A 72089-nucleotide genomic window follows, 5' to 3' on the forward strand; every position below is an offset into this window, starting at 1 on the left:
TTCGTTGTCCCTTAATCATGGTTGCCTTATAATATCCGTGAACGGATTACAAGTTCTTTAGAAACTAGTTGGCGGTTCCCTACTTTATTTGTCCCTAATCGTACATGTCAATTCCCACTTCCTAAGAGTGTCAAGCATATTCACACATGCATGCTTAATTAAGCGCGCTTCGAATGATGCCTACAGATTGCCATGTTCATCATTCACTGATCGTATCACCCATTCACCATCGTTGTTAACAATATCATATAACATAACGAAATAGTGACGCTTTTTTTATTTCCTCTTTCCACGCTTAAGCTCATCTTGTCCTATAACCCCGTCACTTTATCACCACATCTAAATACTTCCATCACCTTTTTTCCCTCTTCTTAACTTCCCTTTAAGCCCTCATATTAGGAGCACCCAAATAGTCTCACCACCATCATGACCCCCTATGCTAGTTTTCTTAGAAAAGACGCCTTGGACCCGAGTAATTTCAAACCTTGTTTCTCACCATACTTTATAATATAGCTCAATATATATATATATATATATATATAAATATATATATATATATATATTATATATATATATAATATATATATATATAATATATATATATATATATATATATATATATATATATATATATATATATATCTTGCCATCTTCTAAACACCATCCCCACCCTCAATGCTTCTACAACCGTCATAACACTTACCTTGTTGGTTAACACAAGGGTTTCTATTGTTTGGATTGGAGATGTGTAAACAATAGGGTTACCGAACCTAATTTCATTCAAGGCACATTTAAGGATTTGCAACAATGATTCACCGACAAAGAACAACCATCTCATAATCAATACTGATAGGCTTTGTACTAAAAGGAACACCAATCAAAGATTAGGGACATATGAATTGGGGGTCATTATCATCACGCAAAATAATTATGTAATCAAAATCTCCACCACAAGTAATATAATACCATCATCCTCTAAATTCATGTCCATTAATCAACACAAATAAACCACATTAACCTATAAAAAACAATTTCAATAACTTAAGTACCTAACATGGTCAATAAAAATAATCAACAAACCATACTATATCAAATAGTTCATTTCTAAGCAAGATCGGTTAGAGAAAAATCACTTACTTCAACGCAAGTATCTGATGATGGATGAATTAGAGTGGGATCTTCACAACTATTGCTCTCCAGACGCTATAACACTAATTTTCTCTCTCCCCATTACCATATTCTTGTGCTTTCTCTCTCCTAACTTTCTTCCAAACATTGTAAAAATGAATGTACAATAACGAACTAAGTAGAGTTACGTAGAAGGAATTGACTCCATTAGACGTCGTTGAAGGACATCCTAAAGCAAGTAAACAAGGTGAAGACATTTGTTGGATGTTAGCGAGCTAAGGATCATGAAGTAGGGCAAGTTGCTAAAAGTAGTATCTAGCCGTCAGTTTCATGCATATATATTGTTTTAAAATTGAACAATGGCTTCTCTCTATATATACCAATATGCCACAAGATCAATGTAATTGTTAATCTTGGTGATCAACTTCAATTTTCTCGAATCGTGTGGAAAAAATTAATGTATTAGAGTACCACTTTTATTGATTCTAGAAATTAAAATCTATACAATCTGCGACAAAACTAAGCAAACTCTATTTTTTAATGAAAAATTGACATTATTGGTTCCAGCTATGAATATTCTTCTTTAAAAGATCCCAACTATCAATTAACTCATCGATCCCAACTTTGGGGGTGTCATTTTTAAAACAATCCCTAGCTTTTTATGACCGGTTAAAACAATTAAGGGAGTTTTCATTGGTAGCCATAAAGAATTTCACATTCTCTATCGTAATAACAAATTTTTTTTCAAAATCTCTAAAATAGCATTAGTAATCTAATTGTTCTCTAATCTAACATTATTTTACTAAAAATGACTAAATCACCCTAATTAACCAGGGCTAAATATCTTATAATTGACTAAACTACCCTTTTTATAATTGAATAAATGCAAAGCCCTAACCCCCACTGATCATTAAATACGATTGAACTTCTGCTCCCTCCATTGAACTGCGATGAGAGCTACAACAACAAACATCAATCAACGATTTTCACTCGAAATCTCTCAAAGTTGCCAAATTTCGCCTCTTGCAAGGTATTATGTTTACTTAACCCTAAATTTCATAATTTTTCGAATTTTCATGGATTATTCTTATGAATGCCCTATTTTTTGAAAGGTTGAGTGTGATTGAATAATCGAGGGTTCAATTTGCTAATTTTTGTGTTTTTCATTGAATAACTTGAATGTTATGGTGTTTACTAGTGTGGATTGTTTTTGGGTTGTGTATGTGAATGTCTGTGGTTTTATCGACAAATTCTTATCTCTTGTTTAGGGTAGTTGATTTTTTTGACTGAATGTTATTTAGGGTATTCAATATTTTGTATTGAGATATGTATTTTGCTATTTAATTGCAGAATGGGTGATGAGATTGTGTTGAAGTTTCAATTTAGAAGTGGTGATGTTGATGTAGTTATAGAAGACATTGATAAGATAAGCCTTATTTATGTGATAATTGATTATTGGGATAATACTGTTAAAAATGGTATTGAAATGCCTAAATTCCCTACCTTTAAATATGTTCATAAGATGCAATACCACTACCTTGATATTGATAGGGACTTTATGAAGATGTTCTCTAATATGGTTGGAAAGAGTGTAATAAACATATGGGTGTATGATAATGACATTCCAAGTCAGATTTTTAAAGATGCTAAGGCTTTAGGACATCTAGGAATGCTAGAATGATTAAGGAACAAATGAAAGGTGTGGTAGAAGCAACAAGTATTTAAAATGCTGGTTATAGTGGGATTGGGAGGCATAATGATGCAATTGTTGTTCCCTGTATACCTGAATTAGATAGGCCATCAAAGTTAACACCTAGGAGAAGCAAAAGGTTAGTATCTAAGGTAACTAGTGTTAAATCTAATGATGTAGACTTGGGTGATTTGACTCAAACTAGAGGTTGTGTTAGAACTAGATGGGGTGTTAGAACTAGAGGAGGGAGAGGTACGGGAAAAGGTGAAGGTTCAAGGGAGAGTACAAGGGGTAGAGTGAAGCCAACTTAGGAGGAGGAAGGTGAAGGGGAAAACTTGGATGCAGCAGCTGGTGACTTAACTCAAACAGGATGTACTAGAGTAGGGAGAGAGGGGAAGGGCCAAGGAAGAAAGAGATGAAGAGGAGGGACAAAGAAAGGGTTTGAATATTTGTTGGGATTTGAGACTGGATCAGGAGCTGCAGTAGAATATGAAACTGCCATAGGGTCTACTGATCCCATTGTTGAGCCTGAGGCTAAAACTAACATAGGTGTTAGAGTTATGAGGAGGAGTCCAAGGAAACATAAACAACCTGAACAGCAATAAACAGAGCAGCCTAAATAACCTAAACCTGAACCTATTTCATCTCTATCTTCTAAGGCATTAGTGTTAAGGAAAAAGATGCCAAAGACAACTGCTAGGAGAAAGGGGTTGCTGACTGCCAGTAGTTCAGTTTCACTCTCTGATGGTGGAACAAATAACATAGTGTCATTATAACACCTTGATATGGATGATGATGAAGAAGATGATCTAGAATTCAACTTTTCTAGACAACACACTGATTTTTCAAGTGATGATGAAACTCTAGTTGCTGAAGATGATTTGTAATTGAGTGATGCAGATGTCATGGTTGTAATGGATAACTATGATCCATATGCAGATGATGGGTGGGTGGATGATGATATGCAAGATGAAGGGGAAGGTAATTACTTTGAAAAGTTATACAGAAATAGAGAAATGTTTGACAAAGAGGAAGATGGGAGAATAGAATTAAGACCATGGCAACTGTTTTGTGACAAACAGCATTTGAGGGATGTGGTCAGGGACTACTGTATACAATGTGGGTTTTAGTAGTTGTTGATAGTGCAAGCAATTCAATTTACACGGTTTGTTGTTCTATAGAAGGGTGTGAGTGGAGTTTACATGCCTTAAGACTGTCAAATGGGTTCACTTGGGCTATTAAGTCCATTAAAAATGCTGAGCATACATGCTTGGGTTTGGAGGTCAGAAACCCAATGGTCACTGCAATATGGGCAAGCAGGGTTTTATTAGAAGATATAAGAGCCAACAATGACATTTCTGGGAAGGCTCTGAATACTTTACTATGGAACAGGTACAATGAAGTATACTCTACAGAGTTAGAGCAAAGGCATTAATAGAGATACATGGTGGCTATGATGAATCCTATGCTTTTTTGCCTGGTTACTGTGAGATGGTAAGAAGAACTAACCCTAGTTCTGATGCTAGCTGTGTGGAACCTTGAAACTCATGTGGACAAACCTTTAGCTGTTGTCACAATTTTCATTTCTTTTAAACCTTGTTTGGATGGATTGAAGGATGGAATTAGGGTGTTTGATGGAGTTGATGGAACACACTTGAAAGGGAATTATGGGGGTGTTCTCTTATCCGCTGCTGCAATATATGGGAACAATGTGTTGTTCCCACTTGCTTGGGGAATAGTGTCCATTGAGGATTCAAACACATGGTGCTTCTTTTTTCATCATTTGCGAGACTTGCTTAGAGCAACAGGAAGAGGAGATGACAGGTGTATCATCTCAGATAGGTAAAAGGTTTGAATGTTAAACTTTGGACTTCTATTGTATTGTAATTGTTTTGTATTTTGATTTGACCAAACCTAATTAATAACTGAACAGGGAATTGAAATTGCACTTGACAAAATATGGCCAAAACATGGTAGGAGATATTGCACTAACCATTTAGCTAGCAATTGGAAAAAAGCATTTCCAGGAGCACTTATGCTTTCTCTGTTTTAGAAAGCATGTGGTTCCTACTCTGAGTTTACTTTTAAGAAAGCAATGGAGCTAATGGATAAGGTTAGAAAAGGGGGTAGACTATGGTTAGAAAAGCTTGGGGACCAATCTAGGTGGACAAAGCATAAGTTCAATGTTGCAACAAAGTGTGACTCTAATAAGTCAAACTTTGTTGAGAGTTTCAATGCAACTCTTGGTATAGACAGATGTAGACCTGTTCTGACCCTTTTAGAAGGTAAATTTGTTTGATGGAATGTGATTTAATAATGTTACTTTATGTGTACTAATTCTGATTAAATGCTTGATTCTTTGTGGTAGGTATTAGAAGAAATACCATGGTCAGATTAGCTTCAAGAAGGCAAAAGTGTAAGGAATGGACTAGGACTAACTTATGTCCAAACATAGTGCAAAGAGTTCAAAAGCTTTGTCATAACTCAAGAACTTGTCATTCCTATCTGTCTTCTACTGGTGAGTTTGAAGTGTTTGAGGGAAAGTCCTATCTTCCTATAAGCTTGAACAACTACACATGTGCTTGTGGTCAATGGCAAATTTTGAGGAATTCCATGCAGACATGGAATGAAGGTTATATTAGATGCAAAGCTTGACCCTCATGCATTTGTGGATGAGTGGTTTTCTATTAAGAGATACAAGGTAGCATATGCAAATGGGATTAAGTCTGTACCAGATCCTAAACAGTGGCCTAAGTTTAATATGCCAAAGATACTGCCACCTGAGTTAAAGAGAAGGATTAGGAGACCTTGTAGAAACATAAAGAGAGATGATATAGAGGAGAGGAAAGGTAAGAGAGCTAAGACTGTAAGGTGCAACAAGTGTCAGGATTACGGCCACAATGCTCTGACTTGTAAGGGAATAGCTACAACAGAGCAAAAGTGGGGTGCAAAGAAAAAGAACAACAAAAAGGGAGAGGGAGCTTCTCATGCTACCAATGATATCCCTAATGTGCCAATAGCTCCTCAACCCAGAACAACCAGACGGACTGCAAGGTTGGTTGCATCTCAACCTGTTCCAGCAAGGGTAACAAGATCCGGGGCTATCTGTACCTTTGCACACAACCAAGGCAAGTTTAGTTTTTTGTGCTTACTTAGCTTTCTAAACATGGTGGATATTCTGTTTTTTGGGCAATTTCAAATTTGTTTGAACAAATACTTTGTTTGAATGTTCTTTGTTACGAATGAATGACAATTCTTGTCTTTTGAACCTTTATTATGAGTGTCAATTCAACTGCTTTATTACTTTGGATATTTGTTAACTTTTGGCAATAGAATATCAGTTTGCTGTTTGGTTGTAAGCAAATACAAAGAACTAGCAAATAACTCATAAAAACATAACAAAAATGACTAAATTCCCATAAAAATTCCATCTTTATTTATTCATGAAATCAACCATCACTACAAAGTCGCTAAATTCAAACAAGACCTAATGCTTCTACTTCAACTAAATTATCCAAACACTACAAAAAGAAGAACAACAAAAATCAGAATAATTTCCCATCCCATGCAACTAATGCCTGCAATTCGACCTCCTCTCTTGAACACAACCCAATTAGATTCATCTACCCACTCGAACATGCCGCAAATATTGCACTTATGGTACAATCTTCCTAGATTTCTTCTTGTGTTAGAAACCCTAACATCAGCGAACTTGTAGCGGCAATAGAAGACTTTCATTTTCACCCACTTGTCCACCATCGCAAATCTCCTGAACTTGCTCGCAAATGTGTTACAGAGAAAATAAGGGAATAAGAAATACAAAGGAAGAAGTATAATACTCCGTATTTTTATAATAGTTTTATTTATATAAATTATTTGTTTTAATTATTTTATTTATTTTTTTTATAAATTAAAATGATTCATTTCATTTTAAAAGAAACTAATTATTTAAATATTATATAAGTGTGCATTAAATAATATGGGTCATTAATTGAGGTAATAAATGTGTTTTGAATTGGCTCATCTTTATTTTAATAGTTGGATCCACTTATTGGGGAATTGAGGACACTTAAAAGCCCAACAAGTTGGCCCCAAAGAAGAAGTCAAGGGGAGTAGGATTTAGTAATGCCAGTTTTGTATTTATGAGTTTTTGTTTTAAAAGGGGAGTATAAATACTTCAAAGCCTCAAGATTTTTCATTCTAAAATCATAATTGTCAGATTCACAAAATTTCAAAGGTTTTCTCTTTATTTTCTCTCTCCTCTTTCTCCCTATTTTCCCTCTCTTTTTCTTCTTCTTTCTTCTGTCCTTCCCCAGCCTCTCTCTTTCCCTCTTCTTCTCCCCTCACGCCAACAGCCACCGGTGCCGCCACCACCGGCGCACCATCGGCGGCTGCAGCAGCAGTCGGCAGCCCGCCGACCACCCTCTCATTCTCTCTCCTTTTGTTTTTGGTGTTTTGGTATTATTATTATAAAATTAAAAAAAATAGAAAAAAAAAAACACTTTTCACTTCCTAATTTAATTCTATTGTTTTTATTAGTTTAAAGAATGATTTTGATTATGTTTTGGTATTGATTTTTGGAGTATTTGATTTTCTTAAATTATTTATATAATTTTCATATTTTTATTCAATTTTACAAACCCTAGAATTTGGGAATTTAATGTTTATGGTTAGGGTTTGATCCTAGGTTGATGTTGTTGTTTAATTAGTAGTCTAAACATGTTTTTAATGAGTTTAAAGCCCTTGAATTAATGCTGAAATTTATCTATGCACACCAATTTTTAATTATTGAGTTAGGGTTTGATTACCCATAAAAGGGGAAAAGGTTTTAATGATTTAAAAATGATTTTCTAATCTATTAGTGATGTTTTATATTAAATAAGTATGCTGGAATTTTATTTAAGTCATAAAATTTAAGTCTTTTTGAAAGGATTTGAAGTACCCACTTAAAGAAATGGTTTTATGGCTTTTATGTCATTAAATTGGGTTAATTAGTAAGGTTTAAAGAGTATTATAGTTGCTGGAAATTTGTGAGAATAGTGGATTAATTATAGTTATGTATTCTTATTTGTAGAAAGTTTCGAGCTAGGTGATTTCTAGCGAGTGTGGCCCAGTTTAGGCATTATTCAAGGTACGTATGTGCACAAGAATATTTGTGTATGCATAGTATCATGCCAGGATTGTAAAGTATGATTTAGGTGATGAATTAGGTGCATGTTTGGTTGATTATATGCTTGGAATTGATGTTAGTTGAGCATGAATTGTTATGCAAACATGTGAATATATTATTTGAGGCATGATACAATTTAAGTTTGTATGAATCATGGAAGTATGTTTTATTTTCAAGTATCAAGAAAGATTGCATTTAATAAGCAAGGCTTATATATGAATTAAAGAGCTAAAGTTAGAATTATTGATCATGATTCATGAATTTATTTCTCACCCATTTATTATTGGTGATGAGTCAAGAAGTTAGTTTATTTATTTACTCACTCAAGTAAGTTAAGTTTGAGTCAAGGAAGTTTAGTAGTGCGTTTTATGCACCAAGGTAGTAATCATGTAATTTTGTGCACAAGACTAGGCAAGGAATCTTAATTAAAATAAATAATATGTGCTCACTAATTAATTCAATAATGAATTGGAAGTATGTATTGATTGTTATTATGTTTGTTCTTGATTGATTGGTTGAGTCATCACGAGTTAAATTGGTAAATCACGTAAAGTGTAAGAATATATTCACCAAAGCTCTTCACTAGTAGAAAAACTTAAATCAGCACCGCCAAATGCGCACCGGTTTTTAAAAACCGGTGCGAAAAAAAATATATAAGAGGGTACTATTATGAAACATACTAACACGTTGGTATAAGCATTGTTTGATGTGTGATTGAATTTGATTATATACTTATATACATTAAGTTGAATTATAGGAATGATGAATAAATTGAACGTGAAGTATTCATACGTAACAACTTAAATTTCCTTAAATTAATGAATTAAAGGGTCAAATATACCATATACGTGGCCTGAATATGTCCACCAGTCACAGGACTAAAGTGATTTTATAAACACAATGTTGACAGGCTAAGGTCGTATCACCTAATCAAAAGTAATTCCTAAAATCACTAACTAAAATAGATAGGGAAGTAGGGTCGAATCCACAGGGAAACAAGTCTTTCTCTTCCTAATTAATTAATATAATCTAAATTATCAAGTAACCAATTTGTTTTTATGAGAATTAAACTAAAAGAAAATAATTAAACTAAGGCGAATTGAATAAGGGAGGAAATCAATAATAAAAGGCCTAGGGTATAGGTTCACCAATAAATAATATTCCAGGGTAAAACATAACAATCAATTATCAATGCATAAATTAATCAAATCATAAAGGGCTTTCGCTACGTATTACAATCACAGAATTAATCTACCGGTATTAAGTCGCATCTCTTGAATCTTGACTTAACCATTTATAAATTAACCTGCCTATTGAAACTAAGCCTAAACATCAATTCTCATCTCTCGAATCTCGAATCAATGTTGCATAACTCATACAATTAAACTAGGCCTAATCTAATTGCATAGCATTAAATCAATCAATAGGAAATCAATCAAAAACATTAACAATCAACAATAATAAATTACCCCTTCATATTATTTATGGATCCCCACAAACCCTAAAATTAAACTACTCACACATAATTAAATCTAAACTAATTAAAGCAATTACGCAAGACATAATAAATCAAAGAAATTAATTGCTGAAAATGAAAGGGAAAGAATCGTTACCAAAATTAATGAAAGTAATGAATTGCATAAAACTCCCGAGTGTAGTGAGAGGAAATAAGAGTATTAACAAAAACTTAAAACTAAATCCGAAAATTTAAGGAAGAGAGTGAAAAACCGTCCTTAACTTCCTAAAATAAAACGTATTTATACTAGGCTAAAAAGATAAAACAAAATAAATTGTAAAACTCTTCAAAAACACGTGCCCGGCCGAGCTCGCCTTTTTTGAACCTTTAGTCTTCACTCGCGCCCGGTCAGGCGCGACACAGGGCGAAAAGACTTTTTCTTCTATACGCCTCGCCCTGCCGGGCGCGCCTCAGGGCGAGGGCTTGCCCCGTCGGGCGAGCTCTCGGGAAAAGCTGGACCTTCTAGCCTAATTCTTTTGGCCCAATTCCAAATTCCTCTTGGGTCTTGAATACTTGGTCCATTGCCTCGATCTCTTCTATGCCAAGCCCTTAATCACCGATTTGATGACTCCAACCGATCTTGGGCTATGAAATACGGTCATAATTCTCCAATGCTCGTAGAGGCTTAACATAAGTCCGAGAAAATGCTCCAAATCTGCAATTTCCTATAAAACAGAACCAAAACTACGAAAACACTAGAAAACGCATATTAGTAATTAAAGTGACTCCAAAGAGCCAATAATACTCCTAAAAATGACCAAGGGACGGGGGTAAATCACTATAAAATATGAACATATCAAACTCCCCCAAGCCAAACCTTTGCTTGTCCCAAAGCAAAGAGCTCATCAATGAACAGATAAAACATACTTTACCCCTAAAATAGTTTAAACCAAGTATACCAATTCAAGGCAAATCCAACAAGCATGCATCAAAATCAACCAATCAAATTCATCCAACTACTCATCCTTCCTAACAATTGTCAAATAGAGCAAACCACAAGAGCATATAGAATTCAAGACTAGTGCTCACACACACAACTCTCATTTATGTGGCGAGTAAAAGATGTACTCGATCGCTCCCAATCCAACCCCTTTATATGTGAACGATGCCCTCCCAACTCACGCACTTGTGTGTTTAAAAGACATACACTCAACCTAGTAGTCGACTCAAAATATATCAAATCATTCTTTGCATTGATAAACAACTAATTCTACATTCATACAACTCTATGCACAAAGGTCGGAAGGTCTTCAAAGCTTGTAATGTAAGGCTAGGGTAAAAGGTAGGAAATATTTGGGAAAATGTGAGAGTAAAGCCATGCTTAAGGGAGCCAAAATCCTACTAAATAAAACCAAGGTCAAAATTAAATAATGACCAAATCATCTCCAACACAACTCAACTCTACCAAAAATTCACCAAACATCCAATTATATTAAAAATTCCCAAAACTTACAACTTCACTCATATATACAAAATATAACACTATAGAACTTGAATGAACAAACAAACTTTGAACTCTTTTTTTCTTTTGATCAACCTTCACTTAGAACATTTGAACATTGAAACAATTTTTTTCTTTTGCTCTTTTTTTTTCTTTTATCTCACATTGGAATTTTCAACTTTGAACAATAATTTTTCTATTTTTCCAATCACAATATCGAAAGATTAAAATAATAACTTCTCATATTCACCCACATTGTGCAAATCATGTGCACACTACAACTCCCTCACCTCACTCACTATTAGCTCCCCCAAGCCAAGCTTGGGACTAGTAACCAATGGAGCTTAAATAGGCTTGTAATGTGGCTAAATAAACAATAAAAGGACACAAGCAACAACATGGGTAACAAGAAGGGAACAAATGTAACTAAAATCATCTGAAAGCTACCTAAGAGAACAAATGTCTTCGTCCTCCTCAATGTTCATAATAATGAGTCATACAAACATTACTCAAAGTTGCAAACTAATACTCAACTTCATTGACATACCAGGAACTAACACACATTCCTAACCAGATCAACTAGTCAAGCACTATATTCACAAGTAGTTGGGCAAAATTGACTCGTGTTAAGACATCCAAGCAATCAAACATCAAATCATGGATAACCTATCCACAATACTCATCATCATATACCAAGAATCAAAACAATTTCGAAAAAAAATTCATGTATGGGGCACAGGGAAGCATGATGGGGCACAAGGAAGCATGATTCGTAATTCATTGGATCGTATTTTTGTTTTTTTTTTAGAAAGAAAAATAAAAACTACTCTAGAAAGCAATAAAACTAAAATAAGCACACCAAAGAAAGTAAAAAGGAAAGGGAAAGAAAGAGTACCTATATATACAAGAAATTCCCCCCAAGCCAAACCAAACAATGTCCTCATTGGTTTAAAGAGAAGTTAGTAACCCAAGTGACTACCCCTATCATCAAACTCGTATCCACCACCATCCCAAGCATTGCAATGCATCACCTTGGTACAATTCTGGACAAGAAAGAAACAAAATGTTAGTAGGAAAAGAGGTAAAAATGAGTCAGGCTCACTATTTCGTTCATAACTTTTTTTATACAAATGATAATGCAGTGATTCAAATTTCATTAGAAAGTAGACTTGAAGAGCTTTCTAACAATAGGTCACCTGCAAAATTTCGTTAAGAAACGCAAAAGTTATGGCGTCTTGAAGTTGGCCCGTTTTGCTGTCCCGCTCACGCGCCCGGTCGGGCGGCTCTTCGCTTGGTCGGGCGAGTTTAACTCTTTTTCGATCTTTGTTCCCGCGCCCGGCCGGGCGGATGTTCGCCCGGTCGGGCGGATGTTCTCCCGGTCGGGTGAATTTTGGGCAAAAATCCTCTTTTCTCTCGCGCCCGGTCGGGCAAAATTGCTCGTATACAGACTTCCTCCCGCGCCCGGTCGGGCGGGTTCTCGCCCGGTCGGGCGCGCTACAGCACTTGGTGTCCGATTTTCTACAAGTTTCTCCTTTTTCTCCACTTGTTCATCTTCAAACTCAAGCCCTACACAATTTAGAGCCCTTTCTATAGCATCCACTTCGTCCTTCCATGTAGTGGCTTTTCCTGTGGAAAATGTGACACAAAATACCGCCTCCAAGGGATCTCTAACGGGAGCTTGGGGCTTATTAGAAAAATTATTTACATCATCACATCAATAATATAGCACTTTTCTTCCAACATGGGGCTTTTAGGGGCATCATGTAGATTAAAAATAATATTTTCATCCCCTACACATAATGTAAGTTTACCACTCTTCACATCTATTATTGCCCCTGCAGTATAAAGGAATGGTCTACCAAAATAATTTGAATTTGAAAATCTTTCTCCATATCAAGGACAACAAAATCAACAGGTATATAAAATTTACCTACTCTAACAGGAACATCTTCTAAAACACCTAAAGGATATTTAAGAGAACGATCAGCCATTTGTAGAGAATTGGTAGCTTTTAAATTACTCATATTCAATTTAGAGCTCACAGATAATGCATAACACTTACACTAGCACCCAAATCACATAAAGCTTTATCGATCATTAGATTACCAATATGACAGGGAATAGAAAAACTACTCGGATCTTTTAGCTTAGGTGGAGATTTATTCTATAATATAGCACTACATTCTTCAGCAAAAGCAACTGTCTCCACCTCACTAATAGATCTTTTTCTGATCAAGATTTCTTTCATGAATTTAGAGTATGCAGGAACTTGAGTAATTAATTTTGTGAAAGGAACTGTTACCTGCAAATTCTTGACAACTTCCAGAAACTTACCAAACTGCTTATCCAACTTACTCTTAAGATGTCTATTTGGAAATGGTAGTTTGATAGCTGATTTCTGTACATCTCCACTCTTGTCTTGAGTTTTACCCTACAATTTATTATCAAAAGAGTTAGTTTTACTCTGGGGCCCTACAAGGTTAGTAACAACAAGATTTGGTGTAACAGAATCTGAATTAGCAATTTTTGTAATAATAGGTTCATCATCTTTGGGCATAGAAGACCCATCGTATTTTGAACCACTTCTCAGCGTAATTGCATTCACGTAATTTGTAGGTTGTACTGGTTGCGATGGTAGGGCTCCCTGCTGGCGAGTTTGTAGAGCAGAGGAAAGTTGCGCAATTTGATTGTCCGTGATTTTATTATAAGCTAGGATCGAGTCAATTTGCGCATCTCCAACCTGCATCTATTTTTGCATATTAACTAACAGCGTTCTGATTTCTGCTAAACCAGAATCAGGGGGAGGAGTAATAGTCTGTTGTGGTCTCTGATGTGGAAGTTGGTAGTACCTCTGTTGCGGTTGTTGTACCTGTGGTGGGGGGTTAGGCACATTCGTACTGTTGTACGGTATATTCTGGTTATTTTTCAACCCTGCATTGTCGGTGTTAGAGTATGGACTAGTTTGCTTATAGGCCTGAAAAGCATTAATCTTCTCAAGCGAACTGGTACATTCCTGAGCCCAATGACCTACAAGACCACAATTTTCACAATTAATTGCAGAGTTAGTACCAATAGCAGAAACGTTAGCAACGGCAGATGAATTAGAATTATCATATTGTCTAGTTTCTGGCTAATAGCAGTCAATTGTGCTTGCAAAAAGGATATAGAATCGACTTGGTGCTTTCCTTTATTTGCAAATCCCCTGGGATTCTCATATTGGGAATTATGAATAGCCATCTCTTCAACAACATTGCTCGCTATATTCACATCTAAATTAATAAATCTTCCGTTGGCTACAGAGTCCAAAATCATTCTTGAATTATATTCAATCCCGTTGTAGAAGGCTTGGATTATCTGCCACTGTGCTAGCCCATGATGAGGGCAGTCTCTCTACAAATCCTTGAATCTTTCCCAAGCTTCATATAAAGATTCATCTGCTTCTTGGGAAAAATTTAGGATCTTACTCCTTAACAAAGTTGTTCTCTCTGCAGGGTGGTATTTGTTATAGAAATTCAAAACAAGACTTTCCCAGTCAGTAATACCAAGTGCAATTCTATTCAGTCCATTGTACCATAATTTAGCTTTACCACATAAAGAAAAGGGAAAAAGAATCTCCGTGATTTGGTCCCGCGTGACCCCAACTTGTCTAATGGTGTTGCAATATTGGCAAAAATCTAAGATGTGCATATTTGGATCTTCACCCTTAGCTCCGCTAAATTGCTTCCTTTCAATCATAGTAATGAACTGGGGTTTAATCTCGAATTGTACTCCCTCGAGATTTGGTGCGGGAGCAAGGTGTGGAAAATCTGCCAGGGACGGCTGCGAATAATCACTAAGCTTGCAAGGTGGTTGAGCCATCATCTCTGATTCTGGTTCTAGAGAAACTTCTGTATCGCTAGAATTAGACGGGGATTCCAAAGGTGTAATACCCTCGGAAATGGCTCGTACCTGTCTAAAAAAATTCTTCTGCTTATGAAAAGAACGTTCGATTTCAGGATCAAATGGGATGTAACCTGATCTAGAACTCCTGGGCAGAAACAAAGAACTAAACAGACAAGTATGAGAAACTGTCCCAAAGAACTTGCGTTCTCTGAGACTAAAGAAAATAATCTAGACTACAAAAAATAATCAGAAATAAAAATAAAACCGTTTCCCCATCAACAACGCCAAATTTTGACAGGCTAAAGTCGTATCACCTAATCAAAAGAAATTCCTAACACTACACGAAAAAAGCAAATAGGCAACAGTTCAAACCCCCCCCCCAAAGGCAACGGTTTTGAACCGTTGCGTATTTGAGGGTTGCCAAATCCCAAAATAATTGGCAACGGTTAACTGTTGCCAATTTCTTGAGTTGGCAACGGTTAACCGTAACCGTTGCCAAATACTTTTTTTTTTTTTTTTTTTAATTGAATTCATCTTACCCAGCCATCAAAAAATCAAAAAAATGATAATGTTTCTGAGCAAAAGATGAAGAGATCAGACTGATTGTACACGATGAAGAAAGAAGCAAGAACAACAAGGCAGCAGCCCCTCCACCACCAGCCCACCACTATTCCATCACCGCCCACGCCACCTAAACCGACCACCACCCCACCTGACCACCCCCCCTAACACATCCAACCATAACCACCCAACTTAGCACCCACACCCACCCCCACCACCCAAAATCGAAAAAAAAAACCCACCACTAACCCACCCCCTAACCCACCCAACGCCCACAACCACCCTCACCCTCACCCACCCCCACCCCCACCACCATAAATCGAAAAAAAAAACCACCACTAACCCACCCAACGTACCACCCAAACCCACCCCTAAACCACCACCCAAAATCGAAAAAAAAAAAAACGAAAAATCCAGAAAAATAAATCAAACACCTTAATCAAGAAAAACAATACTTGCCGCCAACTAAAACAACATTAAACCAAATCAAACAATCGAACCCAAAACACAAACAAATCGAGAAAAACAATAAAAATCAAAAATCAGAAATCAACAAAAATCATAAATCGGAAAATCAACAAAAATCAAAAATCAGAAAAACTAAAAAATCAAAAATCATCAAAAATAAAAAATCAGAAAATTACAAAAATTACAAAAATCAGAAAATTACAAAAATTACAAAAATCAGAAAATTGTTGTTGTTTCCGTTGCGTTGTTGTTGTTGTTGTTTCCGTTGCGTCGTTGTTGTTGTTGTTGTTGTTGTTTCCGTTGCGTTGTTGTTGTTGTTGTTGTTGTTGTTGTTGTTTCCGTTACGTTGTTGTTGTTGTTGTTTCCGTTGCGTTGTTGTTGTTTCCGTTGCGTTGTTGTTGTTGTTGTTGTTTCCGTTGCGTTGTTGTTGTTGTTGTTTCCGTCACCAAGAAAGCAGAGGAAGGGGGAGGCTGGGGTTCTGGGCGTAGGGGAGGGGAGAAGAAGAAGGAAGGAGGAAGGAAGAAGGAGGAGGAAGGAGGAAGGCGGAGCAGAGAGAATGAAGGAGGAGAAGAATTCCGTTTTTTTTTATTTTGTATATTTTAAGTTGCCAGTGGTTAACCGTTGCCAACTCTAAATATATATATATATTTTATTTTATTTTTTTTAAGTTGGCAACGGTTAACCGTTGCCAACTCTAACTATTTTTTTTTTAAAAATAAAAAACAAATACTCAATTGGCAACGGTTAACCGTTGCCAACTCATTTAAGTTGACAACGGTTTTCATGAACCGTTGCCATGGGGGGGTTGCCTATTTCGTTTTTTCTACTAGTGTAAAACCACTAAATAAAATAGATAGGGAAGTAGGGTCGAATCCACAGGGAAACAAGTCTTTCTCTTCCTAATTAATTAATATAATCTACATTATCAAGTAACCAATTTGTTTTTATGAGAATTAAACTAAGCCGAATTGAATAAGAGAGGAAATCAATAATAAAAGGTCTAGGGTATAGGTTCACCAATAAATAATATTTTAGGGTAAAACATAACAATCAATTATCAATGCATAAATTAATCAGATCATAAAGGGCTTTCGCTACGTATTACAATCACAGAATTAATCTACCGGTATTAAATCGCATCTCTTGAATCTTGACTTAACCATTTATAAATTAACCTGCCTATTGAAACTAAGCCTAAATATCAATTCTCATCTCTCGAATCAATATTGCATAACTCATACAATTAAACCAGGCCTAATCTAATTGCATAGCATTAAATCAATCAATAAGAAATCAATCAAAAACATTAACAATCAACAATAATAAATTACCCCTTCATATTATTTATGGATCCCCACAAACCCTAGAATTAAACTACTCACACATAATTAAATCTAAACTAATTAAAGCAATTACGCAAGACATAATAAATCAAAGAAATTAATTGCTGAAAATGAAAGGGAAGGAATCGTTTCCAAAATTAATGAAAGTAATGAATTGCATAAAACTCCCGAGTGTAGTGGGAGGAAATAAGAGTATTAACAACAACTTAAAACTAAATCCGAAAATTTAAGGAAGAGAGTGAAAAATCGTCCTTAACTTCCTTAACTAAAACGTATTTATACTAGGCTAAAAAGATAAAACAAAATAAATTGTAAAACTCTTCAGAAATACACGCCCGACCGGTCGGAGCTTCGCCCGGGCCGGGCCCGCCTTTTTTGAGTCTTTAGTCTTCACTCGCATCCGGTCGGGCGCGACACCGGCGAAGAGTCTTTTTCTTCTGTACGCCTCGCCCAGCCAGGCGCGCCTCAGGGCGAGGGCTTGCCCCGTCGGGCGAGCTCTCGGGCAGAGCTGGACCTTCTGGCCTAATTCTTTTGGCCCAATTCCAAATTCCTCTTGGGTCTTGATACTTGGTCCATTGCCTCGATCTCTTCTATGCCAAGCCTTTAATCACCGATTTGATGACTCCAACCGGTCTTGAGCTATGAAATACGATCATAATTCTCCAATGCTCGTAGAGGCTAAACATAAGTGCGGGAAAATGCTCCAAATCTGCAATTTTCTATAAAATAGAACCAAAACTACGAAAACACTAGAAAACGCATATTAGTAATAAAAGTGACTCTGAAGAGCCAATAATACTCCTAAAAATGACCAAGGGATGGGGGTAAATCACTATAAAATATGAACATATCAAATTTCAAGAGAAAAATATACAAATATCTTGATTAGTTCTAATATTGTCTATTGGTTGCACATTTAAGATATTGAACTCGATCTATATATATATATTAATGTTGATAAATAATTGAATTTACTCATTCCCAGAAGTGAATGATAATTCTTATGATTAAAAGGTATATGTTTGCATGATATTTATCATTCATGTAAAGTTCATAATAATTATAAACATAAGTACATAATATTCATTTGAAATAAAATTATCTAAGTATGACATTGTGAAAAGATTAATTAATTATTTGAACAATGTATTCACTATGCCCATACTTTTGAGAATTTTCAATATAAAGATTTATATAATTAGGCAAGAGGAAAATAATAACTTTGCTTTGTTTAACACATGCGTTGCTAAAAGAATTAATGGCTTAAAAGGAGCAAGGGATTTAAAGATTGTTGGACTATTTTTATACCCCCATATGCAAGGATTAGGGGGAGATAGTGTTTATTCCATTGTTTTTATGTAATCCTTGCACATGAATAATTAAATATGTTGACGGTCAGTTTGGAACATACACTAGCCTAAATATCAATGATTTAATGATTTAATAGAGGTGGCCACATGATAATCAAATATTTAGAATGATACCATCCTGAAGATGGATATGAATAAATGTCATTGACTATATACCAACTGTAAATGCTCTAATTAAAATTGATATCCCAGAAAGATAATAATAGTTTCTAATGATCCTAAAGCACGCCTGAAGCATAGTAGCCAATTAAGTTCCAAAGATAAGAATTTTCAAACAGGAAAGAGCAATTATTGACAATAGCAAATTTGAGAAAGTGATACATTATGCTAGATCTATATAAGAGAATATGTTTAGTAAAATTATTATGTACCATGATTATATAAAATACTCCAGAAGAGTATAAAATGTCCAACAAGATTAGCATGTATCAAGATTATAATCAATGCTCCAACAGGGTATGAGCTAAGTTATTATTGGATCAAGTATTCAAGTATCAGTTGATTGTCTTGCCAAATGTATAAAGAAACACACATTGGTGTTCTAATATCACATCATACTCATGGCAATGCATAAAATATATCTAATAAAGTAAACACTAGTGTTGGAAAAATGACCAAAATTTAAATTTAGATAAACGATTGGATGTGATAATTAAATTATGCCATCCGGGTTCAATAAATACCCGTTATGGAAACCTGAAGTTTCATTTGATAATGTGCTGACACTCTCTCAATGTTAGATATATAAAATGAATTGAATGGCAAGACATAACATTGAGATTGAGCTATATTTGGATTGTGATTTTTAATGATTTGTGTTGAAGAAAATTTCAAGAGATAATATATTCGTTTTGAATAAATTTTCATACGAAAGAGAAATAGATGACTAGAAGTTCACCAGAATAACTTATATATTGTCACATGTTGGTGACCAGAAGCTCACCAAATACAAGTTGTATGTAGAAATTCTGAATATTTAATTAGTATCATACTATCAAGGCTTCTAGTGATCTAGAAGATCATCACATAGTAGAATTACAATCAAGCTTATATTTGTATAACAATTCAATTGATTGGGGCTATTGTATGTCAGCTTATAAGAAATAGGAAAAAAAGGAAATTCAACTGCACAACATATGTCTCCCCATTGATATTGAATTATTGATCTCCTGAAGTGAAACAAATTATGAAATATTTAATAATAAATACGTATGCGTTATGCAATGTATAGTTAATGAAGAAATGATTTTTCTTTAAAATTGCTCTCTAGAAGAGATAAAAGCTTGTTTAATATAATTCTTCTGAGAGATAAATTTTGATTATGATCCTCGTATGAAATGAATTTTAATGCAATGCTAAGTTGGTATAGAATTAGATGCCCCTATAAATGAGATATTTTACCAACTTAGGGGGAGAAGAATCAGCAAAAGTTAGAAAATCGAAAAGAATTTGATGATCCCTATAGTTGTAGTTTGAAAAGTTATATGCCAACTTTGTCTATATATTATCAAGATATGTTGCACATTTATGATTTAATTTGTATTCAGTTATGACTCAGGTTGCATAGCGTTGAAGATACATTTTGGTCATATTATGTTTATACATTGAGATAAAATCTTGCCAATTATACTTGAATCACTGCACCTGAAGTGTGGGTTGTATGATCGGTTCCAAAATAAAGATATGATATGTGGCAAGATAGTGCAGTTAACACTTTTAATATTGTAATAGTATATAAATACTATAGCGTATGAAATGCCCCAAAAGTGGTATAGATATCTGAATAATTACAATAGATGGCATATGATGTAAGAGAAGTTATGATGGTACCAATGAGAAACATATTGTCAAAATAGCATGTAAAGTAAAATTGTACCTTGAGGTATATGATGATACCGGTATATGATGGAACCGATAAAATAATGCATATGCATGATAGAATGGACTAGTAAATAAGGGATCAGAAACATATGTCCATTTGGATGTCGACATGAAACTAAGATAATAAATCAAAAATTTATCATGGACTAGTAGTCTAATTAGGAAATGGATTTCTGAAATCCACACTGTACAGTGTTTGCATTTTTGAGTCTTTTATTTATGTGCATGTTTGAGTTTTATATGAATTACTCATTTTATGTATAGGATGTAGTTTGATGCATTACTCATTACATATATATTTTGTTTTATGTTTTATTATGAATTCTACATCTCATATTGCATGCATTAGTTCTATACAACAATTGTGTTATATGTGAATGTTTATGGTATGACGAGTTTGTAATTATGATGAAGGCTTACAAGAAGAAATTTATACTCTGATGGGCTTATAATTGTGATGAAAGTTTATATGATGACGATCCAATAACATGTTATGAATCATGCATGAAAAGTTCCCGCAGAACTTATATACAACGTATTCAAATATCTAGCCCTACAAATTCTATATTCTGAAAAATGACAATGTTGATATTGTTATCAAACTCATGGAGAGTATTGGTGACTAAGTTATTTGAAATATCAACCTGAAGTTTAACCAAGTGAGAGTTAATCGATTTTTATATTCATTGGAAAACTCCCGTATAAAATGCAAAATGTCTTAAGAAGAATAGTAATGAGCTACATTGCAGTAAGGATAATCTTCTTAAGGTCCAGAAGAACCATGAGTAAAGTATATAATAATTACTTATGTTATATATTACTAATTCATATAAACTTAGATAATGGTATCAAGATATCATGAGTTGCCATAAATTATATCATCAACATTTGATTAACAATAGCTACTTTAACGACCTCCAGAAGTAGGTATAATTTTGATGGTAAGGCAACTTGAAACAAAAATGTCATATAAGATAATAGTGGTAAACGCAACATAGATATTGTTCTCACAAGTGTGGAGAAATGAAGATGTCTCACGGTGAAGATTAGAAGATTCAAGTTTGATTATATCAAGGAGGATCAACTATCATGTAATGATATTCAGCTACAAGTGTGAAGTTACTAAGGCATTGGATCATTACGTTGGAAGATCTCAAGTTATGCATTCATCAGGAGGAGAAAATACGCACGCGCTGCACTCTTTTTCCCTTAACCATGGTTTTGTTCCACATTGAATTTTCCTGGTAAGGTTTTTAACGAGGTAATATGTCAAGGCGTATTACGATATAGTGTTGTACTCTTTTTCCTTCACTAGATTTTTATTCCATCGGGTTTTCCCTAGTAAGGTTTTAACGAGGCACACTATTCAATAATGGTCATCCAAGGGGGAGTGTTATATAATATATGTATTTAGTGGATGTCCATTATACCCTTATGATTATTCTAGGATATTCTAGATATACTAGACTTATTATACTACAAGGTAACCCTAATTATATCACATGTATATATATATGTACTCCCACGTCATTCAGAAATAAGAATATCAATCTATTTTCTCCCCCAAGTTTCCTCTTTCTCTGTAATTTCATAACCAAAAATGATTTTTGTAAAAAAACATTTTTATTTAAGTTTGACCAACAAAGAATAAATAAACCAATCAACATTGAACAGTGGTAGCCATCTTGGTAGCCATTTTAAAGACGATTGAATTTTGATCATATATAGTAAATTACTTTTTGAATATGAATAATTACATAAGTTTTATCACGTCTCAAATATACAAGTGTGTAAAAAGCAAATCTTCAATTTTTAAACTTAACAGCAGGTCGTGTAGTAAGGACAACCGAAACCAGTTCATCACAAGAAGATGAAAGGATAATTTGCATAGTATTCACTTTGGCTCTGCGCAACTAACACTGCATAGATTTTCAACAATACCAAATGATGGGACGTTAATGTAACTCACTAACTCCCATACCCGAAAACAAAGCGTACAATCCTTTATAAGAGTTACAAGATCATCATGTTCTTCATGCATAGGTTTTAGGGAGGGAGTGTTAGTCGCCAAACCATAAAAACCTTTCTTGCAATTGCTAGTTTTCCTCTGAAAACTGATTTTTACTTCCACCAAAACTACAAATGTAGCCGAACTAGCAAAATTCAAAAATCAGTGTACTGTTAGATACTGACGGTAGCATCCCATAGCCTGAGTCGACCATCACGTCCTCCACTACAGATTGTCTTCCGGTCAAGGTCTGAAGCAACACATCTAACCACGGAAGCTGAAAAATGTGGAGTCCTGTACAGCTGCCACCCACCTGATCTATCCTGAGACTGATGATACAGCAGCATAGAATTATCTGCAGCCCCAATCCCCAACCATTGCTCTTGAGCATTAATAGACAATATAGAACTATGAAGATTTATATTTTTAGTACATTCGATGTTGTACGCAGAATTTTCCCAGAATCTAACTGAGCCATCATCAGATCCTGTTATAATTCCTCCATCCAAAGCTGAATACTCAACGCACAGAACTGGCCCCCCATGACTTGCCAAAATTGCATCGCAAGAACCTCTTGAAATTGACCAAATTCTAGCAGTCCAGTCATCACTTCCAGTAATCACAGAGTCTCCCACCATCCTGATGCTACGGATCCATTTCAAGTGGCCAGATAGTTTGTGGACTTGCTTACCAGCACGGATGTCCCATATGTGCACAGTATTATCTCTACCAGCAGCAGCCAAGATTCCAGTAGCATCATTATATTCCATGCAAAGAACAGAACCTGGGCAACGGGCAACTGTAGCTATGCAACTACCATTTCTGGCATCCCACATTTTGACAGTTCCGTCATGGGCAGAACTAAGGACACGGTCTCCTGAGAGCATGCGCACACTACTGATCTGTGCCTCATGCCCCTTAAGCTCTTCAAGAGGGATAAATTCATGTTTATCCCAGATCACAAGAGACAGATCATCAGACCCTGATACCACCTTTTCTCGATTGGAACTTATTGCACGGACAGCACTGGAAAGAGAGCATGCTGTTAAACAGAAAGAAATATAGACAACAAATTTGGCCATGACCAAGGATGACAAGTATAACTACAAAGGAACACAACTTTTGGAGGAAATAAGATCTTCAAGGAAAAATAAATTCCTTTTCACACTGTGATGCAACTAGCATGAAGAAAACAAAAGATAGATAAAGAAGTCAGTTGATTACCCTGTATGACCTCTCAACGTTGCGCGAAGTTCAGAACCATGACGACTAGGATCCCATATCTTAACCTGGATATTGAAGAAGATTGTGAAAGATGAGCAATGTAAAAAGTTAATTATGCACTATGTACTTCATGGAATTTGGATTAATCTTGATCGGTTTTATTACCGTTCATATGGTTATCATTTTTAACCTTGTGATTAATTTTCTCCATAAAATTTTCTGTTTCTAATAATTGAATATTTTTCAATTAGTTAAGTAATATGGATTTGAAGATTAACACAATAATCAATAAATACCAGAAAATGCTTTTGTCAATTTTATTGGCACAAGGCACTTATATTATTTTTTTCAACTCTCCAATCCCCATCTTCGGAGGGTGATGTGGAGGAGAAAGTCTTGTAAATACAGTCACTAAATATAAAAACAATATTGGGAGTTGATGCATGCCCCAAAAAGGCAACTTGTAGTAATAAGTAAATCATCTCAATACTATATCTGGAACAAATCTAGAGATTGGCTCTAATATGAATGTTACTTTAGCAAGAACCATGAGAGAATATCAGTCTTAAAAGGGAGTTTTTCCAAAACAAAATGTAACAATTAATTAACTTACTGAGCAGTCAGTACTTCCACTTATAAAGAAGCCTGTATCTTCACGATCACCAGTCAGATCCCAAACCTCTCTTCTTGTGACACAATGTAAAGCAGTAATCGCTTTATGATGGCCTTTAAGAACTCGCACATTTGTTTGACTTCTCCTTAGTCCCGAGTTTGGAAAATTTTGTTTGCGGGGTGTACCAATCTCAGTTACAGCTGGCATAGAACGAAGTATGATTGTCACAAAAAACATTAATGTCTGGATTAATAAATACAGTAATAAACAACACTTGAGGAATGAGTGTGGCAATACCTGCTGTTTCAGTTTCAAATGTCCAACCACGAGCATGGCTGAAAGAGTTTACTTTTAGCACTGATTCCCTCCCAAACATGCTCCTGACCCAATTTTTTGCGATAGTAGATGCCTTGGAAGGTTGATTGTCTACTGTAGCATCTCGAAAATGAGGGGATTGCAAACCCGAAGAAGACAATGATTGAGCCTTTAAATCCGATATCCCCCAGTAAACCATTTGTAGTTGATGAATATATGAAAGGTACCCTCTAAGTTGTATCTGAAACAATTTAAAACATTTAGCTCATATCGGATGATTAATTGATTCTCAAGATTATGCATAAGCTTCTGAAAAATGCTTGATGGGAATAACCTACAGAAAAAACAAATATCTGGAACTTATGGTTAAAACTTGAAAGCCAGAAATACACTGGAAGAAAATGATAATGATGGGTTTGATACTTTGATGTATGAATAGGAAAACAGACTAAGGGATCAAAGTTTCTTTAAAAAGTAGAATAGTGAGATTTTATGCAGGTAGTCTTGTCAAAACGACTGCAAGAGAATAATGGATATATACTCCTTCCAAACAATCAGAATACTAGATGATCATAGCACTTTTCCCAATAGTGTTATTTTACCGTTCCTAGGAATGAACAGATGACTGGCTAATACATGCAAATGGAATTTAATGGCTATGGTGTAAGAAGACATTACAGAAACTGAAAGCACTCACATAATGGTCATAACCGACATTTTTCTGCGCTATACTTTGTATAATTGGCCACGCATCTATATCAGCCATACCCAAGCCACCCTTCCAATTGAATGTAAACAGAAAAAATTACATATCTGGTCAGTTAATAATACAGTTCGCATTACCAAGTGAAAACAAAATGTTTACAAGTACCATATGTGATGCTATCAAGATCAGTTGTGACATAATGAGGCTCTCATTACTGGAAGACCTGAACCATAAACATTGTGGAATTAGTTAATTTTAAAGGCAGGATATAAACCAGAAGGAAAACGAATATTTCATTCTCTACATCGGTCACATGGCATCAGCTTCATCTAATTGGAGATCCATGCCATCAGAATTCTCTTTAGGAGTTATAAAAAGTTAAAGAAAGATCTATTTCATGTTTTAAAGACTACAACCAATTGAGTACACATGTCTCTCATGCGGGGCGGTGGTTGAAATGATTTCAATCTAATGCTTTTACTTGAACTTATTTTTTCTGATCTAATTTTATCTAAACTTATTTTTTTGATCTGATTTTGGTCTGATATGAATTTAAACAAATAAGAATATAATAAAAATTGTGATTGTTAATATTTTTCACATGCAAGTTGGATATAAATACAAATATAATTAATATATAGGTCTAAATATATTTTTCTTTTGATTCAACATATCTAAGTATTTTATTTATCATTATATATTATGGCTAACATATTTGTAAATTACAAAATCTAAAGTATAAATTTGTATAAGAATAACAACAATATCGGCTTGACTATAATTCGAGATCTATAACCAATTACCATGGTCTTGAGCAAACTTTTGGCTGCCAGAATCCCAAAGAACTAACTAAAACAACTAAGTGGAGTTGACCCAAAATCAACCCAAATTCAAACCCAACATAAAATTAAATTTATCCAACCGAAATGAACCTATTTGACAGTTCCAGCTATATTTCAGCCTTGAAGGCCTCACTAAATGAATATTTTTGTTGTAATGCCACATTATCAGGCAGTTTAATACCATGAAAGAATTCCAGAGAGACATGTTGGAGCATATAAGTTAATTTTGAAATGTTAATGGATTATAAGTTGCCAAAAAAATATAGCACATTCAGTTTTGGATTCTGAAATGTTAGTTTATTACTGTAAAGAGCAAAAAGGGCAGCTACAAATTCAGTTTTCTTGTACTCAACATATTAGCTGCAACCGTAAGCAGATGATGAAATAAAATTATTTACTAGAGATGATAAAGAGATCAAAGGAAGGTCTACTTCCAAAGAAAACAATCACAAAAAGATCATGAAAAGATGGAGAACTTACTTGCTTAAAGATTGCTCCATCAAACTTTCAAAGAATGCTTCCCAAAACCTGCAAAATGATCACACAATTACACAAAAAGGACGAGTACATCAAAATGATTATCAGAAATGAACCATCCCCCATATTACATCTCATCAGGAAAAGCGTAAGATAACTATAGATAAAATTTAGATCTGTTTAGGAGGCACTAATTGAGGTGAAATCTCCCTTGGTTTGACATATTTATTTCAAATAACCTCGTGATCATAGGAAAACACCATAATTAGTTAACTTAGGAGTCCCTCATATCAGTCTATATCTATCTAATAAGCACAAATCTAAGAATTTGAAAAAAGATAGGGTATTGGGGACTACCAGGATTTTTTAAAATAAATAAAAAATAAAAAGGGATTATTCAAAAACAATCATACCCTTTAATAAATATTAGGGTCTCATCATCTTTCTTAAGCTCTCTGTAAATATCTCCAGCCCATGTCATTTCAAAAGTGTCAAATTTTAACTGTTTAAACTTAAACCAACATTTATTACATTGCAGCTTCCAGCTACATGCCTACATGTATAATTAGGACATGCTCAGATAAATACAGAAATGCATATGCCAACCATACAAGTCTTTCTCCCAACTTTGGAAAAAAAATAGGAGAAAAAAATGATATGACACAAGAAACCGCCACTCTTACAAGATTACTGTCACAAAACTCAGAATTCTACTTAAATGATGAATCCAATCTGTGTTCAAAATTCTCCTGATGTTAAATTAATCTCAGAAATTTTTTAATTGAACGTTTCTTAATGCAACAAATTCCTTAAAAAATTTCCTATTTTCTCAGCTTCCTACTTAAACTATTACTTCCTCCATTCAAAATAGTTGGAACACTTATTTGGGCATAGAGTTTAGGTGATAAGTTGAGACATTATCAATTGTTATTTAATAGGAAAGTGAATGCGATTGGAGATAGAGGGGTACTATTTATTGAAAAAGTAGATATAAAATAATAATGAGGTATTTCCCAAATAAAGTGTTCAATATAAAGGGGCAGACAAGAATGAAAATTGTGTGAACAAGTCTGGGATGGAGGGAGTATTTATTTAAAATAATTCAATCATAATAAAGCTACAAAAGATTATCTTTTCTCCAAGAAAGCTCAAAACTTGATTCTCCGTAAGTACATGTTTATCAAATTAATTTACCAATCGTTGTATATGTTACTTATGTTAATGTGTATTGGAACCTAGTTTACACATAACAATAAAAAAAAATTGAAAAATAAAATAAAATAAAATAAATGACGATAAAAAGAAAGAAAAAAAAAATAAACACATAGATGACTGATTTAATTAAAGCTTAAAATTAACTGGAGCCAATTAAATTTGAAGTGTTCATGTCTAGACAGATTAATTAGGACATTAAGATAGACAAATCAAATGGCTGAAGAGTAAGTGTATGGCAAAAGATCTCTATGTGTTGCAATATGTAAGGGACGCATGATATTTAGGAGCCCATGTGGTAAGGAGTGAGAGAGATATTAAATGAAAGGCACCATGTTATGAGGAGAGCAGAGGGAAATCATGTGCAAACAAGGAAACGCTGCAATAAATTTGAAAATCCCATAAAGAGGCATTACAATGTTCAAAGAACAACAGAAGTATCAACTATGCACTTGACTACAATATACAGTCTGCCACCCTAGCCTGAAACTAATTTGACATCAACAGTATTAGTAAACTTATCAGGGATAAAATACATACCCTGTATCCTCCCAGATGGATAAAGAAATGAGATGACGTTGGACGTAGTCTGAAACGTTATTGAAATCCTTCCTATACATCTCCGCTGAAACTTCAAGCGCCTCTCTCAAAGTTGGCATGTCGTTTTGGTAGGTTGCACATGTAATAAGTTCTTTAACCTGAAATTTAAAACTCACAAAGTAAATAGCCACCTTGAGCAAAAATATATACAAAAGAAAGAGAAACAGGGTAGAATCGGTTGCAAGCCATAATTGAGCAAGATTTTCGATAACTATCTAGTCTCTCTTATATTTTATGTAAAAGCACCTCTCTCACACAAACACAAACAAACAATCTTGACACGAGTGTAATGAGGGATAGATGGAAAGATGAGCAATGACTTGAAATCTACAATTTTTGCTCACCAATTGTATGTAAAAATTTAGACAAAAAACATTACCATTTCTTTCACAGCAACAAACTGTTCTTCGGACAACTGACCATTCCATCCCTTGACAACATAAAAACAAAGTATGAGTACATTATCTGGACTATAATCCAGGAAAATATTCTGCATAAATGCTTACAGCACTCATGTGATCTCTTATACATTCAATCAAGGTTCTACCAACAATTCCTTTGGCATCCGTCTCAAGTAAAGCTGCAAATATGGTAAACCATAACCAATCAGTTCTGGCTTCAAAAGTCTTACCCGATACTGTTGACTTGTTGAGAGGAAACATACCAAGAATTGTCTCATATTCATCAGATGAAAGAATGACATCTGCATCTCCAAGATCCAGAAGAGAAATCCACAATCCCTGATTAACACAACCACAACATAGTTACAACCTGAATCACAACAACCTTTTAACCCAGGATAATTTAGCCTATAGAGCCAGGATTCAAGGGTTAGGGAGCAACAGAATAAAGGAACACTATATACTAGCAACACACATTTTTTCACGGTATTTAAAAAAGTGGGTCTCACAAAATATAAAACACTTAATATGGGTTGAGAGATTGTTAGGAGTATAATTAAGTGGGTCATGAGCTTTAAAAAGGGTAAATTATTCCACCAAAAAAAAAAAAAAAAAAAAAAAAAAAAAAAAAAAAAAAAAAACAGTTACAGTGTGTTGCAAGTATTGTGACATTTCCACTTTGAGAAAGTGTTGCAAGTATTAAAAAACGGAGGAAGTGTATAGTCTCTTGCACATTAGATCAGAAAGTAATGACATTAACATCACAGAAAACATTTTCGACCATGACATTATGGAAAAACTAAAGAGATTTATTCAGAACAGTAGGCATAGAGGAACATTTTTCAGGTTTTATACAATTTAGTCACATTAACTAAAATAATAAACACATCTACTCTCTCTCACATACTTTCTCTTTCATGGTCCCTATCTTACTTTTACTATAATAAATTATTCACTCACTCACAACATTATATTACTCCTAAAACTCCGCGCATCACCAAGTGATGCATTATAAGAAAAATGGAGGGAGTATGGACTTGAGGATGTACTCATTTTCCCATTCATTTATATGCACTTCTTTAAATTAATTTAAATATAATCTAGTTAAGGGTAATCAAAATTGATCATATGTAATCATAAGTGATCTAGACTGGCTAAACAATAATTGTGCAATATATTTACTATTAAGGGCTAGATATTACTAAACAATTATGTCATGTTTCACAATATGGCCAGGGAAAGTGTCTTTTGTAAACCTTAAAGCTTATTTTTACTTAAAATCCCCAACAGCAACTACTGTAATTTTCCTCCCTGCAATCAGTTGCTTAATTCCGCATATAATCATCACAGCTGGATAGAAATAAATGCACATAAACTGTCGATATTATGATTTATGAGTCAAAGAGAATATTCATGCAACAAAAGCTACATGGGAAAATTCGAACAGGTCCCTGGTGAGTTTGGCTTGACCAAGAAGTTTTTTGAATTACCTGCAGCTTTACTTTTATGTCCAAGATCAATCCTTTCTCCTCATCCTGTGACCAAATTTTATAAAAAACCAATTATTGCAATTATATAGTAACTAATATGAACACTTTAAAACTGCATTCGTTTAGGCGTAAACAACTTCTTTTGATGTATCCTTTACAATGTGCAGCCTTAGATAAGTTATTTAAATTGAAAAATAAGAAATAACCAGATCCCAAAGTTGTAAGAAAAAAAACTACATATGACTTCTTATGAACTGGCTAACAGTATTTTTAGTTATTCATCAAAGGTAAAGTCGAAAACTAAGGGAGGCTCATTGTAAACAAGATAAATTTTGGGTTTTATAGTAAAAGCAACCAATGAAAAAATGCTCAAATTTTGCAACGTTTTGTGCAAGTAAACCCTTTTAATCATGGATCTTACATCTTTGTCTTTAATGTCTTTTAGGATCTGCTTCCTCTTTTCGTCTTCCCCTTCTCCTCTAATGTTAGCAGGAAATTTAGAATATGTGTATTTAGCACCACCTACACAATAAGAAATGTACATTAAACCTTCAACTTATGAGCAGTAGTTTACTGGCTAAGTCATTCATTTACGAATTAGATTGGATAAAGTACCTATAACTCCGTCTATAGGATCTGGTATGGTTATAAGAATTAAGTCTGAATGAGATGATGGATAAACAGACATAAGACTTTCACCTCTCCCAATTGCATCTATCAACTTATCAAGGACGTTGTCATTGCTTTCACCAGATGACAAAACTTTTTCTATGTGGTTAGAAAACCCTTGAGAGAGTAGAAATTCAGCTACCTGTTATAAACAGCAATTTTCAATATGAGAATACATAGCTGTGACAGCTCTGGAATTCTACAGATAAATAAACTAACAAAAGTTTCCTTTAGTCAATCTTATGATGTCTTAGTTTTTAGTAATGTCAGGAAGAATTCGTAGTGCAGATGTGCAATGCAGACCTCATTCAGTAGAGTATTACATACTACTATAGTTTAATGAGCATCAAAACATACATAGAAGCGTTAAAACAATTTACAGGGGAAGGTAGAGTCAGTAAGAAATACTAAGTGATAAGCAAACAATTTGAGAGGGGAGGGGGAGAATCAAAACTTAGTTGGCTAACAATCTAACTTAGTATTATTCAAACACTATGTTGCATCGAAGTAAGGGAAAAAGGGAGGTAACTTGTTTTTATGGGTCATATTTAACATCTAAAGTTCATGAAATCGTGAAGTCCATGGAGAAAAAGCTTCCTTATTCCACACCCTTAATTTCACTTTCAAAGATCTAAGCTACTATCAAACAAAATTCATCTTCAACATTAGCAATCACTCTCCTCACTATTCTTACATCTAAAATCTAGATTAGTAGTCTACTATATATTTTTTTAAATGAAAAAGTGAGGCTCCAATTGAACAAAGGAAGACCAAAGAAGTGTAGAATAGTCAGAACAAGATGGGAAAACAACTCTTGCATAAGCTATAAAAATGCTCTTCAACCCAGCATCTTACAGTGATCTCATCTAAACTATGCAATATGTAATAGAAAAGCTCAAAGTTCACAATGGAGAATAAAATAGATGATTGACCCTACTCTCAACATGCACACAATAAAGGAAAAAAACTAATACTGATGTTAAGAAAACAGGGAAATATCTATCATCATTTGACCAGCTGACTTTTTTCCTTACCAAGCACAATCACAACTTTCAAAAATGCTTTCCTCATTGTCATCTTACCCTATTTATTACATTTCTTAGATCCACTTTACCTCTCTATAGCTATTTCTACCTCTATAAAACACCTGTTACCATGTTTGCTTGATGTGAGTAACCCTTATAGATGGGTGCTTAGGTATATCAGTAGACGAAGCACGGCTTACCAAAAAAAAAAAAAAAAAAAAAAAGAAAAAAGAACTCTGAAGAGCTGATTTTATGGTCAACCTGCCCCTCCTAGCCTCTCAGTCTCCAAGTACGAACAAGTGCTTATATATTCTAACAAAGTTATGTAGTTATGTCTGCCTTTAATAGATAAAGTTGTAAGGTATAATATATCTATACAGGCATCAAAGCACAAGTTTTAATCTGTCTTTAAGCTTCAATTTCTCATAGGACAAGAATCCAGGAAGATGTAATGAAATAACACATTACAGGCACTTATGCAGTTTCTACCATTTTACAGTATGTACAAGACGGTCTTAATAATACCGCAACTTACACAAGTATTGAACTACCCCCATGTTGGAGAAAATAATGCCACAAAAGATATACAAGTATATATCTGCAATCAGAAGAATCAAATGACAAAGATGGAATGTTTGGCAGTGGAATAACTCTTAAGAAAAGGAAAAAATAAAAGTAGGACTTTGATAACAACTTTAATTAAAGATTTGTAATAGCCAAATAAATAAGAATAAAAAAAAGGGATTCCAAAGCAAAACAACAAACCATAGGATCTGGCTCTTGATTATTTGAACGACACCAATGCATTGTAAATGCTTGAGCATCAAAGGTACATTCTGTGCTATTTACCTGAGACAGAACAAGAGCAATCTCTGCAGTTTAAAACAGTGGTCCTGAGAGCTACTCATAACATTCTAGATTCAGACACTCATGAGACATATTAAACAGTAGAACTGTGTAGAAAGAGAAAGATAGACAAACATGTTGGAAGTACAAATCATACAATGAAATTGCGGTATCCCGATAAAATCCTAGCAAAGAACTTCAGGAATATAAGCCTGCATAAGCCAATACAAAATACAGAGCCGAGGCACGTATTAGCTTGATGTCTTATCAAACACATATAAATCATTCAAATATGTAAGGAATATCCAAATTACTAACAATACAACTAGAACAAGATTCTCAAATGAACTGTGCAACAATCAGATCTAAAGAGCACCACAATAATACAACCCTTGCCTTGATCTACTGCATATCTTACATACTCTATTCACTATGTGACATATTCTACTTTTTCTCTAAACATATAACCAGTTTCAAAGAATTAAATAGAATAATATTCAAGATGTTAAAATATCAAATGATAATATGATACTTTAGTGGAGGTGAAAAAAAAAAGTGTTTAGGCATCACCACAAATGATGCTTCTGTTGGCTTTCATAGTTTCATTTACAGCTCAAATTCAAGATGGAATCCAGAGTCAATAATATCCAATCAGACAGCTATGGTAATAGCAGTAGAGCGATAAATTGAATGAAACTATCATTGAATCACTTCAAGGTTTCTACCATTGAGAACGATCAGAAACAGAAAATAATGAAGCATCAGGAACAATTCACATACAGTATATAAGACATTTCCACACTAAAACTCTATTCTTTAGAGACACAGTCAAGTGGGCATGTTTGAGAAATGAGACAAAAACAAGCAGACATTTGCAGAACTGATGCTTCAAACTCAGATTATATGTCAAAAGTATTAACATGTAAATCAAGTTGCAAATTTACAGTATGATATCTTACTATTATCATATTAAAGCATCTTAATCATGAAAATATAGTATTGAAAGGAACTTGTTTCCTGGGTTGAGAAGCTTTGATTTGATAATGATAAGATATAATAAAATTACAGAGGAAACTCAAGAGTTCAACAAATCAACACTACCAAAGAAAGTTTTCTAGATTCATTTTATTTAATAAGCACCTTATTGGGAATGGTAATATCACCTTAGTTGAAGGTCATGGTCCTTTCCCCAAGGTTTGGCACCAACTTTAGGGCTTCTCATATATAGTTCTCCAAAGCCAGTATTTACCTCGTCTATACACATCATATCTGGATACAATAGCTTTTTTATATCAGCATGCAACAAGCTTAACTCTGGTTCGGGTATTGGAGGTATCTCCTCTGACGTAGAGATACAGTTATGATCAATATCAACAGTAACAACCTATACAAGAAACTGAAATCTGCTTTAAATTTTCCTCAGAAACGAAATATTTAGTACTGAACTGTTTAAAGTCACTAATAAGTCAAGAAAAACAGAGGCCTTGGGGTAATTGTAGTAGAGAAAAGGAACTGCATTCGATAATAACAACTTACACCATCCATTGAAAGTCCAGATGTATCAACATTTGAATGAAGGCCGATGATATATGGAGTTGGAGCATCAACGTAGTCCACTCCTTTTGAGAAGAGTAACGGAATGTAGACATTCTTTATAAGAGAAACTAGAAATCAGTGATTATGATATTTTATATTAGAAAGATTACACTAAGCATAATTGAAGGCTTTATAGTTTGAGTACTCACTTCTCAACAACAAGAAAACACAAATCCCATTCAACTAGCACTAAGAAAAGTAGAAGACTATATATATATATATATATATATATATATATATATATATATAAAGAACAGTCTCTGAGAAAGAAGTTAAACAAGTTAAGGAATAGAAACCCTTTTTCCAGGACCCATGAGGCCATGGAGCCTCGCAAATGGGTGTATTAACAGATCCACCTTACAGTTATAACCCATAAGTCAGTCATTATAAAATGAAAAATGGGTGAGTTCTATTAAATTTAAAGGAAACGTCTGACATAGTTTTTAAGAAAACAACATATACCAATATCAACATCAGCCCAGTTCTTCTAAGTTCTAACACAATGTAGCAGGTAGTTGTGATACCTATAATTAAAATTAAGTATATAAAAAAATAATAACAACAATGATAAATTAGTATTTGTCTATGAAAATAAACTGTTGATAAGCTTAAGTTTCCATTTTTTCTTTGTGAACAGCTGACCATCTACTTATCAATAATGATGAGGAATGCATTCACTATAATCAACAGCAAATTTTTATCTCTAAAATGTTTATGAGCAAGTGACATTTCTAAAACAACAGTACAACCATTTAACTTTTGACGGTCAAAGAGAGAGAGTTGTGTTGTTATCTTCTCGACAAGAAATGCTAGAATGGCACCAATAAAACACAGGCAAGTTACATATCAACTCCTTTAAAGGTGAATATCAAATAATGACCAAAGCATTGTAAAACATACCTGCCACTGAAATGGATAGATTAGATGACATATAGACTCAGACACAAGCGTCAGCAGCGTGTACCTATTACAAAAGACAAAAAGAAAATATGATGGATATGTCAAATTAGGATAAGAAATAAATATACCTCCCACAAATTGTCTAATTCTTCGTCTTGTTTTATTCACTTTTTAATATCTATATAGGCCTTTGCCCCATCTACAACTCAACCTCTTTTGGCTAGTTCAATTACAACAGCTAGATGGCTAATGTTGATACTTGACACTGTGACTAAACATAACTTATGGCACATGCTCCTTCAATCTTTAAGAATCTTAGTCGTGCCCCTTTCCATTCCATCACAAGTATTACTTCTCTATCATTCTTTTCAATCTACATCTCTTATTACTATGAATCGACGCTATAAACATCTTATCCCTATGTAGTAACTGATGATGATAATTACTTGCATGTACCTTAAAGGATCAAATTGCAGTGTCACAACTAACAAGTCAAATGGAATCATACGATCCAAGCTCTAGAAGTTCACCCACACCCAAGTTGGGCTCCGCGTGAACTTCCACCCCCTATTTTCTGCGGTTTTGCGATTTTAGCTGCATGACTTATCTGTGACTGTAGAATTGTTTCTTATGCCTAGCACGCTAGCATATACTCATGTTAAATCATTATTAGGACAATATGATGAAAGATGGAAGATTAAAGAGATAAAAATAGAGTCTTGTAGTTGCTCATAGTCTTAAGGTTTAAGAGAGAGAAAATTGAGAGGTGTGAAGTTCAAGATGTACTTGAGAGCTTGTATTCATCATCATCATCAAGGTTTTACAGTGGATTGGTGGGTTTTCTCCTGGCACTCGGATTCCTAGTTTAAAATCTTCTTTGTTTCGTTGCTTGCTTGTTCTTCATTATTCATTATTCATTATTGTTAATTGTTGATTATCACAAACTTGTCAGCACATATCTTTATTTTTGTTACAAAACTTATCTTCTTATTTTGTTAACCTTATTATAATGAGGGAGAATATAACTTTCAATTTTTGTAGCAAATCACGTACTTATCTGATTGAAGCAAGATCCTTCTTTCCAGCAATACTGCTGTAAAAAGTATAATTATGTTATGAACATCCAGGGATTCTATCAATGACTTAAAGGAGACCTGCATAAATTGAGTAGACATTTGTCAAAGATAGTAAACTTGCAACATCTGAATATTTGTTAATAAATAAGCTACAGAAAAAGATAGGTCATGCATATAGTCTATAAGAGAGGAATAAAGTTCTATAAATTCATACATCGGCAGGGGGAAGCCCGTATTCTGGAGGAGCCTCAACAGAGAACAAGCAGTTATTAATTGCAAACAAGATTCTATCAATTCCTGGTGTGGGCAGAGGAACTTTGGAGACTGTAGCCGCTATAACCTCCCAAAGTGGCTTGCTGAAATATAAATGATTAGCTCAAGTCAAAGTTGACAAAACGAGATATATACAAAAGAATTTAAGTTTTTCATAAGCTCCAAAAGTTACTTGTCAGATCTGAAAGTAATATGTGGATGAGGTTGTTCGTCTGTTCCGCATTATAAAAAGAAAAAAATGCCTATCCCACACAATTCAACTAGAAATGGATGATGTTATAGCATCAATCAAAGTTTACCCTCACAACCCACTCACCAACTTCCTCTAGTAGAAAAGCAAAGAGCAAATATCTCCTCGAGTGCATCACGAAGTACACAAAAACAGGGTATTCGTGAAACCAGAGAAATACACTTTCCAGCAAATGAGTTCAGTGGTATACCATATGCTTCACCAATGTCCTCATCAACAGGATCCCGGAAAGCAATACAGCTAACATAAATTTTGGACCCATCACCCGCTGAAAAAGATGCAAACACGAATTAATGAAGAAACTAAAGCACAAAGTTACAAAAAAAAAAAAAAAAAAAAAAAAAAAAAAAGAAGATAAATAAATAAATAAAAAGGCAAGTCCTTTAGGAAAATTACAAGTTCAATACGCTAACTACAATAACAATATACATCAAGTAGTCTACGAAGAGGCAGCTGAGAAATTACATTGAGAACAAACCCCTTATCCATTTACACATGTGAAAGGAATCGTCAACAACTCAGCACAATTTCACCGGATGTTTATCCCAATATATTTTCAAATTGTGATCTTTTATAGTGTGATCGAAAAATTTGAAGATATCTCTACTAAATTAAAAGGTGTTCCAAAGAAAGTCTACGTGTCAGCATTAGAAAAATTGTAAATGTGGTATAGACAAAATTTGAGCATGCAACCTCAAGTTCAAACACTAGATGCCTTACCACTAAGCTATATCATATTCCATGTTCTCTTTTGAAAACAAAATGCAAAAAACGATGATATGAAAAATAAAATTTAATTAAGAAAATATGTAGTCATGAATTAAATGTATAATTGAAACACTAGTTAATGGTCAAAAGTTGCATGATTGGGTAAGGGGAAACAATATACATAGGAAAGCTTCACTACTAAAATAGATAGGCTATAATGAATTGCATTTCTAAACTTTCTCGCTTTGGCTGATTACACTCGTGTAATTTTCATTTGTTTTCCATTATTATTTACTACTATATTTTGTACTACAATAAGACAGGAAAATCAAAATATATATGAACCAATTTAAGGCTTTTGCACCCTGTCAAGAATAACCTAAAGCTTCACTGTAAATAGTCTTTAATTTATGAGGGAAGTGTGAGACGGATATTTTATTAAGCATTTTCACATTTCCTGGAAATGATAATCTCTCCTTATTCTCTTACATCTCAAGGGAACCTTCCATTCATTTCTCCATCATTATCTTGTGGCCAAACAAATAAATTCAAAAGAAAATGAGTATCAGATTTCAAGAGCAGCACACCATTATTAATTAAATGGGATATAGTAATATGGGAATGTCTTGTGCCAAATCTGAATAAAATCCTTCACCTTTTGACCATTCACAATGGCCAGATCAAGAAACATAAGTGGGTACCAACTGTTGAGAAGTACTCAAAAGAGATAATGTTCTTTTTATTCCTAGCTGCATTTTATGAAACTCAAACCCTTATTTTGAGTTTTTTATGGTGTTTTTTTTACACATATATTTAATAAAATGAACTCTGCAAAGTATTGTGGACATGATTTATCTCATTTTTTTTTTTATATATTTTTTGTTTTTTTAATTTCAATTGTCTTCCAAATGTTGAAGCAAAATGTACCCTATACTTCCTCCCCCCCCCCCCCCCCCCACAAAAAAAAAAAAAAAAAAAAAAAAAAAAAAAAAAAAAAACCAATATAGGGCTCTAGGGAAACTCAGATAAATTCGAAATAAAGCACATCAAAACAGCAATAAAATCTGTTGCTACCAAAAATTTAAACAACTTTACCAGTCAAAACAATGGGATAGCTCCGAGGATAACTAGGGGGATCATTAGCATCCAAGCCTGATTTATAGAACTCAACCCCTGCCGGGCATAACACACTGCAATTGTAGCACCAAAAGAAGAATCAATTTCCATTACCTCATAATTCTCCTTTGTATAGAGTATGATCATAGTATATAGCATTCGAGAATTGGCTGCTGATTATAAGTTCATTACCACCTATAACTACAGAAAACCTCACATCATTTGTCACGGAACACTAACATTACGTCAATATCAAACTAAAGTATCTCCTAGTTTCAACATCAGACCCTAACACTACGTTTGCGTCACAGAAATTTTGGAACATATTTATAAAACAAAAGGAAATCAGAGCAAATCAAGTAATACTTCACCAATCAATCAACCACTTCAATATAATCCCTTTTCTACAATTCAAGCTTGTAAATGTATCCACTCTGTCTTTATGCAATAATCCCAATACTCCAATCAATCAACATTCCATCAAATTCATGAAAAATCAGCAAAAAAATAAAATAAAATAAAATAAAAACACCAATTCATGCAACAACAAAACCCCGTCAAATTCTCAAATCACAACAACAATACCAATTCATGCAACAACAAAACCCAATCAAGTTCTCAAATCACAACAACAATACCAATCAAAAACCCAAAAAAAAAATGTAAAAATGAAGTGAGTCAACTGACCATAGGAAGCTCAGGAGGTAAAGGAGCATAAAGAGAGTGATCAGAACGAGGGTACTGATCAATAAGAGAAGGTTCATACACATAATTCATGCCATAATAACCATTACTTCCATCTAAAGTACGAATTTCTGGGCCAATTCCACAAACTACAAAATACTCAAAAAGGGGTGCCATAATTTCTTCCCTCTCTTGAACCCCACGAAAAGAGAGATGAAAAAAATTTGATGGGGTTGTTTAGATTCCCACCAAATGATTATGGAAATGGAATTTTTGAACATGGTGTTTGATTAAATTTGAATGAGTGAGTTGAATTTTCTTTGTTTGTTTAATGGAGGATTGAAGTTGTTTTGATTTGGTGGAACGATAATGACTCAGTCGTGCAGTATGTTTTGCGAATATTTTACTTGAATCTGGGTTAGATCGTTCACACAGCGCAGTATGTTTTGTGAAGAGATACTACAGGAATAGAAGACGTCAATTTAAGGACTTGTTATTCACCCGTCCACGTTTTTATACATAAAGCCGACATTTTTTAAAAATTTTGACATTCTTGCCCTTATTTTAATTTTTTCCGAAAACGAAATTTTCACTCACCAAAAATGTGGAGGATCACTGGATCGCCGAGGGACACCGAAGAGCCCTCATCGCCGGATAGACGCACCGGAGAGTCGTCGTCGACGCCAGAAAACGAGGTACGAAGCCGTTTAAAATCACGAAGTGGCGGCTGGCGTTCTGCTGGGAAGCCACTGCCGTGGGTGGGGCGCCTGGCCAGGACGCCACCACCATGGCGGTGGCGCCTTGCAGGGAAGCCAGTGCCATGGCAGTGGCGCCTGGCCAGACGCCACTGCCACGTTTTGAATTTTTATTTTTATTTTTTTTATTTAATTTAAACTTTTGTTTAAGTTTTTGATTTTTGTGTTTTACAATCTTTTTGTTTTTTTTTTTTTGTTTTTTTTTAATTTAATGTAAACTTTTGTTTATATTTTTTATTTTTGTGTTTTTTTTTGTTTTTTTTTTTATTTTTTTTTTTGTTTTTTTTTAATTTAATGTAAACTTTTGTTTATATTTTTTATTTTTGTGTTTTTTTTTGTTTTTTTTTTATTTTTTTTTTTTTGTTTTTTTTAATTTAATTTAAACTTTTGTTTATGTTTTTGATTTTTGTGTTTCATTTTTTTTTTGTTTTGTTTTTAATTTAATTTTAAGTTTTGTTTATGTTTTTGATTTTTGTTTTTATTTTTTGGTTTTTTTTTTGTTTCTTAATTTTGATAAATTTGGAATTAAATGTGGTTAATAATTTATTTTTAAAAAAATAATATTTAATTTGAAATTATGTTTGAAAAATGTGTGAATAATTTAAAAAAAAAACAAAAATATGGTTTAGTTTGACATTTTGTTTTAACATGTGTTAATTATTTCTAAACGTAAACAAATTTATGTTTTAATTTGTGTGTGAATACTTTTTGTTTATGTTTTTCATTTCTTTGTTTGTTGTTTATATTTTATTATTGTTTTTGGTTATATTTTTTGCACTTTATATATTGTTTTGTTTATGTATATATTTTTTTGTCAAATTGGTTAATTTTTTTATGTTTATATTTTTTTTTCCGTTATTAGTATATTCTTTTATTTATTTATTTCGTATTTACTTTTTTGAAGTTCATATTGCACGTTTTAATAAACAAATGTATGTTTTAATTTGTATGTGTGTGAATACTTTTATATATAATTACGTGTTAGTTTTGTGTTAATTATGTGTAAATTTAGACGTTAAATGTATTATACGTTAAGAGTGGAAATGATATTTAGAAATTTAAAGTTTAGAAATTACTTTTGTGCTAATTTTGTGTCAAATGTATTAATTTAATCTAATCTTATGTGATTATATTTATATATTATTGTTGCAGGATTATGGTGTAGACGGAAATGATTATAGTGGGATTTTTGTACACGATGGTCTGTTCGAAGATGCTCAACAAGCGGTTGATTGGGCGAAGCAGGTTGCAATTAGATCAGGTTTTTGTTTAGTAGTAGCAACTCATAAATCTCAACGGGATAGTAGAATGGATCGCATTTTGAGATGCGACCGTTATCGCAAAAGGGAGGAACGAGATTTCAGTCAAGCAATTCGGTTTGATACAAAGCGGAAAGGTTGTGGGTGTCAGTTCAGAGTAAAGGTTCGACAACAGCAAAGGCGTGACAGTTGGGAAGTGAAGGGTTACGGTAAATGGGGGTATCACAACCATGAGATGATAGTATATGAAGTGGGTCATCGACAGTTAAGCGGCCTAAGTCCTGCTGCGAAACTAGTTGTAAAAGAAATGAGTGATGCTCAAGTGAAGCCTGCTAAAATATTAGCATCTGTGTTGGAGAAATTTCTTGAAGACCAGCCAAACCAAAGACACATCTATAACGTCAGACAGAAATTGAGGTTTGAACGGTCAGAGGGAAGGAACCCTATACAACAGCTTCTACACCAGGCACAAGCACGTGGTTACCTGTACTGGTTTGAATCTGATGAAGACACATCAGAGGTGACTCATTTGTTCCTTGTGCATCCTGATTGTGCTGATATGATTTCGTCTTGGCCATCTGTGATTCTGATCGATTCAACGTACAAGACAAACAAGTACAAGTTCCCACTGGTTGAGATGGTTGGGATGACTCCAACGAACCATAACTTTTTGATTGGTTATGCAGTCATGAAGGATGAGACGGCTGCGAGTTACCGTTGGGTGTTGGAGAAGTTGAGAAATTACATCGGCCCAAATGTTCAGCCATCGGTCATCGTCAGCGATTGTGAGGGAGGTCTCTTTGCCCCTATAGCGGAGCTGTTTCCGGAGTCAAGCCATTTACTGTGCACATGACACATCAACAACTGCGTGAAAGTCAAAGCCTACAACCTTTTCAACAAGAACTTAGATTCAGCAGAGAGATTGGTAAATGGTAAGTGTCGGAAGATCCTGCAAGCTACCACGGAGGCAGAGTACGACCGAGCCTTGGATAACTTCAAGGATGCGTACCAATGGTGCCCGGCAATCGTAGACTATGTGATGCAGCAGTGGGTGCCTCAGAGGGAAAATTTTGTCAAATATTGGACAAACCAAGTTCTTCATTTTGGAAACACTACCACATGTAGAGTTGAGAGCGCTCATAGAGCTCTGAAGGACTGGATTGATTCTTCCACCTTTGCTATGGTTCTCCCTTGGTGTTCGCGTGAGACCGTCACCAGACCGATAAGAGAGGTTGCTGTTGGATTTCTGGGGCCGTCATACAGACATTTTATCCAATTGGACCTGTCACCCGATTTTCCAGTCCCACCGATCATACCGAAGTGGTACACCATTCGTACAACAAGCGTAGAGGGCTGGGATGCGCTGTATCATGACCGGGTTCAGCAGTAGAACAATCTAGTTGCCATTTAGTTTTTTCCCGTGTACACCAACCTTTTCTATGTGACCTTGTATTGTTATTGCTATTTTTTTTCCCATTTATTTAATTTTCGTATTCTAATTTTCGTATTTAATTTTCCCATTTATATGTGACCTTGTATTTAATTTTCGTATGCACACTAATTAGAACTTAAAATAATAATTATAAAAACTAAAAATATAATGTCAAATTCTATAAACTTAAAATAAGAATTTCAAATATTACAAACTAAAAAGATAATGTCAACTTTTACAAACAACTACGAAAATGTTATATAAATGCACTGCCGACGGATCAATAATCCCTCTGTGACGCCCATTGCCACTGCTCAAGGGCCCGTTCCAGATCATCAATCGTCGCTCTGCCTGCTGCATCCGTCATGCTGTCTCTCTTTTCAAAAATTTGTAGTGCCACCTGCGTCATCTTTCCCATCCACTACACACAACAAAACACATAAAATTCAATTACGACGTAATATATGAAAAAAAAAAAACACAACAAATGTTTTTTGAGACATACCGCATCCACGACAATGGGCGGTGGGACATCATCATCATCGGCGCCGTCGCCGTACTGGAGGTCTCTGATCAACCTCGGGTGCGAGTGCCGGTTGTACCACTCCATGTAGTGCTGGTCACACATGGCAGTCACCCCAGTAGGCGGCCTCTGCAGCTGCTCAATCCATATGCGGCCAACCATCGGAAACTGCTCCCACGTGGCAATCATGCTTGTCGGTCATTGGACAACGTACTCCTTCGACGACGCAGATCAGACCGCCTTACTAGGCCATGCTGGTGGAGGAGGAACAACTTGGACAAATCCAAGCTGGCGAAGACAGCGCTGCGACATGTACGCCTCTACGATCTCACGATACTGAATCAGTCCCGTGTAGAGGGTCCTAGGTACCTTATTACTAGGGTTCTGGCCGAAAGGCATCTAGTTCACCTACACATTTTTTAAAATTAGTAAGATTCATACAATAAACGCATCAAACTATAAAAGTAGAAATAATTTAAACACTTTACCTCTAATGGGGACATCCTGTCAAGCGATAACCGTATCGATCGCAGGCGGTCAATGGACTTCTTAGCTTCTCGACACGCGGACTCCACGCACAGGCACGTGGCTGGCCATCCCCAATAGGAACCGGGTCGCGGTGTGGTCGAAACGCCGGGAAAACTCGTATATCCAAGTCTGTAACAACGTCATACATCCAGTGATACCTGCCGCATTAGCCCGACTCGAGAATCCTAACTGGCGATACATGTACGCCAATGTAGCCGACCCCCAAGAAAATTGGCCTACTCTGTCGGGCTCACACGCATCAACTATGTCGCGCGGCCTGAGCTTGTTTCCGCTCTTATCCGGAAACAAGGTACACCCGAGAAGAAGAAAAACATATGCAGCCAGCTGTGTGTCCTCCGTCCTACGTGAAGTGGGGTGCAAACATCGCTGTAAACAGCTGCGATCTTAACACCGCCGTGATCCCACACACCAAGTGTCGCTGTGTGCAACGCAGCCCTATCCACCGCCAACAGCTCCGCTAGTAAGCTGCCTGATCCGCATTTGTGACAACAGATGCTCGGTTTCCCTCTACGGGAATCCCAAGGATGGCCTCGACGTCATGCAACATGATCGTCATCTCACCGAACGGAAGGTGGAAAGAGTTCGTGTCAGGCTGCCATCGCTCAACGAAAGCCGTGATCAGCGTCGAGTCAATCCTTTCATGCATGGTGGCAGGAAGGTGACTCACTCCAATGGCCCTCAATCGACCGACCATCTCGCTCTCCTCCGGCCAACCATCAGCCCAACTACACAAAGTTACAAGTCTTTTCCCGGGTTTGGCATTTCAAAATGCCGCTATCCAAAGCCCTCTCCTAGTCCTCCCAGATACGGGTAACGATGTGTCCTAGAAAGCTAGGAATCACACTCCCGTCTATAGGTCCCCCAGCCACCTCACCCCTCACCACCCAAGAATCATTAACGGTCCTCGACCGTTTTCTGCTAATCGCAGACACAGTGGACGCAGATGATGTGCCAGATCTACAAACAAATCTACCATCTCTACCCTTACGCACATTTACCCTATGCGTCTCATACATATCATCAAGCCTCTAACTGAATGGACCGTAATCATCATATGGTCCACTCTGATCGTCTACATCTCCAACCGTATCCTCCTTCTCCTCCTCCTCCTCATCACCATCATCATCATCCTTAGAATAGTGCACCCGTTCTCCGAGTCGAGGCCGAAATACCACGGGATCTAACGTGTCTGGGCCCCGAGCTCTCCATTGAGTTGATCGTACTTCTCATAATGTCCATACTCTTCCCAGCCCCAGAACGAAAATACGATGCCTAACACAATTTAAATAACGAGAAATAATAGCAATTGTTATTATTATTATTTATATTAATAATCTATTTTCAAAAGTATCAACAACAAAAAGAAAAGTACACAATATCGAAAAACAAAATTAAAACAATTGAAAATACACACAAAAACAAAAAAAAATAACAAAACATACAATATAAACATAAAAAAGTAATTAAAAATAAATAAATAAAACAATATACAAATGATGGAAAAAAAATTAAAAAAATTAAAAACATTACAAAAAATTACAACCTAATAAATAAAAAAATTAATAACCTAATAAATAAAAAAAAAAACAAAACAGTTTGACAAAAAAAAATGAAAAATACCCAAAAAAAAATACTAACAAATTGACATTAAAAAGAAAAGTACACAATATCGAAAAAAAAATTAAAAGAATTGAAAATACACACAAAAACAAAAAAAATAAAAAAACATGCAATATAAACATACAAATGATGCAATATAAACATGCAAAAAGTAATTAAAAATAAATAACAAAACATGCAATATAAACATGCAATATAAACATACAATATAAACATAAAAAAAAAGTAATTAAAAATAAATAAATAATACAATATACAAATAATGGAAAATAAATTAAAAACATTACAAAAAATTAACAACCTAAAAATAAAAAAATTAATAACCTAATAAATAAAAAAACAAAAAAAAATTCAAAATACCCAAAAAAAAATTCAAAAAAAAATTAAAAAAAAAACCGGAAAGACAAAAAAAAAATTATTGGAAAAAAAAATTCAAAAATAAAATAAAAAAAAACCGGAAAAACAAAAAAATAAATAAATAAAAGGAGGGTGGCGCTTGTCCCAGACGCCAGTGCCACGGTGGTGGCGCCTGGGCAGGACGTCGGTGCCACGGTGGCGGTGTCCACGTAAGACGCCACCACCGTGGCACCGACGTCCTGCCTAGGCGCCGCCACCGTGGTACTGGCGTCTGGGACAGGCGCCGCCACCGTGGTGGTGGCGTCTGGGCTAGGCGCCGCCTCCGTTCAGCCACCTTTTCCGTTTTTTTTTTATAATTAACAAAAAAAAAAACAAACATTTCCACCTCGAAGCCCCCTTGCTCCGGCCACCGGTGCCGCACTTCCTTGCCTTGCCGCCTCGACATTTTTAAAAAATATTTTAGAGAGAGAAAGTTAGACTACAAAGTTAAGAGAAGATGGGAGTGTGTTTTTTACTACAGTAGAGAGTAGAGAGCAGATAAAGGTGTGTTTTTTAGTTTGAGGGCAAAAGGGTCATTTCACTTTTAATTTGTGGGCTTTATGTGGAGATTTGCGGGCGATGTTTAGCAGTTCACCAATTTAACGAAGGATTCCAAAGAAAGGTTAGTTATGTACTCCCTTAGTTTCGTTGTCTACATCCGTTTCATAATAATCGCAATATTTTCTTATTTAATAAGGGTCCTCTAGTATTTTATTATTTCTCTCTCCTTTCAACTCCATTTACATAACTTTTTAATTATTACTCTTCTACTAACAATTAAATATATCGCTACTAAGGCACTAACTATACTAATATGAAATACATAACAAGCACAATTAGCTCGCATTTTTTTATATCACTGAAATGCATGATAGAATGGACTAGGGAATCAGGGATCTGAAATTCATGTCCATTTTGATGTCGACATAATGATAATGATTAAAAATTTATCATGGACCAGAAGTCCAATGAAATATGGATTTTTAAATCCACACTATACAATGTCTTACATTATTTTGAGTCGTATGTCTATGTGCATGCGATAGGTTAACCTTTCTATAGTACTACTGGGACTCTTTATAGTACTATTGACACTTTATATATACCAATGTTGATATTATTAGCATTACAATTATTTAATTAATAATAATGAGTATAATTAAGGTTAATAATCACTTATTTTTCGATTAATATCTTTTAACGGGACTAGTTATCACAACTCTGCTACTTATATACCGAAATAAATTGACTTTTCAGTGTAATAGTCCATCCTGCTTCGCAATAACAATTATTTAATTAAAGAGTTGAACTAGTTGACAATAAAGTGACAATATAAAGTGTCAATAGTACTATAAAGTGTCAATAGTACTATAAAGAGTTGAACCTCCAGCGTTCTAAGCTTCCGGCTTAACCAAGGTAGCTGACCCCAACCTTGTCTTCCATAGATCAGTCACAACACATATCTAATTCGTTTCCTACCTTAAACCGTAGTCTTTAACCAAACAATTTTTATTGTGTTTATGATGAAAATTCTAAATAGAAAGATAACTCATTTGATATATAAGGTTCAAGCAGAAAACATTCCCTTCTTGATGGAAACTTTACAATTTAGGAAGATTACAACACTCATATTTTACAACGCAATGACTGAAAGTTTAAACAGACATGAACTAAACTAGAAATGGAGAGTCAATCTATTTCTTAAGGTGAGGATTTTCTCTAGAGAATTATCTAATGTTTTTATAAAATGCTCTAGCTAACTCCTTTAACTCTCTGCCTTTCACTCTTCCCCTCATACCCTTTATACACTTTCTATGGCTTACAACAAGTCATGACTCAGCAAGTGATTGTGTCCACTGCTTTTCTAAAGTCCTAAAGACACTTTAAAACAATAACAATTAATAAAACGTGGCTATAGTGAAAGTAGACTGCATGATTGTTGTTGTGGGCTCAAGAATCCATTATCTCATCCATCATCATGTCTTGTAGACCACCCTCGCTGTCTTTATTGTCATCATAGTGGACACGCATAGGATTCCTTCTATGCCAAGATTTATAACATATTTGACAGCATATGATTCGTCCCATATCATGAAAGTTTCAAACAGATGTTCATGGTCTTCAAACGATACAAACTTTCCACTTTCAATGTCTTCAAATTATTTGTAAATTGACTTAGTATTGTTTATTATATCTACTAAACATTCCTCGTATGGTGCTACAATTGTAGTATTTCCAACATGAACTATAACAGGGGGATTTTCAGTTCTTTTTATGAAATTATTGAGATATTATGAGATGTAGAAGAATCCCTGTGCCCTTTCTTCAGTAGGATTTTAAACACTTCTCAGACAAACTAGGATGGGATTCCAAACACTTGTCTGCACACAATTTTTAAGAGCTTGACCAAAGAGATAATTAACATTATTTTTCTAAACCTAATAATTAACATTAATAAAGGTAAAAAAAAGTAAATAATTTTAGAGGGTAAAAATATCCAACTACTATTCATAAAAGTTATCCTAAATTTTTAAAAGGTAAGGATAAAGAATAAAGTTATTGAATCATTTGTTCTAAAATTTGTATGTTCATCAAAATACTTTCAAAACTATCCTTTAAAAAATCCTTTCACATTTAATAGTATGCTCAATTCGTACCATTGTATATTAGATTATGACAACGTATTAAACTAAGAGTGATTAATCATATTAGATTAAATTATTACAATTAATTTTTTTAGTGTAATTTGGATAAAAGTTTCATCAAAGTATGTTTTCTGCGTAGATCACAGCTGCTATTTCATATATGTACAAAATAAAATACCAAGGAGAAAATCTTGCAGGAAACAGTTTAAGGTATAAACTTTTGTTTTCAACTACATAAAAATCACAACAGGTCAGTTACAAAGATCGAATATCCAACTGCTCGATAATTTGATTTTGTTAATGCTCATAATATGTTCAATGGCAGCCAGCAGAGATGCAGTAAAATGCAATAAACACTATTATATAACAACGATAACTTAAGTTCAGTTTGGCCTGTAAAAATCTGTTCGTGTAGTTGTCTTTTCCTTACAAAAGATCACAGGCAATAGACATTGAAGCTCGCTGACATTTAATGGGAGCAAAACTGATCAGTCTGAATTGAATTCCAGCAAAATACAACACTAGAGGCAGATTTTCGTCTGCTGAGTTTTGCAGAGGGGAGTGTTAAAATTAAAAAGAGGGGTAAAGAATGCCTATAACATACCACAAAGATCTAGCTACACACCTGGGTCCCAAAAAAGAATAAAGGAAAAAGAAAATCTAGCTAGCCATAACAGCCTGATCTGTCAACTGCAGAGCTTGTGTAGCAAAAAACCTGACATCGACATCTGGGTCTTCACTTAGCTCAATTAAACAAGGCTTAATAGTTTTCTCAACCACCTGAAAAAAGGAAAGTGTAAGAACTCAACGTATTTCAAAGTAGCTTTGCAGCAAATGACTTCCAAAATACTCATGGAACATCACTTGTTGGTGGATTGTTTGGGAATGATGAAAGCAAAATATATGGAAGCATGCACAAATCTTTGGGTTACTAAAATATGGGCCTTTATTATTATTTCCCTCTACATCAGAAAGGATAGGAGGCCAGTGAGAAAGTTATCACCAATTAGATAAGCTAACTAGCTATGTTGCTTAGACTTGGGAAGGAAGATCTTATATAACGCGGAATCAAATAAATGATGTGACTAGCTGACTGCTACATTTACAACAATGACTATCAACCTTGCCATATAATCATGAGCATTTTCAATTCCTAAAATGATTGAGCCTTTTTACCCTCTGCATTGAGGGAGGGGTCGCTGAGGAAGTTGTCATCAACTTGATGAGTCAATCAGCGAATTTGCTCAGACTTGGGAAGAAGGATCATATACAACATGGAATAGCATAATAGGAATATGGAATAGCAAAACAAGATCCCAAAATCAAACTGCGCCGTCCACTGCGTCAATATGGCACAGCATTACGCCATTAACCCTAATTATGTTAGTGAAAGTGATAAAAGATATACTTTTTAAACTAGCAAACCCAATCCATATATAAACTGCAATCAGAAAGACCTTTCTGTCCAATGATATACAGCGCATCTAGTAGACTAGTACATAAATACTCAAAAGAGCAAATACTTTTTACTTCTGTTGCCCTTTAGTCCTTGAATACGGAAGTATATTCAAACAACTAACACAACAAATCACACTATTTTTAACTGAAAATCTTACATTACCCTTTCTCCCTGAATGGAAGATAGGGTGAGAAGCAGAAGCCAAACAGAAATTTTAATTACCAAACAACATTATTTTCCAGAGAAGAAATTACTTACTGATTGATCAACGATAGGAATGAGCGACTGCAACACTTTTGCAACATTAAACTTTATGTTTGGTACCCTGAAGTGTGTAAAATTCAGATTAGCAAACCATTTGTGTATTGAAAAAAAATAAGGCAGTCCGCTAGATAATATTTTAAATAATTAAGAGAGCAGTAAAGCAAGATACCTGTCCTTTGATGCAGTTACAACTACTGGTAACAATTTGGAACATGTAATTTCTGCACCCATGACAGGGCCAAGCAGGGAAATTGCTTGTACAATTGTCATCCGATACAGATAGTGCGGGTTCGTAGCCATGTCTAGAACCTGTTGAAAAATATTACATCACGCCGCTAAGATATTTAAAACAGACTTGAGTGGTCACAGGTTCACAGTGAATCATATTTCTTTTTATAATATTAGAATACTTCAAGTCAAGAGACTTTCTATATACATTCCATATTCAAATAAGGTAATTAGAAATTTAGAATAATATATTTTGTTACTCATGGAGTCATGGTATTATACAGAATATCATATAAACATTATAACATCAAATTTAGATATGCATTTTCTTTTTTATAACCTTTTTTTTTTTTTTTTTTTTTTTGAAGTCAATTTCCAGGTGCAAATTTAAGAGTGACTTTGTGTCCAGGTTTAATTTCATAACATAATGTTTCCTTCTCTTATCATCTATTTGTAGTGCAGAAAAGATAAGTGCAGGCCAGAGAAAACTCTAGCAATGACATGTAGACATACAGGAAGATAACTAAATGAGAACAGCACTTTAAAACTTAAATTTTCTTCAAGAAGTCAAAAGTTAAATGTTATACCAATCAACAGAAAAAAAATAACATACTTGTGGGATTATGTGTTGCATTGCCCATTCTGGGCCAAATTCTTCAGCAAGGCGCTTAACATTATTTGCTGCAGCATCACGAATCGAATAGACCTGAAAAGCAAATGCCTTATGTTTCAACAAATTGAATAGAAAACAGTATCCACTCCAAGTATCATGCCATTGTATATCAATATAAAGAATTTCAGGGTCCACAATTCCCAATTTGCAAACTATTAAGGAAGCCTTTATCGGCTCGCGTGATTTTATACTAGGCATTTGACTTGCATTATGTTGAACTGTTTACATTTTTTTTTAAATCAAAAAAAAAAAAAAAGAAAGAAAAGAATAAGTCATGTCAAATTTTTTTTAAAAAAAGGGTGCTAGTTTCACAAACCTTGTCATTCAACCACTGCATGCATAGAGCACCAAGTTTGTCATCGAAGAATCCAACGCCCAACTGACTGGCCAACAAAGGTATGTATTCAATAATGGCCAATCGAACTCTCCAATGTCTATCTTCAGCAAGCTCAACAATTGCTGGGAGTAATGACTGTGATAACAAATCTATTCCAATGACCTGCACTATGAAGCATTGTGAATTAAGTTACAAGGAAATTACGACGCATACAAAAATCAAGGGAAAAGAAAAGCACACAGCAAAGCAAATGAGTTGAGAGAAAATGGTCTAACCAAATATAGAAACAGAAAAAACAAATAGATATATAAACGCTTTGTACAAACCTGATTCACTTGATCAAGCTTGCTGATTATGTTCAGACGTACATCAGGGAATTCATCTTTCAGAAGAGAGAGAAAGATGGGAAGAAGCTGCTCAATTGTAGCATCCTGTGACCAGGTACAAGAAGGTCGAGTCAATTGAAGGACAATCAATGGAATTCCTATTGAACAATTAACAATAAAACAGCTCCAAAAAGCTTTCAGAATAAAAGAAAACATAAATTATATGAGGCAGATCTTAGCAACAGAATCCTGGAAGAAATAAAGCAAAGGAGATCAACTAAACACCATAGGAAAAACAAATAGCATATTCTCAATTGGCTTCTTTCCAAAGGCACGATCAATTAAGATAACGTATGCACAACTTTCAAGGATGAAAGGGCATTACAGCCACATCGAATTAATGAAATGAAGACAAGTAGAAAACCAATCAAACAGCAATAACCAGAAAACAAGAATTCTACAAAAATTGCCAAATCATTATCTTGACTCCCAGACAGCATAAACCTTTTGTAACAAATGCATACCTCACAAATGTATAATCACCCCCTTTGTACAGCACAAATTGTGTCAGACATGAGATTGCGAGTGCACTTAGCAAGGTTCATATTACACCTCATATTCAGATTAAGTAAAGGATTTTCAATTAGCTAAATTCTGAGCAGATATACTCATTTTTCTATTGTTTACTTCATATTCTTCCAAAATTCAATTTGAATCATTTATCCATGTTTGGAACTCCAATGTAGACCTTTTACTTCTATTAGTTAGAACAAGAAAGCTAAATTCCTCTGTAAGAAGCAAATTCCAAATAGGATCCAATGGTCAGTAATTGAATTTCCCTCAATCAAGAGTAAATTGATTTCGAAGAAAGGGAACTAGTAGCGGGGTCAATTAATTCTACAATAAACAAATAAATATGGTCAAATCAAATGAGAGAATTTTGGTCATGAATTTATCGATTTGATAGATTGATCATGTTTAAGGTAGTTTGCTATTATCCGAATTAGTTTTAACTAGTAGATATGACCTAATTGTTAGGTTTTCTTTGAGTTTATGTTAAAAAATGGATATGGAAATTCCCCAATCTTTATCAGCAATTGTCCTAATAAGAACCCTTCAGTATATGCAGCTAAATTTAACTGTGTTTGATTGGGTATGCAGCTATTCACAGCTGCTGAGATGCATGTAAATGACTTTGTATAATCATTGACCTCATCCAAGTTCATATGAAATATTTACTCGATATTGTGTTTTCAGATATTTGTTCACTTCTTGCAATTAATGGTGACACGTCATTTACAAAATAATACTTATGTTAAATAATATAGAGCACAAGTAAATTGATTTCTCACCTTTCCTAGAATTGGTGCCATTCCCATTATAACTGAAGCCAGAGCAGAACGAACATGCTGAGAAGAATCTGATGACAATTCCTGCATAGATAAAAGCTTGTACATCAGCCAATGTATAAGACACACAAGGCAACAACTTCAATTGAATAATATAAAATCATTTAAACGACCTACACTGACATCTATCCAAATATACCTTGACACATGGGAGAATATGCTGAACTGCAAGTTCGGGATTCAAGATACGGCAAAATTTGGTCACTTTCCCAGCAGCAGCTATACGTACTTCTGCTTCATTGTCACGAAGCAGCCGAACATATGCAGGCACCAAGTCCGACCTAAACAGGATAATAATAACCAACAAGATATATTGAGGCAAATGATGGACATAAAAAGGATAATAGTAGCAAAATAGTCAATAGATACCTCGTAGGTTCAGGTCCAACTGCTTCACACAGCTCATAAAGTTGATTTGCAACCATATAGCGTACACGCCATGACTTATCCTGATAACATAAATTAATAAAATTGAATCACACATAATAGAAAGAATAACATTTTAACCATTTCACCCTCATAAACATATTTCATCTTAAAAAGAATACCCAATTCATGTAGAATTTGGTGTTTATCTTATGGTCAAAAAGATAAATTCAAGAGACAGATAAAGCAGCATAGATATCTGCAAGATGCTCATTGTGTTTTTTATTGAATATAATATAGCAATTACAAATATGACATACAATAGGTGTTCATATAGGGTGTGCTCAATCATGGTAGTTACTGCTTAAGACAATTTTTAATTAGGATAAACACACATACCAAGGGATAAAAACTTGTGATTTTGTGAAGTCCTCTACTATACAAGTTGACATGAATGTCGAGACTTTCCCAAAACATCTTTTAAACAGAAACCTTTACATCCTTTAGGACTTAAGATTCCATTATACGTGGCCAATGAGATGTACAAGCATATATGAAAGGCCACAAAAAATCCCCTAGATTCAACTCCCTTTCTTGAAAATAGGCCAAAAAAAAAAATTCCAACACAACCACAAACTAATGGATCCCCCCATTGCTATATGATAAGGACATCATGCAAAGTACAAAAATTACCATCGTCTCCAGCAAGGAACTCGACAATTAGCACAACGTGCAACGTGAAAAAGCAGTAAATACATGGGTGAAACAAAAAGAGTGGTCCTCCCCTGCCCAAGTCACCTCTTTAACCAAAAAGGCCAAAACCTAGTTCGGACCAAACATAGCACATGCAAGATGAAATTTTATTTACTAGACAGCAAACTGAAAGGACTATATACCAAAACATTATGCATTTCATATTTGCACATAATAATTTCAACACCATCGTAATATATACTTTCTCTGTTCTTTTTTACTTGACCTGTTTCTTTTATCACGCTTGCCAATGCAAAACTTTAACGATCAATAACTTGAATTCCCTGTAAGTAAAAATTATAAAATTTATATACTATGATAGTATTTATTGAGACGAATTCAAAAAGATCCCACATGAATATGTTTTTTCTTATATATTATTCACAAAAGACGGTCAAAGGAGGGGTGGTGAATAGTGTAAAAGTCAAGGCGGGTCAAGTAAAAAAGAACGGAGGAAGTATGTAGGAGATTTCTTCACAGAAATACATTCACAAATAATCAAAAGCATAAAGTGAAGCTGGCTAAGAATTCAATGTCAGAGTCTAGGAAGAAAACTTAATTACTTTGTAAGACACGTAAATTTTCAATACCTGAGAGAAATTAACTATCACAGGAAGAATATGTGCAATACAATCTTGTGGCTCCAAAAGCTTTCCAAGGGCTGCACAACCCTCAACAGCCAATAGACGAACAGAATCTTGATCTGAAACAAAGTTGTCTTCAATATAAATAACAATACAGTAAAATACATCCCTCTAACACCATATAAAACAGACAAAATGATAATCTAATATTATTATCAAGTTATAATACATCCTTCTGAAAACACAGACACAATGCGAACAGAAGCATAGAACACAGATAAAATGAGGGCACTCTGGTATTATTGTCAGCCATCGACCTCGGATAAAAGATATGAGAAATTTAATTGCCTCTCTTTCCTGGGTAAAGGGGTCCCATAAACCTAGCTCAAAATTGCACTGTAAAAGCAAGCATCACGTACCTAAAACAAATCCAAAGGGTTTGTTCAAATCTCTGAAACTAATTTTCATCATTTGGAACTTGTTTTTTTCAACTGATTTGTACAGATCTATACAAATTGCTATAAGTCAATTCTTTTTACCAATCAAAGCTGATTTTGCCCGCCCAACTAAAAGTGTGCTTTACTTCTTTACTGGTGTTTTTGTCAAATGCAGCTATATTATTTGTCTATGTAAAACTGGCTAATGAAAGTTGAATATTTACTTACCAAAAGAACAAAGGTCATATGCCTTACAAGATAAGAACTAACACCACGTACATTTACCAATGCGCACTAAATTTTGAATAAATTAAGGAGAGAGACTAAATAAGAGAAATAATAGACTTTTCTTTTTCACCCCCTAATAATTATCCCACGGTTACGCAACCTACCTCACACTTGTCAAAACTGATTTTCAATGACAAAACAAACTTATAAGGAGTACTAGAACTGATTTAGATAAATAAAAATGAGCAAGGCTTAGTCTTAATCAATCCATGAAATGCACAACATAGAATCAGCAGCATACAAAAATAGGAACTTTCATTTATGGAATTATCTACAATGCTGACTACTGAGTACATGTACAGACTTGCAACTTAAAATTAGTTTCAATCAATCTTGTGCAACTTCAAAAAGAGTAAAACATACCATCTTGTGTCAAATCCTCAAACATCGACATGATATCAGCCTTCAAATTGGTAGCATCAACAGTAGCTGCAAATTTACCTAGATTGCTAGCAGCTGATCTTCTGACCATTGGCATGTCATCTTGACACAGTTGGCTGTATGTTGTTCTCAACTCAGCTTTTATGTTATCTGGAGCGCTTGGGTAAGCAATATGGAATAAGCCACATGAAGAAACACGAGCAGTAAACCACTCACCAGCAGCCAACCTCTGAAATTCAATAAACACTGACCAGTTAATGAAACAGAAATAGATACATTCACTTTATGATTAATGTTTGAAAAGCAAGTACAAATTCTCCATATAATGACACAGCAAAAATTCAGCATGAAAAAGAGTTCAAGATGTTTGCTAAATTTAATTGGCATCAGTAAATAATCTTTGATCGGAACTTTATTACAATAATCATATAAGATAACAAACCTGAAGGTAAAGAGTGAGGTTATTTGATCATACAGACATAAGGCCTTAATTTACATAATTAGCATTCATACAAGCATAAAATTCATAACATCTCACCATGAATGTTAAGATGAGACCAAAGAGACGGATATAAAAGTCAAACAAACCAGCAAATAAAATACCTCCTCCATCCCAATCTACTTACCCCATTACCATTTCCATGTATTTTATGCAAGTGATATAGGAAATAGGATAAACATGGATGAGTGAGGGACCCAACAAAAGAGAATAAGTAGAGCAAAACAATTTTCTATAAAGAAAATGGGCAAGTAGATTAGAACAACACAAAAGGGAAAATGTAGTAAGTAAATTGGGACGGAGGTCGTATATCATCCATATGCCAATAGCAACAACCGCAAAGTGCAGTATTATTATGTATATTTCCCTACCATTTTACCCATACCAAATGCTATATAAATTCTTAATATACCAGCCACAACTATCATCAAAAACCATTCCCCAGAGTAAATCACCTAAGGTTCACATACCTATTGTCAAACACGACATTGACCTTGGAAGCAGTGATTAGCAAACTCCATTGTCATGTTTAGACTAAATATATTTTTTCTTCCAAAAAAGGTTCTTCATAAATTATCTTCAACAAAATATATACTCATCTTCCAACTACTATCCTAAACTCCACATACAAATTATCCAGAACAGTCTGTCAATGATGTGTTTCTCCAGTCCAAAAAATGAAAAAGAAAAAGAGAGTTCCAAGAAGACCAAAATACACAACTATGCTTTTATTAACTGTAGATACCCAAGCTGAACTAAGTACAACCGCGAGATGTTAGCATTCCAGACTTTAAGTCTTCGGCTTTCAATCATATGTTTGCACGAGAAACCGCCCCCCTATACCATAGCTGCCTTTACGAGGGCTATGCTCTGCTTTGCCCACCACCTGGTTACCAGTATAGAATAGAAGATTCTGTCTTCTTTTTCGGTTGTTAACCTGCTCAGTCCAACCAGAAAGACAGTCTCCTTCAGCTCTAATGCGGATCTGCCGATCATACACTGAACAGCAGCTGAAGACGAGCTCGTCTTCAGCACGGGCAAGGTCCCCCCGAGGGGGCTCGTAAACCAAGCACCAAACCCCAGAGCCTGTTGCCCCTGACTATCTCCCCGGAACGAGCCCTGTCCTAAATCGCTAAGGCTCGCAAGGGCACTATAACCCATACCCAATGAAATCATAGTAAGCTTTATGTTGCTAGTGTTTACATATACTTCAATTCTCTAGATAACTATACAATCTCAGATAGCAATATAGTGCATTTAAATTCATCAAAAACAATTGCATAGAACATAAAATCTAATCACAAGGAGTTATGATCTAACCTTGACCATAGGAATAAACGCGTCGATAAGATCAGATTCCCTCATCTGGGCACCAATTCTGCAAAGTGACTCGACCGATTTGTCCCTCACACAAGTCTCTTCAACACTACACAAGGTCTCCAAGGGCGGTAGCAAAACAGTAGCATGCTCCACACCCCCAACATATGGAATAAACACTCCCAACTCTTCGGCCGTAGCAAGAAGCACCTCATCATCATCATCATTATTCTCACTCAAGAACGGAATCAGTTCCTTACGGGTTCGCTCCTCCCCGAGAGCTCTAGCAATCGTTGAAAGACGACGAATCGAATTCAAACGAAGCTGAATATCCTCATTTTTCAGCTCATCAATTAAAACAGCAATTGGGTATAACGGTTCGTCTACCATAGCCATTATACCTCACCGATTCGAGATTTACTGTCAACAATTTACCCAAAACAACAAAAATAAGCAACCCCATTAATGTTTTTTCTCTGACAAACCAAATTTAAAAAGAAAAAGTACCAAATTTAACAAAAAACTGAATTCAACCGAATTAAAAGAAAACCTGAAATTGAATTCAAAGTTGAATGGGTACAAAATTAACAGGCAATTTAAGGATAGATCTAAACCTAAACTCGAAAAATTAGAAAACTTCAAAAAGATCTTGATTCAAACAAAATAAACCGCAAATGGGTCGGTCGAAAATGTAAAAAATAAGAGATCTAAATTACACAAAAATTAAATTAAATACCAAAAAAGGGAATCTGCAAAAAAAAATAATTGATAGAAATCTGAAACAATAATGTAGAAAGAAGAGAAAGAAGAGAAGAGGGGAAAAAGGGCGTACCAGAAAGAGTAGAGTTGAGCGTGAAGGTAAGTCGATCGAATGAGAGGGGTTCTGGAAAGAGATTAAATTCAGAGAGAAATGGTTCAAACAATGAAGAAATAATGGAAATGGAAAAGGGCATAAAAAAAATAAAAAAGAAGTAGAGTGAAAGGGTGAATTCCAGGGGAGTTAGCAAGAACCAAGGTTTCAAAATCATAAATTATGGAGACCGAGCCCACCGAGGGTGTGAGAAATTTAATTTAAAAAATAAAAAATAAAAAATAAAAAATAAAAAATAAATATAAAAATAAATAAATAAACACAAAATTTCATAAGTGGGTTCTTTAGAAAAAAAAAAAAATCATAACTGTGCTGCTGGGACTATTTATTCAGGGGTTACTCATCGGTTAGGGGTTACTTGGTCAGGGATGGTCAGGGGTTACTCGGTCGGTCAAAGATTACTTGATTGGTCATCGGTTACTTGGTCAAGGGGTCACTCGGTCGATTAGTGATTACTTGATCAAGAGTTACTCAATCGGTCAGGGGTTACTCGATCGATCAGAGTTACCTGGTCAATATTTTGATGTGTTTCAGTCGGCCATACGAAGTGGTTAGTCACACAAAAAACGCGCTGATAAATAAATTGTCAAAAACTACCTTTTAAATCTTAGAGCTTGTTCAGCATATTTTTGTTTTCAGTTTTTTAATTATTTGAAAACGAAAAACAGGAAACAAGAAAAATGTGTTACCACTTTTTTGTTGTCAGTTTTCAAATTTATCATGATTTTAATAATTTTGATCCAATTTTTTATTCATTATATGACATCTTCCTCTATTTTTTAATACTTGCAACACTTCCTTAAAATGGAAATATCACAATACTTGCAACACACTATAATTAGAAATGTTATTTTGGGAGAAACTTAAAGCTTATGACCCACTAAATTGTACTCCTAACAACCTCACACCCCATTTAAGTGTATTAAACATATGAACCCTACTTTTCTTAAAAAATATCGTGAAAAAGTGTGTGTTGCAACTATATAAAACTAGAGGAAGTATATCATATGATTTTGAAAAACAAAATATAAAAAAAAAACCCAACGAAAACAAACGGACTCTTAACTAGCTCTTTGGTCTATTAAACACCAGGGCTTATTAAAGGAATAATTTTTGAGATGTACAAGTTTCTCAATATGAGAAACAAAATATGCTTTTAAGAGGGTTTTCAAGTCATTTCACAAACTTTGTTGGGGATAAAATCGTCATTTATATACTTTTGGAGTTGGAGGACGTTAGACAGACTTTTAAAGAAAGTTAACTCATTGTTCTCTCTTTCCTCGACAACGGAACTTGAGAATTCTTCAACAATGGAGCTCGAGGAAATCAACGAAGGAGGGCAAACACTCTCATTTGGGGTTAACCATGCTCTTAATTTATATGCTTCCTCTGTTTCTATTTAGTTGACACAATTTAAGCACACATGCAACACCCCCAATTTATAATTAAAGGAAAAATAAATAATATTTAAATAAATCGCGGAAGCATAAACTTAAATCGGAGGTATTACTGCCACACTCAACAACCTGTCAAGTGTTAAGGCTTACAAAATCCCAATAACTACAACCCAATTAACTAGGTGAGCTATTTATACAACTTTACAAACTCGTTATAAAATACTAATCGAAACACTTGAACTCCTTTAGCTACGATCACTTGATCAACCTGCTTAAACAACCTTATCTGCTCACCATTAAGGACAAATTCCAAAATAGATCGTCGCAGGGCCACCATAAGAAAAAGACATGGTCGCAAACACAAATAGCACAACAAAACAACACACACGTCAGCAAAAGGCCGAATAATCACCACATATCAGAATACAAAGAATAGAATAATTAATATTACTAGCTCACTTAAACAATGTAGTTCAAAACTACATACACAACGTACTCTGAAATAACAACTCAACCTCGAATAACAATACGATCACTTACTCCATTAACTCATCTAATCCCATAAGTATGACATGCTCTTTGTTCTATACCTAGCCTTGGACATGGGTAATTCGAATAACAAACCAACAAGTATAAAAACTTGAATACCCTCAATAACCAGAAAAACACCTTAAACCAGACCACATACGGGTCAAACCCCATTGTAGGGGACCATAGATTGTACCTCATTCTTAACTCATGATTATCATCTCCTTACCAACATGCCAAGGACTAAGGTAATTAACATCGAGCCTCAAACCAAGAATAAAATAATAATTCTCACTCTTTTGATCTCATACTTTAATCAAATACTATTTCACAGATTCATAAATGATATCTCAATAATGGCAAAGGCTCCCAAATAATATGACATAACATACTTGATTCATAAAAATTCTCAACTCTTACAGGGCAATAATACTAGTTCCCAAATATAATTAATTCTCAACCCAAAATGTTATTAGTAACCCTAAAACCTCAAGAACAATACTCCCTAGAGCAACAACATTAAAACCCTATTATAAAAACATAATCAATCGATATAATACAATAAGATAATACAACAATTAAATCATATATCACCATAACTTTATATCTAAAAAAAACATATGAATAACCAATCATAAAATTCACACATAATAATACAGAGTACAATCAATAAATAAATACTAACTAAACAATTCCAATAAATTATCACATTATAATCAAGCAACTCCAAAAGATCGATAGTGTGATTACCTTTACGGGCATACAATCTGAACCTATAAGATACAACATTTTATTAGACAAGGAGAACATCGCACTTTCTTTCACTATGTATAATATAATCTCATGAATATGAGATGCTTATTCATGCGCACCAAACAAGGGTTGACTTTGATTTTAGAAAATCCAATTGATGATTTGCTTCACAAAACATTAAGAAAGCTCACTAAAGAATTTTTGTGAAAATTGGATTAGCAACAGAGGATAAAGTTGGAGTATATGGAGGCAAGGCTAAAAATAATTAGGGTAAACTATAAATAAAATAATACTCGTATGAGATTAGAAAAGTTATTTAATAATTAAAAATAAACTATTTTTTTTATAAAACATATTATATAAAATCATAAAATATTCGGGTATTACAATCTACCCTCCTTAAAATAAGTTTCGTCCTCGAAACTTTAATAGAAAATTTAGGGTATTACAATCTACCCTCCTTAAAACAAGTTTCGTCCTTAAAACTTAAATAGAAAAATTTAGGTACCCTCCTTAAAACAAGTTTCGTCCTCAAAACTTAAAGTAAAAAAATTTAGGGTACTACAATCAACCCTCCTTAAAACAAGTTTCGTCCTTGAAACTTAAAGTAGAAAAATAACTTACTTGTAAATTTGAGAGAAAGTAAATACTAAATCAAACTTTTCTATATTAAATGATAGAGTACTAAAATTATTAGGGGTATTACATACTATCCCCCTTAAGAAGAAGTTCGTCCCCGAACTCAATCTAGTCACATAAAAAGCATAACATACACAAGCACATAGAGAAACTGTTAGTTGAGACGAACACTACAAGAGGGGGGGTGAATTGTATGTGAGTTCCTATTGACTACTTTTGCGAAATTAAAACAAAATATAAAGGAACTTAGCAAAGCATATAAGATTTTACGAGGAAACCTTCCAGGGCCCAACAGGAAGTAAAACCTCGACCCTCCAAGGGATTTCACACACCAAATCAATCCACTATGATAGGCCAAAACAATCCTAATTACAACCTATAATCCAGACCTTTCTTACAAGTTCCTGTTTGAACTTGCTACTCGATAGGACCCAATCCTACCCAACCTAAGTCCCTAACTTAGATTCACTCGGCACTCCCTGAATGCTCACACTCAGCTTCAAACTTGAAGCCTACAATCGGTATGCACTAAGCTAAAGACTCACCCAAACCAAAACAATACAAACTATTGACTCTAATATATGATAGGAAAGCTACACATGAAATCCGAAACTAATATGACAAAGTTTAGACTTGGCAAACTTACGCTTAAGGGCTCTCTTCAAATTCTTCATGCATAAACTCACAAGTTGTGTAAATTATGAATTCTACTTTATATACAAGAAGTACTCGTATGTAAAGTAGGGTTTTCAAAAAGATAGAAATTATAAAATTACCATTTTCATAAAACACGTTTTAATGTAAATCATTTGTAAATAAAATCTTTTTAGAAAACTTACCAAAAATATAATTTATGAAAAGAATGATATTTTATAAAATCGGATTTTACACAATAAATCTTTAGAAAATCTTTTCATAAATTAGAACTTATCTTTTATAAACTTTTCATTTATAAAGCTTGCCAACCTTTGTCACGCTTCTAATAAATTCCATGTATAAAAACTTTCCTAACATATTTACAACAATCCTTAGAAAAATAAACTTATATTCTAGCAAGATTGTCTCGTCAATAGTTGTAGGTTAAGAATACTTGGGCTTCACGCAAACCAAGACTAAGTTTCTACTGTCCTTCACTCTCCAGCTCCTTGTTGGAACTTGATGTCTTCAACGCAAACCAAGTCAATCTTCTCAACTTGTTGTCAAGCTCCTGTTAGGGAACTTCTCTTTATGTTCCTGTTAGGGAACTCAGTTAGTTCCACTAAGGAACTCTTCTTCTACTTTCCTTAACTTTCCTTGGAGTCTCCTTGGGTCTTCATAGTCAGGTTACTCTTCCACTTCCAAAGTCAACTTCACATGTTCTAGTTACAACACTTAGAAAAATCACATTAGTTGAAGTTTGCTTTTATTCATCATCATCAAAACTCTTAAGCTTCAACAGAAACACTACTCTTGAAACGGCTTAACCTATGTCAATCTTAATCCTAAAAAATTACTTGTTGTAGAAAAATAACTTACTTGTAAATTTGAGAGGAAGTAAAAACTAAATCAAACCTTTCAATATAAAATAAATAGATAGAGTACTAAAATTATTAGTGGTATTACAACACATATTAAGGAGAGGAGAAAGAGTGAGAGAGAATGATAAAGTAAGTGGGATAGGTAGTAAATGCTAAATAAAAAACTTACCCCAAAAGGAAACTGTAGATACCTGATTGTATCTCTCCAAAAACCAAACCCAGTGATGAGTATCTTTCACGTCTTTGATTATCGAGTTAGGTGAAGAGTTGAAGAGTATAGTGAATTTCTATTTAGCCTTGACCATTTCTAACCTTTCCTAAAATCTTTTAGACCAAAATCATTTATTTCGTGCCTTTAAACCCAAAATCATTCATTTCGTGTCTTTGAAAATCATTCATTTTGTGCCCTCTTTCTAAAAACATCCAAACCAGATTATTTTGGTTCATAATCTTGGTCTAATTATTTTTTAGTTGGATGAGGCATGAAAAGAGATTTCCAACGATATATTATAATCCCAAATCCGACTTAAAACACATAAATTATGGCCAAAATACTAAAACAAGCCCAAACCGGACCTAGGTCCACCTTACCTACGCCCAATGATCATGTAAGGGTCCAAATACCTTAATTCCATTCCTAAACCAATTAGGATTCATTAGTAACTTATAGAATTCTCTAGAAGGTTTTAATCTATCCTTTCCAAAAGATAAAGATCAAAGAGTTTGAAATTGAATAAAACTCCTCTTTTTGATAATCCTTGTTCTATTTGAATTCAAAGATGTTCAGATATGATTATCGTGCCTCATAATTTTTATCCAAATCTTAGATGGTTGGATATCCCTTGAAATTATCTTTCCAATGATATATCATAATCCTAATTCCGAGCTATAACGAAAAAGATATGAACGAAATACCAAACTCTATCCAAAACTGACACCTTTCCACTATTTCGCCCATATATTTTATTTTACAAATGATTTTAATCTGATTCTAATTGGGTTGGAAAGTAGACTTTTAGAACTTTCCAACGATATACTATTTATCTTATTCCCATTTTTGGATCAAAAGTTATGATAAAAACAAAAACCGTAAAAACTGTTTTCCATCGCCGCGATAAAAGGAGTTTTATTCCAATTCGAATTCGGATCTTTTTCTAATCCTTCGACCCTCTTTTTTCTTATAAATAGAGGTCGTTTCACCACATTTTCAATCATCAACAAGCTTGATCACCAACAATCATCATCTTAATCCCTCTCTAAGCTATCAACTTTTCTCTTTCTCTCTTTTTCTTAGCCTTAGCCTAAACACATCCCAACACCATACGTCCTTTGCGAGACTTGAATACTCCAAAAACCCTTCTTGTAGTTGCCTTTGACCTCGACGTGAAAGGTTGATATTTCTAAGGGTTTGGTCCCAAATCTATATTTCAATTCTTATTTGATTTATTTATTTAATTTAATCTTTTTTGAAGTTACTAACTCGTGTATTGTGTTGATAGAAAGAGATACGAGGCATTAAAGTGAGTACGTAGACCTACTATCCTTATTCCTCGCTTTTGATATAGAAATCATGCTTAGAATATTATTTTAGTTTCTAGTATCATGTTAGGATGTTATTTTAATATTTCGTTTTAACATCATGTTGCTTTCTGGTATCATGTTTAGGCTTTGATTTTTATTGTTTAGTGACATGCTAGGGTTTGCTATTAATCCGTTTAGTATCATGCCTAGGATCTTGCTATTAATCATGTTTTGATGATGTTATTACGATGATGATTGTTGTGTCAATTATAATTATTATATGTTGCTTGATTACTTATAATTTATTGTTATTGCTTGATCACGCCCTTTCTGCGGGTTTAAAGGGAACTTGTACTTGAAAGCACACCTAATAAGATAATTAACAATTTGGATTTAGGCTAATATGATTTTAATTCAAGTGATCGCTAATAATAGATTTATTTGTGCATTAATAATCAACCAACGAAGATTAAACAGGTTTAGGATTAAAATGTTGTATGCATGTTGATCAGAAATCGCACATGGATATCATAAGAATTAAGTAGAGGCCGATTTAAGGCAGTTTTAATCTCTTTTAGGTTGGATTCGTATCATCATACCCGAATATCAAGTCAAGGTTCTGAACCACTATGGAGTGAGCGATTTCCATGATCGTGAATGGGGTGTAACCTTCACACCTGTGAACGGTTTACAAGTTCCTAAAACTTGTTGGCGACTCTTTTATCTCTAGCTTCTTTCCCTTTGGATGCCACCATGCTTAAGTGCATGATCATAGTGGGCTCAGAGTTGACGTTTGAAATATTCCCTACAGAAACGTGTCAACTAAAAAAATTTCCTAAAAAGGAATATATGTCAACTAAAAAAACGGAGGTAATTAAGTATTTTTCTTGGGATTTTTTTGTTAATTTTGGCCGCTGAAAATGGTGGGGTTGAGGTTATTGAGGTTTGTTATGGTGTTAGTGGCATTAGGGATGGGGATAGTATTTGTTGTGGTGTTTTGACTAGGGACGAAGCCAAACTTAATTGAGGAGGGGTGTAACACCCCCAAATCTCCCTCGTATAATTATAACGTAGGGATAGACTAGGTGTATTACTACCACGTGATAACGTAAGGCTACTTTAACTCAACTTAATAACAAACTTGCAGTGGAAAACTCAACTCTTCTATATTAATACTAAAAATAATAACCATTGTTATGAGTACTCATATTGAAATAAAAAACAAACATCCCTAATCTAGGTGAAACAAATCCTGGGACTCTCATATGCTCAATCAAGACTTCATATGAATTCATCACTGCTATACCATTAAGGTAAAACAGGGCAAACCAAAACAAATAAAAATACTGATTAGCAAATATGTTATGTACTTTTAAGTGCAAGATAAGTAAACTCAATTTATTAGCAAACATGCTTTTAAATCAATCATGAAATTCCAATATTTATTTCAATACTTCAAATCTCATAATTCCAAATCAATTCTCAAAATTCTCAAATGACTTCAATATCTCATATAATTCAAATAATGAAAACCAATTCTTTTAAACCCATTTCCTCTCCTAAGTGTGCACACCCCCCTAAGTTAGTATCTTTATGTAGAAAGGCTACCTTTGAGTAAATACTCGGCCATACTGTTTTATCCCGGAGTATTAATTATTGGTGAACCTGCGACCCTAGGTTTTTATTATTGATTATTCCCTTAGTTTAATTATTGTCGTAGTATAATTCTCACAATTCTTACTTGTTTCTTGATAATTTAGATTATAATAATTAATTAGGAATAGAAGAATGTTGTTTCCCTGTGGATTCGACCCTACTTCCCTATCTACTTTAGTTAGAGGACTTAGGTATTACTTTTGATTAGGTGATACGACTTTAGCATGTCAAAATTTGGCGCCATTGCCGGGGAGACAAATTTATTTTTATTCCTGAATATTTCTGTAGTCTAGATTATTTTCTTTCGTCTCAGAGAACACAAGTTCTTTGGGACAGTTTCTCATATTTGTTTGTTTAGTTCTGTGTTTATGCCCAGGAGTTCTAGATCAGGTTACATTCCTTTCGATCTTGAAATCAAACGTTCTTTTCATAGACAGAAGAACCTTTTCAGACAAGTACGAGCTACTTCTGAGGGTAATACACCTTTAAGACCTTCATCTGATTCTAGTGACACAGAAGTTTCTTCAGAACCAGAATCAGAGATGACGGCTCAACCACCTCACAATCTTAGCGACTATTCGCAGCCGTCCCTGACGGATTTTCCACATCTTGCTCCTACACCTAATCTCGAGGGAGTACAATTCAAGATTAAACCCCAGTTTATTACTATTATCGAAAAGGAAGCAATTTAGCAGAGCTAAGGGTGAAGATCCAAATCTTCATATTTTGGATTTTTTCCAATATTGCAACACTATTAGGCAAGCTGGGGTCACGCAGGATCAAATCAGGGAGATTCTTTTTCCTTATCTTTATGTAGTAAAGCTAAATTATGGTATAATGAATTGAATAGAACTGCAGTTGGTATTACCGACTGGGATACTCTTGCTTTGAATTTCTATAATCAATGTTACCCTGCAGAGAGGACAACTTTATTAAGGAGTTCAATCCAAATTTTTGCCCAAGAAGCTGATGAAAGTTTACATGAAGCTTGGGAAAGATTTAAGGAATTGCAGAGAGAATGTCCCCATCATGGTCTAGCACAGTGGCAGATAATCCAAGCCTTCTACAACGGGCTTGGAAATTCATCCAGATCAATCTTAGACTCAGCAGCTAATGGAAGATTTATGAATCTTCAAGAGGATGTTGCTGGCACAGTTATTGAAGAGATGGAAATTCATAATTCCCAATATAAAAACCTAAAGGTTTTGCAAACAAAGGGAAATATAATGTCGCTTCCGTATCCTTTGTGCAAGCTCAATTAACCTCTATTTTCCAGAAATTAGATAGTATAGTACTGCTATTCCATCTTCCGTAGCTAATGTTTCTCACTACAAGAAATAGGCCAATTTCCGACGGACATAAATTCCGTCGGAAATTTCAACATTTCTGACGGAATTTTTTTCCGTCAGACAATTCCGTCGGAAAAGGTAAATTCCGTCGGAAATATTCCGACGGAATATTCCGTTGAAAGATGTGAATTCCGAGGGAAAAAAATCTGTCAGAAAAAATAAAAGAAAAAAATAAATTTTTTTGGGAATATTAGGGGTTTCCGACGGAATATTCCGTCGGAAATTTCCGACAGATTACGTTCCGTTGGAATATTCCGTCGGAAGATGTGATTCCGAGGGAAAAAAAACTGTCAGAAAAAATAAAAGAAAAAAATAATTTTTTTTTGGAATATTAGGGGTTTCCGACGGATTACGTTTCGTCGGAATATTCCGACGGAATATTCCCTCGGAATTTATTATTATAAAAAAAAAATCCCTATTTTTCTCTCCCTCCTCTCACCGCCTCTTTTCTCTTTCTCTCTCCTCCCCTCTTTCCTCACCTTCTTCTTCTTCGTTCCTTCCTCCTCCCCTCCTTCTTCTTCGTTCCTTCCTCCTCTCCTCCTTCTCTTCCTTCTCCTTCCTCGCCCCTTTCTCCTTCCTCCTTCTTCCTTCCTTAGCTTCCTTTCTCCTTCATTTTCCCTCCTCTTTTTGTCAACAACAACAACAACCACCGAGCAACGCCATCACCAACCACCGAGCAACGTCGGGCCATATCCCCTCATTTTCGAGCAACACCGAACAAGCTAACCTCATTTTCGAACAACACCGAACAACACCAAGATCCGTTTTTTTTTTTCGTTTTTTTTAATTAATATGTATAGAATACAATTTTTTTGTTCTGATTTGTATTCTAATTTGTAATTTGTTTCAATTTGTTTCTTATTTGTATTCTAATCTGTTTTTATTTCAATATTTTTCGTTCTTTTTGGTTGGTTTTGTTCTGAATTCGCCCAATTTCTGTTTTTTTCAATATTAGTCAAATGGTGGTGGTGGGTGGTGTGGGAAAAGGGGTTGGACGTGGTGGTGGGTTAGGGGGTGGCGATGGGGTAGTGAGCAGGGGTGTGGGGGTTGTGGTTTGGGTGGTGGGCTGTTACGGTTGGGGGTGGGGGTGGGTTTTTTTCGTTTTTTTTTCGGTGGTGGGGGTGGGTGAGGGTGGTTGTGGGTGGTACGTTGGGTGGGTTTGGGTGGTATGTTGGGTGGGTTAGTGGTGGGTCTGGTCAGGGGTGGTGGGGTGGGTCTGGTAGGGGGTGGTTGGGTGGTTTGGGTTCGTGGGATTGCGTAGGTGGGTGGTGGGGGGGGTGGGGGGTACGGTTTTAGGTGGGGTGGAGGTGGGTGGGTACGGTTTTAGGTGGGGTGGTGGTGGGTGGGTACGGTTTTAGGTGGGGTGGTGTGGGCTGGTGGTGGGGGTGGTGGATGGGCTGTTTTTTTTTTTTATTTTTTTTATTAACATTTCCGACGGAAAATTCCGTCGGAATAAACATTTCCGACGGAATTTTCCGTCGGAAAGTCACTGTACCGACGGCTTTTTCCGAGGAAAAATCCGTCGGAAATTTCCGCCGCACTTAATTTGAAAGTCAAATTCTGCTACGACGAAATTCATTCCGTCGGAAAGTCCGTCGGAAATAGTCATTTCCGTCGGAAAAGACCTTTTTTCCGACGAAGGGTTTTCCGACAGACATTTTCCGGCGGATTTCCGACGGAAATGACCATTTCCGACGGAAAGTCACTATTTTCCGATGGAAAATTTCCGTCGGAAATAAGCTTAATTCTTGTTATGTCTGCTGTTGGTACTAACTCTATAATATTTTGTGAAAATTGTGGTCTTGTAGGTCATTGGGCGCAGGAATGTAGGAGTTCACTTGAGAAGATTAATACTTTTTAGACCTATACGCAAATTAGTCCATACTATAACACCTATAGTGCAGGGTTGAAAAATAACCAAAATATGTCGTACAACAGTACGAATGTGCTTAACCCCCCACCATAAGTACAACAACCACAACATAGGTACTACCAACTGATAAGGCTATTTTATATATATATTTATTCCCTGTCCCAATGGTCATAATTGTGTTTATTTGAGCTCTACGGAGCTACTTTTGTTACTAATATGCGTATTCTAGCGTTTTCGTAGATTTGGTATTGTTTTATAGGAAATTGCGGATTTGGAGCATTTTCCCGAATTTATTGGAGCCGCTACGAGCATTGGAGTAAGGTCGCATTCATATGACCACATTCCGAAGCTTAAGACCGGTTGGAATCATCAAATAGGTGATTAAGGGCTCGACGAAGAAGAAGAGTCCGGGGCAATGGACCATGTATTCAGAACCCAAAGAGGAAATGCGAATTGGGCTAAGAAACGACCCAATTAAAGAAGTCCAAGTTTGCCCGGGAGCTCACCCGGCAGGGCGTGCCCTCGCCCAAAGGCGCGCCCGGCAGGGCGAGATGGCGCCCGACCGGGCGCGTGTTTCTGAGTTCGTTTAGCACTTTTAATCTTCGTTTTAGCTTAGGTTTTATTAGTTTAATATAAATACGTTTTTGTTAAGCGAGTTTGGGACCTTTTTTCTCTCTCTCTCTCTACTTTTCTCATTAGTTTTATCTCTTAGTTCTTAGTTTTTAGCTTTTAGTTAATACTCTTGTTTCTCTCTCCACACTTTTGGTTTAAGCAATTCTTTACTTCCGTTTATCTTGGTAACGATATTGCTTGGTTTAATTATGCTTTCTTTAATTGCTTTGCTTAGTTTAGATTTAAATATCCACGAGTAGTTTTATTTCTAGGGTTTGTGGGGATCCATAAATAATATGAAGGGGTAATTTATTATTGTTGACTGTCAATGCTTGATTGATTTCCTATTGATTGATTTAATGCTATGCAATTAGATTTGCGCGGGTTTAATTGTTATGAGTTATGCAATATTAATTCGAGATTCGAGAGATGAGAATTGTTGTTTAGGCTTAGTTTCAATAGGCAGGTTAATTTATAAATGGTTAGGTCAAGATTCGAGAGATGCGATTTAATACCGTAGATTAATTCTGCGATTGTAATACGTAGCGAAAGCCCTTTATGATCTGATTAATTTATGCATTGATAATTGATTGTTATGTATTACCCTGGAATATTATTTATTGGTGAGCCTATACCCTAGGCCTTTTATTATTGTTTACCTCCCTTATTTAATTTGCTTTAGTTTAGTTATTAGTTTTATTCTCACAAAAACAATTTTGTTACTTGATAATTTAGATTATATTAATTAATTAGGAATAAAAGAATATTGTTTTCCTGTGAATTTGACCCTACTTCCCTATCTATATTAGTTAGTGGTTTTAGGAATTACTTTTGATTAGGTAATACGACTTTAGCCTACCACCAACCTCCACATCAGAGACCACAACAGGTTGTTACTCCTCCTTCTGATTCTGGCCTATCAGAAATCAAAACTATGTTAGTTAATATGCAAAAGCAGATGCAGAGTAGGGATGCGCAAATTGATTCTATCCTAGCACATAATAAAATCAGAGATAATCAAATTGCGCAACTTTCCTCTACTCTAAAAACTCGCAAGTAGGGAGCCCTACCATCGCAACCAGTACAACCTACAGATCACGTGAATGCAATTACCCTGAGAAGTGGTTCAAAATACAATGGGCCTTCTATGCCCAAAGATGATGAACCTATCATTACAAAAATTGCTAATCCTGATTCTGTCATACAAAATAATGTTGTTACTAGCCCTGTAGGGCCCCAGAGTAAAACTAACTCTTCTGATAATAAATTGCAGAGTAAACACCAAGATAAGATCAGAGATGTGCAAAATCCTGCTATCAAACTTCCATTCCCAAATAGACATCTTAAGAGTAAGTTAGATAAGCTGTTTGGTAAGTTTTTGGAGGTTGTCAA

The 72089-nt window shown here is 34.8% G+C and overlaps 2 protein-coding genes across 3 annotated transcripts; both read right to left on the minus strand.

Annotated features, from left to right (window-relative positions):
- Positions 1–22139: 22139 nt before the first annotated feature.
- LOC110702879 (DENN domain and WD repeat-containing protein SCD1-like) lies at positions 22140–39978 on the minus strand. 2 transcript variants are annotated; one of them, XM_021880626.1, is made up of 25 exons: positions 39485–39978; positions 39181–39182; positions 38777–38871; positions 37040–37241; positions 36665–36806; positions 36428–36528; positions 35375–35438; positions 34415–34528; positions 34042–34262; positions 33036–33090; positions 32798–32881; positions 30954–31149; positions 30760–30860; positions 30339–30383; positions 29112–29187; positions 28954–29027; positions 28827–28877; positions 28388–28545; positions 26639–26686; positions 25482–25539; positions 25308–25388; positions 24593–24851; positions 24296–24495; positions 23683–23747; positions 22140–23484 (listed from the first exon to the last, which is right to left on the minus strand). In XM_021880626.1, exons 1-25 carry the CDS (start codon positions 39656–39658, stop codon positions 22632–22634), a joined length of 3519 nt encoding a protein of 1172 aa, XP_021736318.1. In that variant the 5' UTR covers positions 39659–39978; the 3' UTR covers positions 22140–22631. The 2 variants fall into 2 exon arrangements, with proteins under 2 accessions (XP_021736318.1, XP_021736317.1); XM_021880625.1 differs by lacking the exon at positions 39181–39182.
- A 9017-nt stretch (positions 39979–48995) lies between these two features.
- LOC110702880 (serine/threonine-protein phosphatase 2A 65 kDa regulatory subunit A beta isoform-like) lies at positions 48996–59010 on the minus strand. Its single transcript, XM_021880627.1, has 13 exons — positions 58814–59010; positions 57985–58401; positions 56148–56394; positions 55066–55178; positions 53726–53805; positions 53496–53637; positions 53300–53380; positions 51948–52052; positions 51601–51783; positions 51225–51317; positions 50553–50692; positions 50378–50444; positions 48996–49440 (listed from the first exon to the last, which is right to left on the minus strand). The coding sequence occupies exons 2-13, from the start codon at positions 58375–58377 to the stop codon at positions 49321–49323; spliced, it is 1764 nt and encodes a 587-aa protein (XP_021736319.1). The 5' UTR covers positions 58378–58401; positions 58814–59010; the 3' UTR covers positions 48996–49320.
- Between the last annotated feature and the right edge of the window lie 13079 nt (positions 59011–72089).

This window comes from Chenopodium quinoa, unplaced genomic scaffold, assembly GCF_001683475.1.
Source record: "Chenopodium quinoa cultivar QQ74 unplaced genomic scaffold, ASM168347v1, whole genome shotgun sequence".
NCBI classification, from domain to species: domain Eukaryota; kingdom Viridiplantae; phylum Streptophyta; class Magnoliopsida; order Caryophyllales; family Amaranthaceae; genus Chenopodium; species Chenopodium quinoa.

Bases quoted from the DNA above. Each gene is read 5' to 3' on its own strand.
- LOC110702879 (XM_021880626.1), bottom strand. From the start codon at position 39,658: ATGGCACCCCTTTTTGAGTATTTTGTAGTTTGTGGAATTGGCCCAGAA. The intron at 35,439-36,427 runs GTACGTGATTTG...CTTTTGTAATAG, and splicing joins ATCTTGCTTCAATCAGATAA to GTACACGCTGCTGACGCTTG. The intron at 29,028-29,111 runs GTATGTTTCCTC...CCATATTTGCAG, and splicing joins TGAATATGAGACAATTCTTG to CTTTACTTGAGACGGATGCC.
- LOC110702880 (XM_021880627.1), bottom strand. From the start codon at position 58,377: ATGGCTATGGTAGACGAACCGTTATACCCAATTGCTGTTTTAATTGAT. The intron at 52,053-53,299 runs GTGAGAAATCAA...ACCTGGTCACAG, and splicing joins TGGCACCAATTCTAGGAAAG to GATGCTACAATTGAGCAGCT. The intron at 51,318-51,600 runs GTTTGTGAAACT...TTTGCTTTTCAG, and splicing joins TGCAGTGGTTGAATGACAAG to GTCTATTCGATTCGTGATGC.